Below are 71787 nucleotides of genomic sequence, written 5' to 3'. Positions count from 1 at the left end.
CTGAACTGCTTCCTCCCGCACCGCTCTGGAAAGAGGATACGTCCACTCCTGCATAAAGAACAAAATATTAAAAACAATGGCGGAAAGAAATGCGGAAAAGGTACACAAAAAATATACTTACGGGTTTTCTTAATCTTGAAAGACCTGACAGGAGGAGACGAACCCGATGGAACTGGCCTCTTCACGCCAGTCACCGTCACAACGCTTGGTTGCTCGGAGGTGACAGCCGTCTCAACCTCCGAGACAATGGTCTCGCCACCACCAAGGTTCCCCGCCGCCTCCTCACTTTCAGTCTCGGAATCAGACTGATTTCCCAGGTCGACGACGGAAGTAACCTTCGCCTTGCCCTTCACGCCAGCAGCCTTCTTCTTCCTCACAAAGAAAGGCCCATCTGCGGATCCCTCATCAGAAGATGACAAAATCAGAGGAATTCCAGCAGAAGTTTGAGCATGAAGAGGACGAGGATTAAAAAACTCCTTACCTGGCCGAGTGGCACTCAAAATTTCGTGGCCCGGCGGGTAGACCTCTACGAATCTATCCGCCGTTTGCTCCATAATGGGCAACTCGTTCTCATCGAGATCACGAGTACCCAACCGTGCGGGACCACCAGTCTCCCGCGGATGCAAGAGCGACTGTAAGTCGTTCCCCTTTGAAATAAAAAAGATAATGTTAGAAGAAAAACCCTAAACCAACACAAAAGACAGAGCATACCGTAAGGGAAATAGTTCAAACCGTATTCAAGGACGATGGGTATTTGCGGCGTCTCAGACCCAGCATCCCTCCACACGCGGCTCATCCCGAGCATCACCATCCCAGACTCCGCGAAGCGATAAACCGGAGTCTGGATCTGGGAGATCTTGGCGAACCATTCCGTCTCCTGGTAATTGGAGGCGTGAAGGTTAGGGAGCGCCCTCCCGTTCTTGAACGTCATCGCGATGGGGACGACGCGAGCGGAGATGAAGAAAAACTCCCGCTTCCAAGAACGAAGACTACGCTCGGTAGCGCAGATCTTCAACCCCTTGATCCGAGTAAAAAGGGTATACCAACCCTGGATGCACCTCCAGGTGTAGAAGGTCATCAGACGGTCGACGCGGGGCTCGATGCCCAAAATACGGCACACCCATTCGAAATGGCGAACTTTAGCAATCGCCATTGGGTGCACCTCCGTCAAATGCATACCGTGTTTCTCCAAAACACGGTATACGAACTTCGTTAATGGGAATCTTAGATTCCCATATATGAAGAATGAGGCGTAAACCCCTATCTTGACCTTTGGGGTATCGTACACCGTCTGATGGGGCTCCGGAAACTCTGGCTCGTACGGCTCCAGCATGAACTTCATGACGATGTAATGATACACATCGACAGAAAGAGTACACTGGCACTCGCCGGCAGTACTCTTATCGTCCTTATCGGACGTAGACGTCGGGTTCTCGAGGTAAACGTCAGACTCCTCGACGTTAACCTCAGGATCGTGAGTGGAAGAAGACATTTTCTTTTCTAAGAAAGTTAAAAGAAAGCGGTTTCAGAAGAATGCTCGCCGGAAAAGATGAGTATTCGCCGGAAATCGCTTAAAAGGGAAAGAGTGAAGTGAAGGTATGGGATGAGATGCACCCTCTACCCCCTTATATACTCATCGCAATGAATGCGATGAATTTAATGCGGAGGAGAGAGAGAGCGTAGGTGCAATGAAACGGCGACACATGGATAAAGCAAGCTGGCAACAGGTGTCAGAATGGCGTGTGACATGAAACTCGCGCCCACGCGGCTGAAAAAGCGTCCTGATTGACCATATGCTGTCATGTCGTCATAACTTCCTGCACGTCCTGAAACCGTCAGAAGACGCCAACGTCCCTTCAGCCGTTTGGATTGTCCTTATCATTTCACCAACTCTTCGAATTTCAGAAAGATTCAAAAATAAGAGGGAATATACCCCCTTACCTTGGAAAACAAGAAACCATAAGACAAGTGCGGGTACAGTGTCAAGGCGAAACCCTTCACATACTTAGCACTTGCAGGGAATTGAAGCCAAGAAGATACCTTGGAAAACAAGGAACCGTAAGACAAGTGCGAGTACAGTGTCAAGGCGAAACCCTTCACATACTCAACACTTGCAGGGAATTGAACCCAAGATGGATCTTATGGATCATGCTTGCGGAAAGGGAAATAACACCCCCGCATGGCGGGAACGTTGAGGACTATATTGTTTGAAGCTTCAAGATGGAATTGGTTGTTTAACATAACTGATCACTATGTCTAAAACTACCAATACCCCGTGGAGAATCTATACAAGTGAAACACAACGCTCCCGACTTGTAGAGAGGTTACGCACCTACCCGCATCATACCCAAAGATCATGCAGAAAAAGTCGGGAATTTTCTGCAAGTGACATTAGGAAAACCGCGGGAAGAATCCCCACGGAAAACCTTAAAAAACGAAAACCCCCTTTTCAAAACCCCTTTCTTAAAGTTCAAAAGTTCACCTCACTTATTAAAAATTCATGAGAAGAACAATGGACTGGGGGGACTTGAAGAGGTAGGTCCCAGCAAAGCCCAGTTGGACCCGCAAGACTCCCCTTAAAGAGGTACGTCTGCGCAAAGACCAACTGGATCCGCAGGACCCACCATGCTCAGAGAGATGAAGACCTTACACGCAGTAAGCCAGCTGTTCCCGCAGGAAAGCCTCCCTTGGTACAGTACCCTACCTGTTCCCGCAGCTGTGGGTACAAACCAAAAAGGAAGGCTACCCGCACTAACAGTAAAGTTACACGCATAAGGCACTAACTCTTATACTTCAGCAATGTCACCTGAAGAAGGAATGAGTAGGGCGGGAATATTCCCGCCCAAAAGAGCCAGTCCGTACGCTTCCAGAAGATCTTTTGTACTATACCTACCAAGGTATGGACAAATAGACAAGATCTGGTAAAAGCGACCCATGAACCAATCACAGGGTGACAGCTCACCGACAATAGTACGAGGAGGAGCACGCTCAAGTACAAAACGTCGCCATCAGCCGCTGCCTACCCACCAACTCCCATCGTGGCACGAACATAGCCCGTAGTTGGTGGAAAAGGAATATTATACAGCTGGCCGTACCTGCTTGGAAACCTACCTTCGGCTATAAATACTCCAACACCTTGGAACGGTATCATCATCTTATCTTCTCTCTAGCTATTTCTCTCAATATACACTTATATTCAGAGCAATCTAGCCTGATTCTCACGCAGGAGGGTGGTCACAAGGAGGAACCCCTCCCCCTTCAAAGTGACGAGCTCACGGTGTCTGTTTTGCAGGTCGAAAAGAATAACCATCTTTGCCGGACCTAACCCTCGTGGGAAACATCTACTTAACCCTAAGATTATCCTTAATCTGCCGGGGTCACTTAGTGTTTCTTCAGGTATGACGTTTTTATCAAGGTTTAGCATCCCAAAGTTTTCATGGTTTTAGTTCATGTCTTAACATGTGTTTTTCTTCCCACATAGTTTTTTGTTATTACTTATACATCTAAGTTATTGATTCTTTTGAAATGTTTAACATACGATATTTTAAAACTTTTTAGTATGCCGTTACGACATACTCATATTTTTATCTATGACATGTCGTTAAAACGAAGTCGTATTCGCAATAAGTTATATAAGTAATGATGAAAACGGAGTTTTATTTGCAACAGAAAATTTTTTTATTGTAAACCATCTACCGAGTGTTGGTACCACATCCATGCCGTATGTGATTTTGATAGTTAGATAAACTTTTATTTTGTTGTGCAGAAGTGATATTTATTACGATGTGTTTGCATATTCGCGTTTTAATATTCGGGTCCTTTGTCAAGTTTTCCGCGCAAAGCGCGTCGCGAACACGTACACTGGTTATTATCATTAAACAATACCGAAAGAAAGAATACTAATAGTTGTGGTGCAGTTAAATAAGCATAAATTGGTAAGAAAGTTATATTTATAATAACATATACAAAAGCTTCTGGCAAAGAAACAGAGGCAACTATGTCTACTAAAAGAAATAGAATAGTTAAATAATTATCTTTTTATTTATGGGTATTTTATTTGAAAAGAAAACTGTAATAACAAAGCATTAAATTAGACAATCTATTATTTCATAAATTTAAAAATAATAATTGTCAATTTAAGTTAGAAAACAAGTTATTTAAATAACAAAAAAAAAACTTATATGGACAATATAATTAATTTTTAACAATATATATGTATAAAATAAAAAGGAAAGATGAAAAATGAACAGTATATACAAAATAACGGAGCGAAATTTATATTGTTATCATTATACTCTTTTATATCATAAAAAGAAAATATGTAGCATAGTAAAAAAACATATATAATTTAATTAATTACGGGTATATCTTCCATATTAGTTATTAGATTGATTGTAGTTAGTATATTTAGATTGGAATTAAAAGTGAAAATAATATTATAAATAATATAAATTATATTATTTGCATAGCGTGGATCTCGATTATGTCAACTAGTGGCGAAGCTTGGACTCGAGCGTCGGGGGGCGAACTCAAAATATATTTAAAAAAAAATCATAAACGAGGGGACGACTCAAATTTTTGGCCGAAAACGGGTAAATTTAAACTGCGTATAAAACTTTCGGGCGAAAAAACGTATACATTTACACTACTGTGAAAAAAATAGGGAGTTTTCGGGCGAAAACGAGTAAGTTTACACTACATATTAAATTTTCGGGCAAAAAACGGATACATTTACACTACTATGAAATAAAATAGGGAGGTCGGGCTCAAATTTTCGGGCGAAAACGAGTAACTTTACACCACGTATTAAATTTTCGGGTGAAAAACGGATACATTTACACTACCGCGAAAAAAATAGGGAGGCCGGGCTAAAATTTTCGGACGTAAACGAGTAAGTTTACACTACATATTAATTTTTTTGGGCGAAAAACGGACAATTTACACTATTGCGCAAAAAAACTGGGGGGCCGGGGCCACCCCTGACGCTAATGAAACTTCGCCATTGATGTCAACATAGTCTGGCCCGAGTGGGGTGGCGGGACTCCTCCTCTATTGAACTGAGGAGTGTGATATATCTTAACTGCGAAATTCACCGTTAAAAATAAGTATATTATTCACATATGAAATTATCACAAGTCTTAGTTGTTTTTTAATAAATAGATAAAAAGAATTATATTTTGAAAATTAAAAAAGAGTAACAAAAATTAATATGATTAGGAAAGGTTGCATCAACTTAAAACAACTTTGTAACAACAATTGGTCGTACGTGGGTAGCTCCATGGCTTTCATCGTGATAGATTCATGGGTAAGAGTCTTGTTCGTGGAAAAATATTATGCCCGAGTTAAGGGTATTACCAAACTAAGCATTCGACAATGGATTTCTTTTGAAATGCGGCGATTTATGCGATCATGAGCATGTGTGGCCTTTTACAATGGGTGTACTTAGGGTGGCCAGGCTTTGTTATCATTCAAAAAAAAAAACAATTTACTTTTAGAAAACAATTAGCCTATTCAAATATAAGATGGAAATGGGTCATTGGAAATATGAAAAAAAAAACGAATATACGATTAAATTAAGATCGAGGTAACACAAAATTTTATTTTGTAATCACAGATTCATAATATATACTATAGTTTAAAAACTTAGCATGAGACCATCATCAACGCAAAGCATGTAAATGCATGTCACATCATCTGTTATACTCATTATATTTTCTTTCACTTGTCTCTGTCATACAACTCATCATCCATATCACATATGCAATCTAAATGCATATTTGGTTTCTCTGAATAATAACCATCTTTGATTGATAGAGTTTCGTGGTGACCAATCACATAACATCCACTAAGTTATTTCTTTTTTGTTATTTTTTTCTTTAGATATATATACACACACAAACAAGAATGTTAACCCAAGAAATTCTTTATTGATCTGATCATGTTGCTCCTAAACTTATAAAGTTATTTTACAATCTATAATATACACACTTCAACAAACTCATATTTTCCGGATTCTTTATTTTCAATAATTATAACTTATAAACCTTTTGAAAAATTAATAAGGTGTATAAAGTGTTTGACAAACTATAAAACCTTAAAGATTTTAAATTATGGAGAAGACAAAATAAAACGGTTTTGAAAAGTTAAGAATTTGTAACGTACTAACTTAATAGATTTGATTTACCTATTACACCATTCTAACCCTTAAAACCCATTACACTTCTTTAAAAAAAAAGTGTCATTTTTAGTTATTTTGGTTTTTCCCAACACATAAGCTAATTCAAAATTTTTTTTATAAAAATTATAAGTTAATAAGTCCTTTTAACAAAAAATATTTTTCTCTCTTAAATAAGCGATCCCAAACACACCTAAATATCAGTCCAACCCATACACAAACCGCTTAACGCAACGCACAGGTTAAAACGCTATTATATATGTTTTGACAACCATCTCCGTAACAAAGGTATCCAAATGTAACATTTCCCTATAAATAAACCCACCCCTCTTCTCTTGGCGCTCACAAAACCAAATAAAAACTTTCAATTTCCCTCTCTTTATATAATATAGATTATATTATATTATATTATATAAACCACTCTCTACTCTAGGGTTTCAAAACCCCAATTCACCAATCAATCAGTCAACCAATTGAAACCATGGCTATAAACCTAACCGCCAATGCAATACCGATGCTATACAGTGGCGACTATCCGGATCTGAAACCGGTGGTCCAGATAACCGACATTCGGATCGTGCAGACGCAAACAAATACCGTTGAGGGAGAAAACAAGGAGCGGTACAGGTTCGTGTTATCCGACGGCACGTATTACCAGCAAGGGATGCTTGCCACTCAGCTTAATGATTTGGTTAGGTCTCAGCAGTTGCTGAAGGGCTCTGTTGTTCAATTGACTGATTTTGTTTGTAATCACATCCGTGATCGAGTGTAAGTGTTATTGTTTATAATATAATTATTACGATGATTGTTGAGATTAAGTTAGGTTTAGTCGAGATTGTTGTGATGATTAAGACCTAGGGGTATTTTTGGGCGGTTTGCTAGAATGTCAAACCGGTGTTTTTTTTTTTTCTAAAATACCGGTTTTAAGTTCAAGAAAGTTTTGATATTTTACGGCCTGTATTTTTTAAAATTTATTTTTAGTCTAGCGATTAACATTGAAACGAGTAAACTTTTGGATTTATTTGGAAGTCGAGTGCTTTTGTATTATTATTTTCTTTATTATGGATTAACTTTGGGGTTATGTTATATTATGGAAGTATATACTTTTGGGGTATTATTTGAGTTGAAGTTGCATTTTTATGAAGTTACAAGGTAAATTGTTCTACCTTGTTGAATCTCCGGATGTATCATTTTTTAGCCCAATCCGGTACGACTTAAAAACTGGCTTAGGGATTCGAAAACCTAATTAGAGTTTGGTGATATGTAATGAATAATTTAACAGTTTTAGGTATTTTAGTTTTTTAGCTTGAGATGATAAAATATATGCAGACACTATTTTATGCATAGTTACCACAGGCTCGCTTAAGGTGTAAAAGGTGAGCTTTAAAATGCCAGGGTCTGAGATAAGCAAAGCGCATGGCATAAACATAACATATGCTTTGGGTTTTAGGCTTGTTTAGGGCTAATTTTAGACCATATTTCTTGAAATTTGCATAGTGCTGCTGGAATTTTCAGGATTTTGGCCGAAATCTTACCAGAATTTGGGCAGTCTGGTTGGAATATTGTCCCCGTCTAGGTTGTCTGTATGGCAGTGTGGGGCGTGCCGGAAGGGCTGTTGATAAAATAGTTTTCGTAGGACATGATTTTTGTAAGTTCTAGGTATTAAGAAAAATAACTCAAGTAGTTTATCTAATGCTAGATATTTAAAATTCTTTTTTGTCCTGTCTTTGTGATTTTTGTCAGTTCTCATGAGATTACACATTATTGTTAAAGGTTTTGGATGCCTATCCAAAACATATATAGGTTCACAAAGTTATCACCAACTTATGACTTTAATGAAGATATCTGTTGCTTTGGATGATATTCTGCTTCATTTACGGTTTTGTTCTATTGAGAAACGTGCAACAAGTATGTCTTCTTGTCAGAGTGTGTGATTGTGGCCATTCTGCTATGAGCAAACTGCGTCACAGAAGGATACTTAAATCATCTTCTAGTTATTTTATCTTATTTACTATGTATGCTGTTTGATAAAGGAATCATTTGTTGATTAGTAGAAGTCTTTGTTTTATCCAATGCTAAAAACCATGTTTTGCTTTATATTTATATTTACCATCTACTATCAGATTCATGCTATCTTTGAAAATCATTGCATATTTGCATAAATTATCAACTGACATGTCTTCTAATTATTATGTGCAGTATTATTATAATCATCAATCTCAATTTGATTGTGGACAAGTGTGATATTATTGGTGATCCAAAGCAATTCAGTAAACCCTCTGGTAATGAAACTCTTTCAATGGAAAGATCTGCTGCACCAATGCAGTCTTCTCTTAATCAGCCAGCAACAACTGTTATAAGACCAAATACCAGTTTGGGCCTATCAGTTCACACGCTTAACAGTGAACATAATGCAGGCTTACATTCTTATGGGAACGGAAGATCTGCAGCGCCAATGCAGTCTTTTCCGAACCAGCCAACAACAGTCACAAGACCAAACACCAATGTGGGCCCATCAGTTTACACTCCCAAAAGTGAACCCAACACAGGCTTGCATTCATATAATAACTTGTCTAATAAAAATTCGGCAAACAACCGTATGCATTCGGTCCGACCAGCATTCAATCAAATGCCTCCATTGTATGGTAACAGGGGACCAGCAGCTAAAACCGAAGCTCCTGCAAGAGTTATACCAATTGCTGCTTTGAACCCTTATCAAGCTAAATGGACCATTAAGGCTCGGGTGACTGCAAAGGGTGATCTTAGACATTACAGCAATGCAAAAGGAGATGGAAAAGTTTTCTCTTTTGATCTTCTTGATTCTGATGGTGGAGAAATACGTGCAACTTGCTTTAATGCTGTTGCTGATCAGTTTTACAACCAGATTGAAGTGGGCAAGGTTTATTATGTATCGAGAGGAACTCTAAAACCTGCTCAAAAAAATTTTAACCACTTAAAAAACGACCATGAAATTACACTTGATCAGTCTTCAACTATTCAGCCTTGCTTTGATGATGACAATTCAATTCCACATCAGCAGTTTCATTTCCGGTCTATTGCTGACATTGAAGGCATGGATAGCAACACTGTTTTGGATGTCATTGGTGTGGTTTCCAGTATCACTCCTTCATCATCGATCACGACAAAGAACCAAACTGAAACTCAAAAACGAAGTCTTACGTTAAAGGACATGTCTGGAAGAACCATTGATTTGACTTTATGGGGTAACTTTTGCAACGTAGATGGTCAAACTATTCAAAGCATGTTGGATTCTGGTGAATTTCCGGTTTTAGCTGTAAAGTCTGCTAGAGTGCATGAATATAACGGGAAGTCAATCGGGACCATATCCGCGAGCCAGCTGTCCATAGAACCTGATTTTGCCGAGGCCCGTAAACTTAAAGACTGGTTCAATAGTGTTGGGAGGAATGCCCCTTCGGTTTCTATGTCACGGGAATCTGTGTCTCGGACCGATAAGAAGACTTTATCCCAAATTAAAGATGAAAAATTGGGGACTTCTGAGAAAGCTGATTGGATGACAGTCAAAGCCACAATCTGGCATATAAAATCTGAAAACTTTTGTTACACAGCGTGCCCTATCATGGTCGGTGATAGAAAATGCACCAAAAAGGTTGTGAATAATGGAGACGGAAAATGGCGATGTGACAAGTGTGATCAGACCGTTGATGAATGCGACTATAGATATATTCTGCAGATACAGTTACAAGACCATACTGGTCTCGTATGGGCAACTGCATTCCAAGAAACTGGTGAGGAGATAATGGGTGTTTCTGCTAAAGATTTGCATTTAATAAAACACGAAGAACAAGATGATGATAGGTTTGCGGAAATTGTCCGCAATGCCCTTTTTAACGAGTTTAGTTTTAAGTTAAAAGTGAAGGAAGAGAGTTATGGTGATGATCAGCGTGCAGTAAAATCCAATATTGTTAAAGCAGAGAAGATAAACTTTTCGTCTAACACGAAAGCTATGCTTCAAGAACTTAACAATACCATCAAAAACGAGGACCCAAGTTCCATAACTTTGAATCGTGGGCTCAATCCTCAAACAGGGACTGTGGGTCAACATGTTGGTCATTATGGTAGTCAATATGGCGGTGCTGTTGGTAGAATGAACAGTGGTGTGACTTCAGGTGTCGGGAACAGTGGTGCTTCTGGTGAGTGTTTTAAGTGTCATCAACCGGGTCATTGGGCAAGAGACTGCACTAATGTCACCAATGAGCATGGGTTCAATCCCCAAACAGGGACTATGGGTCAACAAACTGTTTTGCCTGCAAATCATGTGGGTCATTATGGTGGTCAATATGGAGGGCCTGGTGGGAGAATGAACAGTGGTATGAGTTCAGGTGGTGGTAATAGCGGTGCATCAAATGAGTGCTTTAAGTGCCATCAATCGGGGCATTGGGCGCGGGAGTGCCCTAATGCTAATAATGTTCCTTCATATGGTGGTTATTGACTCAAAGGTATGCATTTTTACTATTTTTATTAAAGCTTAAAGCAAAAACAGGTTACTTAATCATGGTCACTATATAGGTTGATTTTTTTCAACGTGAACAAAATACTGAAATTTAAAAGGTTAGGGTAGGATACTACTGGTAGAATGAAATAGTTAACGGTTTCAGATATGGTTGTACATGAAACTGAGAACTTATCTGTAACCGAAAAAACAATCTTAAACAAAAATCGTTGGTATGTTTTGTAAAAACCATATGGTTCTGTTTCGGTTTTGCATGTAATTCAAAGAAAATAAGCTGAACCGAACCGAACCGAATATATAGTTTATTACTTAAAAAAGTATTTTTTTTTTGTCCAAATTCATTATTTTGTACTAGGTTTTTTTTTCTTTGTCGGCCTAAAAGTTGCAAGCCCAAATGGTAAAACCAAGAAAACCAGATTGAACTGAATGGGAAAACAAAAGCCAATGGTTTAAAAAAACTTGAAAACCAAAATTTTGGTTTTCGGTTCAACTTGAGCACAAAACCGACCCATGCACACCTCTAGTTTCTCATCTTAGTTTGAATTATGTCATTTATGGAGGTTAACTACATTTTTGTTTATACAGCAGATGTTTGTTGGAACACGTGCTCCAATGTTGCAGTCACCGAAACACAGATTTGCTCACTCTGGTTATCTTGTGGCACATTACTGTCTTAGAGACATGTTTGCTTTTTGTGGTCATGGACACATGGATCCTTAAATAGCTTGTTTCTTCAGATGACTTAAGTACTTTTCTAGTTCAGTATGTGTAATTTTATTATTCTGTGTTTGTTTTGTGTTTGGTTTTGGTTAACTTATTTAAATGTGCTGTAAATTAAGGCTTTTTCAAGTTTGTGTCTGTTTCTATAATATAAGCTTGCGGAAACAGTGGTTTTGATCAATGATGTTAAAAGTTACATGCTATCGAATTTGTTTTTAGTGTTCATTTGTTATGAACACTGTCGTGGAATAAAATAGCTAATGATTGTAAAAAATAACTTTTACAATGGTATAGACCTAATCAAATAAAAGACATATTTTGTTTCAATTTACAAAGTTTTGATGTAGTATAATATTGCTTCATTTTAATAGTTTAAAAATGTTAAAAATACTACAAGTATTGAAACTTGTATCGTAATCAGATACAACTTGTATTACAAAGATAAACAAAAAGTTAATTTTCAATGGTTTGATTATTGACTCATGTAACCCAAAAAATAGTCATAAACTCATAATATGTCGAAGACTTCAAATGGACATAGACATATATTTATCAATTGCAAGTCATAATATATAAAGGTTATTGGATTTTAATATCACAATTTCACTTATTGACCGGGGTTAATCACAACTCAAGGAATGTTTACACACTATCCTAACTTTAAATGTATAATCTAGCAATTCCATATTAATTGAAAAGTAACCCCGTTAGCAATTCCTTTTCAAATGGGCTATACGTAGGATTACATACCCACTTATTTAGATAAAAGAAAATTGTCTTAATTAAAATTATAAAACTGGTTAATTTGTATCTACTTGTAAGTCGTACATCAAGTTTTGGAGACCCACATTCTACCGAACTGAACTATATTATAACATATGCTAACTTCAAATAAGCCTAAATGGCAAGCACCACTGATGCGTCACATCCATCGCCATTAGCCCCCATAAAAGCATATATAGCGTGTAAATCGATTTTGATATTGTTCTCTCATATTTTTTTCCCTAAAGACCAACTTCAAGCCAAACCCATTTAAACCCGAACCAGATTAATACTTTTTCAAAACATCTAATTTTAACCTGAACCCAATTTAATTTGTTACCCCGTCCTTTCTACTAGGCTCGCGAACTATGCAAACAATTACTCAATATCTTGTTATTCGCAATAAAATATTTTTCCCGAGTAATAAATATATAATTTACATAAACATTGCCTAAAAGATACACCTAATGAACAGAGTCCTACATAATAGGCTAATAGCCATTTTTATTCACTCTTTAATATAGTCATACAATAGCATAAGCATAGCTAGTTTCATAGTACCAATTACCAAATAGGCAAATACTTACCTTAATAACACACACCAGTTGATGATGAAGACGATTGGTACCTTACCCCTATCGGTTCATCACGCCTACACCTACCCTCGGTTAAACCATCACCATCGTTCAAACCATGACCTGCAATGGTTTCCACAGTAACCACTTGAGCCAGCATCGGGGTTCGGGCCCTCATTAACCTAAACCGTTAAGCTCTTGACCCAATAACCTGACCGAGTATAGACGCTGCAATGGTGAATGCCGTAGCAGTTTTGGGCATCAAAACCGACTTTCTGAGCATGGCTATAAAAGGCACGGCTGCATGTACTGCAATGAACCATGATAGCGAGAATTTACGAGTGTGTTCTCGCCACTCCCAACATTCCTATGATCAGCATTTTCTCGGGCAGTGATTGAGGGCGTAAAGGCGGTCCTTGCTAGGGCAGCAACTACAGCTGGTGGACATTTAATCTTGACTCCAGGTGGCAGTTTAAGAGCCGACGATACTAGTGGGAGTACCTTACTTACCGCTCTATATGACTTGGCGATTGGGCAGTTTCCCTTTTCCAACCACTCATTCCCGAGTGCTTCATGTGTCGATGTATCTCCCTGAATGAAAGCAATCTTAATACTTGTACACTCAAAATTTATTAATATGCATGTATTTCAATGTTTGTTCATATCACATACGAATGTACCTTATGTGACGACTCCGTTTTGGATGATTCAGATTCACGTTTCCGCATCTTCCATTTTTCAGAAAAGGACCCAAAACTAAACGGTCCTCCCGGTCCAAACGCTGACATGCTGATTCTTGCAATGTTTGCAGCTAAAGGGTTAAACTTTGGTTCGGATTCAGGTTTCGTCTCTTCAGAGAGAGGGACAATACCGTCTTTTCCATGGAAAAGCTTGAAAGCCATATCAAAGTTGGAGTCATCTTCAAATATTGGACCCCTCGCTCCATTTTCCTGTAAAGTAGGATTTGGTAGTAAAATTTTACTGCAATATTACCAATCCATAAAAGTATTAATAATTTAACTTCAAACAACATACCGGAACAGGCAGATGGAGTGAGGCGAACGAGAAATTGGTTGGTTTTGTTGATGTTCCTTAAAAACGGGCATCTTTGAATGTCTTGCTCGTTAAAAGGACAGTAGGACGTCTTATCCATTGCTTCCTAGTGTCAAATTATATGCTGCATATATTCAACTCATTAGAAATCTCAGAGCTACAGCCTACACATTGCTTTCCAGTATAATATGTATAATGTTACAACTAACAAGTAACAACACTGCACTAGCTTTTTGAAACAGATATTATATATATATATATATATATATATATATATCCATTCACCATAACAGTATGCTGCAGACTTATATAAACAACAACATCCAAATTAAAGTATATATATCAACTCTTCGTTTCAAAATTGATTATTTTCTAGGGTTTTACTCTAGCCCTTATGGGTGCAAATGAGCCTAGCTGGCTCATGAGCTACTCGAGATTGGCTAGTTAAAACTAAAAGCTTGAATCGAGCCGAGCTTAAACGAGCTGAAGCCCGACCTCAAGCCTTTAAAAGAGCTTGTTTAATAAACGAGCTCGAGCCTGAGCTTTACTTATTGAGCTCAAGTTGGCTCACGAGCCCAAACGAACCTATTGTTTATATATTTTGTATTTAATGTATTGAATATATTTTTTATATAATAATACTTATTATATATAAAAGTATGAGAAAAATTAACTAAATAATATATATTATATTATATTATACATAAAAATCATATAAAGATAATTATAAATGTAAATAAAATACTGTTTATTATTATCTTAATAAAATATAGTGTTTACAACTTTACATCAAGATAGAAGGCAATCTGACAGCAAGCCGCGCTGCAAGCCCCTTTTGAACTAATTATATAAATTAATTAATAATTAATAAATGGGCCGAGCTTAAGTTTTAAAAAACGAGCTCGAAACAAGCCAAGCTCGAACAGTCATTATTCAAAACGGACCAAGCTCAAGCCTGAGCTCATCTCGTTCACACTCATACCCTTAATCACCATCATCATCATCATCACACGCAGAAGCGCGTTGGAGAACAAAAAAAAGCTCACAAAACGAATGACTTATAAAAAGCACATCATTAACATACTTTAAATTTGCAAATAACATCAAGTCACCAACAACATATCCATTGTACCAAGGAAATGACGTAATTAAATCATAATGCGCATTTAACTAGAACAAATAACACGATATTAATTAACCTCATCAAATCATTAAGAACCAAAATGATACAGCACAATAGATGATTATTAATAAACATATCAGAGAAACCTAAAAAACTTATTAACGTATTTATCATACAAACATGAAACATGAAATGAAAACAGGTAATAACGGAGATGAATGATATTATTACCGGAGTTTTTGACGCAAAGGCGTGTGGAAGGAAGGAAGGAAGGAAGGAAGGATTAGAGTTCTATTTCTTTTACCAAATAACTAAATATTTTTATTTTATTTTAAATATTATACTTTAAAATTTTTAAATAAATAAAAAACTATAACACTGTTTAATTTTTTTTAACGATGAATGAATCCGTTAAATGTGCTACTAGCTAAATTCATCACATCGAGATAACTGCCTTTTGATCCGGGAAAAAAGCCTTACTGAACCAACGTCCGTGAACACTTGCTCGAAGCCACGACAGTGCGATTGAAATAAAACTCGTTTAGTACAAGGATTCAATTAGTGAATGCCCGTGAACACTTGCTTGAAGACCGACAATGCAATAAGATAAAACTCGTTCAGTTTAAGCACTCTAATATTCAAATTAAAGAGATGTAAGATTTTCATTAAAAGTTATAGTTCTTTAAATAACAAAGAGCTAGGTAAAGATGACAATGTAAATGTGTAAGTTTTCTTTAAATAACTAAAAATTCATGATGAGATAAAAAAAACTATTTGCCCCGTTAAACTATTTACCCATTTACATATATAACAACATTAAAGTTGTATCTTTTAAACTTTGAGATACATTATAATCATAGTATAATATACACATACTACTTGAGGTTCATACATATGATTATATGTTTCTTTATTTAAAATTGATCATGTATTTAACATCTATAATTTTAACAATCCAGTTTTTATACATAAACATAATCATGATCTCTGGTTAATTAAAGACTACTAAATAACATTTAGTTATCTTGATGTGTTATGTGTTAGATCATATTAATGGTATCATCTCTCATAAAAGTCTGATGGGTCATGGACTCATGGATGAGTGAGTTGTTTAGGGTTGTTTACGAGCCGAGCCGAGCCGAACCGAGCGAAGGCTTGCTCGTTGCTTGGCTCGTTTACCGAACCGAACCGAGCGAAGGCTTGCTCGTTGCTTGGCTCGTTTACCGAACCGAACCGAACCGAACGGCTAAAATTCGAACCGAGCCAAAACCGAAACGAGCCAAAATCGAGTCGAGCATTTTTCGATCGAACATTGAGCGATTTCGAGCATTATTTTTTTTTTTCACTTTAAAATTTTCAACAAAAAACAAACTTGAAGTTTGTAAATAATATATTTTATAAATAAATTAGTAGTTTTTAAACAAACGTGTAATAGATTGTTAATTTTTATTATTAATCATTTTAAAATGTGATATAATGATCATTTAAACAAACTTATAGTTTTATAAAAACTTGAACCGAACAAATAAACTATAAAATTGAAGGAATATGAATATTTTAAAGGGGTAAAAATAATTATAAGCTTATATTTATGTGTTTTGTCTATATATTTATATATTTTTTCATACATAACTATATATAAAATATATTAAAAATATTCGAGCCGAACCGAGCAGAGCGGCTCGCTTTCAATCGAGCAAAAAAACGAGCGAGCATTTTCCCAGCAATTTCCGAGCGAGCGACGAACGAGTTAGACGAGTTGTTATTCTAACAAAAACAAAATTGATAAAGTCTAATGTTACCCTAAATTTTAGGTATTTAGTCAATGTGATTGGGCTCAAATTTTGACTTGCATGTTTTATAATTGTAATTGGTAATGGGCCCTTGCTTTGACTAACTTGAGTTAAGACCATGCGTAATTACAAAGCTCCACTACCAGACATTATGCGTCACGTGGCGCCCAGTCAGAGTTATGGTTTTTTACAAAAACAGACTGTAGTCGTAACTCTCTACATCCAGGCACTATGCGCCACGTGACGCCCAGTCACTTTTACACTTTTTGTTTTTTTTTTTATTTTTAATAAGAATAATTAAATAACAATAATATTTTATTAAATAAATATTACAAGAAAATAAAAAAAAAACTATTCGTCGTTGTTTTCGTCGTCGCCGTCTTCGCCCTCTTCGTCGTCGTCCTCGTCGTCCTCATCGTCGTTTTCATCGTCTTCGTCGTTGTCTTCATTATCGTCTTCATTGTTGCCCTCGTTTTGATCATCGTTTTCACCAGGCAGAGGCCGATACATCCAAAGATGTTGGACCAAATCATCCTTTAGTGCGTTATGTATCTCTCTTGACCGCACGGAATCCGAGTTTTCAGGTCGTTGCTCCATACTTGCCGGAGTCCGTGGTGGATCCGGGTCCGGTATGAATGTTGGACATATTGCTCTTCCCTCGTCCTCGATGATCATGTTATGAATTATGATACATGCATACATAGCACATCTCATTCTTTCTAAAGACCACAAACGACAAGGATTTTTAACATAATGCCATCGTTGTTGAAGAACACCAAAACACCTCTCAATATTCTTTCTCGCAGACTCTTGCACTTTCTTAAAATACTGTCTTTTTTCATCCATCGGGTCTCTGAATGTTTTAACGATTATCGCGAACTCTGGACATATTCCATCACCCAGATAGTACCCATGATGGTAGAAGTTATCGTTAGCCCAAAACGAAGCGACGGGAACGGTCCCAGATATGTAACTCTCCATCACAGGAGACTGCTCTAAGACGGTTATGTCATTGTTGGAACCGGGAACACCAAAGAATGTCGACCAAATCCAAAGTTCGTATGAAGCGATCGCTTGAAGGCTGACCGTTGGTCCCTTCTGGTCACCTCGTGTGAATTGACCTCGCCATGCAGTTGGACAATTAGCCCATTCCCAATGCATGCAATCTACACTCCCTATCATGCCGGGGAAACCATGCACCCTTGTATGTGCCTCGTAAAGACATAGATCGTTAACGATGGGCTCTCTCAGATAATGTGGTCCATATAGTTTAAATATTCATATATTTTACAAAACTTTTATAAAATAAATGATCACAGTAAACAAGTGATAAACTATTAAAAAAAAAACAAAACGTACCGTAACAAAAATACTCCAAGGTGTCCCGAGTTGTTTTTTTGGCCATCTTTAAATACTCGTCGTTGATGTCGGTCGTGTTTCCGTAGGCGAGCACGCGTACGGCTGACGTAACCTTCTGAATAGCCGTGAATCCTAGCGTCCCTCGAGCGTCAAGTTTTTGCTGAAAGTAATCAAACTCACGCTCCAAATCACTGGTGATGCGCATAAATAAATTTTTAGACATCCGAAAACGACGCCTAAAGGTATTCGGGTTCTTGTATCTCGGCGAGTCGCAGAAGTAATCCGCCATCAACCGGTTGTTGGCTTCGGCACGATCTCGTTCGATATATGCTCTTTTTGAAACGGGGGGTGGAGAGCTAATCGCACCCGTAACGGAACTCATATACTTTGTCGGGAGCATAATCGCACTTGTAACCGCCTGTTCCTCCTCCACGTCCTCGGCTTATTGGTCGGGCCCGAAAAACTGTTTATATATAGATGGAGGATCCATATATAGTGAATTTTATGTAAGGAATTTTTATAGAGTTGAAAGAGAATTTTTATAAATTTGATGAGGTTTGATTGGGGATGAAATGGTTTAATATATAGGAAATATTTTTTTTATTATTCTCCAACGGTCAAAAAGCAACGGTCCATTTTTGATTAGTGTGCCATTCTCCGCATTTTGTATACAACGCACAAAAAAAAAATCAACATAACGCAGGGGGGGCGGTGTACCCCCGCGTTATCCATCATAAAGCAACCCAAAACGCGCCCAGTACGGGTGGTCTAACTTTTAGAAAATATGAAGTGGACCCATTGATTTGACCCTATAATAGTCGGTTTTGTTATAAGGTTTGGTTAATTCGGTTCGGTTATTTAAACTGTCATAACTATAACCGAACCAAAGTTTAAAAAGTTTAAAACCTAATCGTTGATTATGTGTCTGCCTCTGTTGATACAGTTGGGTTATTGGTTAATTCAATTTGAATTCAATTAATTTGATTTTATGCTTACCCTAATAAAGTGTTTGAGGCCTTAACACAGAAAAACTTAAGGTCTAAATTTACTCTTGCTTAAGGTCTAAATTTACTCTTGCTTTATACCATGGACGGTTATTTACTTTTAAAATAATGGCACCTAACTATTTGAATAATTTTATTATGTTTAGTTAAAGGTATATAAAAGTTATTTATTATAATAAACATCTTTGATCTGATAGGGCTGTCACTTTTATCCGAAACCCAAAATCCAACTCGAAAAAACCTGTACCCGAACTCGAACTAACCCAATCCAACAAACCCAAAACCAAAGTAATTGGCAAACTCAAACCCAAACCAAAGTAATTCAGGTTGGTTCTTGGGTACGATTATGGGTTTCGGGTCAACCCGAATAAACTTTTAGTTTTAAAACCAAATAATAATAGTCTTATATCAGATGTTGTTATTCCACCTATTATGGATAGACTATTTACTATTTATTAATGTTTGCGATTTATACCTAAAAAAACAACCATAATCGAACACTCTAATTATGACATATTGAGGACGATTATATTAATTTTTTTTATTCTAGTTAGACTTTATAAAATTTTAGTGTTGTTTAGATTGTTTTGTCATGTCATTTTTGTTTTGTTATTGATTATTTACGTTACGAGTTAAAAAGAACATGTTAGTTTTTGTTTTAGTGTTGTAGTTTTTTAATATTTGTTTGTTTTCTATGATACTCGAAACTCAATTAACCTAGTCTGAAAAAGCCCAAACTACCAGAACCCGAAAAAACCGTGAGAGATTTGGATTTGAGTTTCGGGTCGAGAATTTAAACTTTAAAATCTGAATAACCCAACCCGAAAAACTAACACAAAAATCACCCCTACTCCATGGACGTTAGCAAACATTAAATAGTTTTTTTACTTAATAATACATAGATAGCAAAGGTTAAATGAAGTATTAAATTAATGAATAAAAATATGTTTAATAACGCGTCGTTGTAGCACCGTCGCCTTGATGTCCTTTTGACTTTGCTGTCCGCGTCTTTGATTTCGGTGCCATTATCTCCCATGTGATTTTATGACGTCATTAATATCATTTCTCATTTTAACTTTACTTTTTCATATTTCAATAGGCAATAAACTTAAAAAGAATTGATAAAGATCATTTACTCTGTTGGCAAATGTTAGCTGAGTTAAGTATGAGATAGCATGATGTATCCAGATTCGAACCACATATGTGACAATAATTTTGTGACGATTTTTTGATGAGTCCTGGTTGATTTCAAAAAGTGTACGTCACTATAAGAGAACACCGATGTTTTAAGATCGAACTTGGGTAATATGAAATGCTTTTTGTGGTTGAAGAAAATAAAATAAAATAAAATAAAATTCAAAAATCAAAATGCATGTGGTAGTGTCGGTGATCTAAACTTGTTCTAGTGAGAAGCCTTAGCTATTTTACTTAAATAATATATTCAAAAGGCAATGGATTATGTTTTTTTTTAAATATTTTATCAACTTTTATTTTATTAATAATTTATCTATGGATGCGTATCTATAATATATATAAACGAAAACATAAAAATCCTACGTGTCGTGATGTGGTCGCTTCCCCTTTTTTTGGAGTCACAAGATTTGCTTGATTTTTAAATGGAGGCTTCTCATGCATTTGACCCGAATTCATGGGTATGGGTCTTGCCAAACCCAGATATTTCTTAAACGGGTTATAACATCTCATTAAATAAAAAATTAAACTCACCAAATTATTGATGTAAAAATCCTATAAAATAGAATATACTAAAAATTAATATCTTATTTATTTTAAAAAAGATATGTATATTATTCAAATTAAATAACCAATTTTATAGTAAAAAAAATAACCATAAGTATATTATTAACTTTTATAAATATTATTTATAATTAAAAAAACAATTTTATAGTAAAAAAAAATAAACGGGTTTTGAGTCTCATCAAAACCATATAGCTTTTAAACCGGGTTATAACATCTCATTTATTTGTGAAACAATTTATCATCAAACCATAAGTATATTATTAACTTTCATACAATAAAAAAATATAAATTCAACAAATAAATAAATATTAAAACAAAAAATATAAACCAACCCCTATAATACGAGGGGTAAAAACTAGTATATATATATTTAACATGAAGTTACGATGAGGGAATCAAAACGTCTATTACGGGCCCAGCTTTATATTAATTAATCCGAGTTTTATAAATAAATTAAGAGACGAGTGTACTAGAATATTAATTTAATTTAAGTGTTCTCGTGGCATTTAACATCATGTGACATACATTTATGAGGACATGTTGTCAATTATTGTAGACACTATAGACAATTAGACACTTTTGTTTTAACTTATTTAACACAATGAATTACGATATTTAATAAACAAGTGTAATATGTAATAGATTATTTTCTTAAATGTTTCCTCTTAATTATTCTATTAATAGGCTACTTCTAGATTGGTGAGAGATCAAACATGTTTGGTTAGACATCTTAGTGGTTCATGAAGTCTATTAATGAGTAAGTTTCGAAAGCATGCCGACCATTAAGAGGTTACATCTTAAACAATCACATCTCTTAATTCTTAATGGTTCAACACTAGATTGCCAAACAGCCCCATGAGTGTGGGTAAATATACATCCATAAGAGAGAACATCAAGGTAGCATTTAGTAGGCATGAATGAATGGAGAATGAAATGACTCATTGCAAGATAATGAAAAAAATGATGTTTGGTTGGTCAATGAAATAGAATCAACGATTTCACAATAAATCTAATTCCATCAAATCCATTCTTTCTCATCAATTCTTTTTATCATTTCATTCCTCTTCCACCATACTCTCTTCACCTGACAACCACCACCACCACCGTCACCACCACCCCCGCGCTGTCGCCACCACCATCGCCATTGCAATGTTTTTTTTTTGTATTTTATAATTTTGAGATATGAGAATTTGTAACATCTTTATTTCATTCATACGTTTTTTTTATATTTTATCTTTTATTAGCAAACAACATAAAATAATTTCATTTCTATAGGTTAACCAAATATGATAAAAAACGATAATGGGTCATTTCATTCCATTGTGTATTACATTCCTTCTTCCATTCCAAATCTATTTTTTAATGTCGGGTATACATGAAAAACTCGTAACGTAACAACTAGGGCTGGAAATTTAGACATGATACACGAATACACGACACAAACCTACACGACTTTAACATGTATTAGGTATGACCATAACATGTTTCGTGTACTAAACAAGTAGACACACATTGAGATGTTAATTTTCGTATCTATACAGGTAAAATACCCGTTTACCTGTTAAGTACCCGTAGAACCTGATTAGATTTTTTTATAAATAAAAGTATATAATAATATAATATGTTAAATGCCCTAAATTGTTAACCTTAAATTTTTATACCAATTAAACAATTAAATACGACACATATCATTTCAAATCCAACATCAAGCAGACGACACACAAACCCTTATCCGATTCTCCCTCTTCGGATCTCGGTTAGTTTGGTGGTTTCCCTCCACATCTCCGGTAGTCGCAACCCTTCAATTCTCCGGTCTACCTCTCTACATCTCCGATGCTTTGGTAGTTTGGCCTCCTTGCAGTTGCAGCAGCGATAACGGTATTAACAGGTCCCTGGTATTAACAAATTTGTGTTCGGGTTTAGGATACAGGTACACGATAAGTTTTCGTGTCGTGTACATGCATACTTGTTTGGAGTCCGTATCTTATCGTGTTCGCTTTTTATCATATACGAGTATACACGATATGCCAACCCTAGTAACAACATCGTAATTAAGTGAAACATTATGGTGTATTCACCTGTGCATACACTACAAGAGGGTAATGATAATAATTTAGTGTATTTGCAAGTGAATACTAAAACGTGGATTATGAGTTTAGCTTGTGGAATTTTTGCGTTATTGCGTATTCGTATTTATTGGTAATGCACTCATGTTATTTTTTTTATTTTAGTTAATTCGGGAAAAACAAAATAAATTGGGTCGCATGGGAAAAGGTGATAGCATCAAAGGAATCGGGAGGATTGGGAATAGGCTCGTTAAAGATATGAATAACAGTTTAATCTGAAAATGGTGGTGGCGATTAAGGACTGAGTACAATTATTTATGGGAGAAAGTAATAAATGCAATACATTGGACTTCGGGATCCAATAAAAACTAAATAGCGAGCACTTGGGTGGCCGGCAATCGCTAGAACATTTTTTCCGGAATATAACATGGACCTGCAAAACTACTCTAAAGGTGTTTTGGGTAACAACGGGAAAATTAGGTTCTAAACAGACTTCTGGCTCTGCATGATTCCACTTAAAACCAGGTTTTCTCTTATGTTTGCAATGGTCCACTAAAAAGATAGCTTGGAGGCAAACTGTTGCAGTACGGTCGGGAATACTTTTATGTGGAATTAGAATTGGGTTAGGCTCTCCGAAAGTACTAGAGAAAAAAACGAACTAACCGAGTGTCATGCAATGCTCAGCGATGTGGTGTTAACGAACGAAGAGGATACATGACTTTGGTGTGCTGACCCAGACGGTTTACTTATAGTTAGTTCAACCCGTATATTGTTGGAAAATCAATCCGTGGTGAACAACACATACTTGTATGCGTGAACAAATTGGATTCCTTAAAAAGTAAACGGCTTTTGTTGGAGAACGATGATTGAAAAGAATGTCACTCATCTCGCACCTATAAAGAGGAACGTACATGTTCATACTACAATATGTCCTTTTTTGCTTGGATTACCAGGAAACGGTTGAACACCTATTAATTATATGTCCTATGGCGACACGGTTTGGCAAGGAATAACTTATTGGTGTAAACTTCTTCCTTTCTATGCTTTCTCAATAACAGACGTCATGGAGTATCAAGATCCTTTGATCCAGAGCCAAACACACACAAAAAAGACTATACAAGCAAATTCCGAGTCATGATTTGGAGTATATGGAGATCTAGAAAGGACATGATTTTTAATGCAGTTAATATGAATGCAAATAAATTAGCGGCGGAAGTAAAGGTTCTTACTTTCCTGTGGATGGTGAAGATCTAAGAAAATCGGGGAACATAGTGCAAGTTTGATGTAATAGAACCGTAATTTATTCTCTCATTGTAATGTTGTTTTGTTTGTTGACTTCTAGTTTTTGCTAGTTGTGTTGTGAATATAATATTGTTATTCAAAAAGAAAATGTGATGGATACTTTATTTTGGATTCTAAAAATTTTCAGTTATGAATACAATACATATGGATTCTTACTTAGATGTATTAGTTTATTCACTAGCGGTATTCTAGGGGATTCTGTCGTGAATGCATTACTCATGGATTTGAAAACTTTATAAAACTACTTGTGAATTTTGATAATTTAACTGCATTTTACTAGTAAAAACACCATGTTAATTCTTAGAGCATCTCCAATACACATGTTCACTTCATATTTAAGCCTAGGTGGAGCTTATGCGAATGAAAGAGGAGAGAGAAATATATGAAAGATAAAATCTAACATTTAGTTTTTTTAAAACAAACATTGTGAGAGATGATTAGGAGAGAGGTGAGAGAAGAGGAGGAGAGAGGAGAGAGAAATAGCTTATTAGACTTATCCACTTTGCTTATGCATTGTGGATGCTCTTACATGAGTATCACTTGAGTGTATTAATTGGTAAAAAGTAAAAACAATACATTATGCCACCCGGGGCACTGCGTGAGGAAGGCCCATCACGCGTGATGGGCTCACCCCACACCGCCACCGGTGGTGTATCATGCAAGTGATGGTGGGGTTGAGTGATGGCCATCACGCGTGGAATTGGGTGAAAATCAAGGAAAAGAGCCGTTGGGTGGGATGACCGTTTGGGATGGATTTGGAAATAAAAAAAACATATTTTACCTATATATTCATAACTACAATATATTTTCAAAACAAACACAAATCCAACTCAAATCCAACTCAAAATCTTCTACTACACACACCATTTTTAACATATCAAATGGAGGGTTCTAAGAAACGTGGGTCGGGTTCAAAGAAAACCCAAACCCAACCAAGGTTTGACAAAATCCAGGCGAACCAATGAGATTTCGCTTACAAGACGAACCCGACACAAACCAACCTTCCCAACAACAACCTTATTATCCACAACCTTTTCAACCGTCCCAAAACCAACAACAACATTCCCAACAACAACGTTATTATCAACCGTCCCAAAACCAATCGTATCAAAACCAACCTTTTATTCCACCTTTTTCTACCCAAAATTATCCAAATAATGTTTTTCAAATGTTTGGATCTCAACCGTCTCAAATGTCCATCGATCCCCTAGACGATAACGAGGTTATACATCAATTTGCAAGTGCTTTTCGTCACGAAGTGCAAACTTTGGATGAAGATGAATCCGCGGATGAGAAGCCGCATCAAAGAGGTGCTCGGCGTTGGTTGACCGATGAGTAGGTCGCCTTGACCAAGGCTTATTTACATTGATCCGAATAAAAAAAACACTCAAACCAACAAAGAAAAGAAGCGTTATGGAAACGTATTAAAGAACATTTCTCGAAACTTCCCGGCGCAACCGAACGAAACAAGGATCAAATGATTGGCAAGTGGGGAGATTTGAATAAAAAAATGTCAAAATTTAATGCTTGTTACGTCCAAGAGGTAATTATTTAGTTTATTTATTTTATAATCTATTACTTTATGTTTACAATTTGATATATATATTTTTTCTAAATGTTTTGTAGTCCCGAACTCCACAAAGCGGAGTGAGCGAGGCGACTACCATAAAGAACGCTTTGGCCGAATATGTCCGAGTTTACATATGTAAGGATTTTCCCCACTTGGAAGTGTGAGAGATTGCGAGACATCACGCGAAGTGGGAACCGATTTCGTTGGTCAATTTGAACGGACCAACGGCTCCAAGGAAGAAAGGATTTTCTTCAAAAAGATCAAAAACTTCCGAGTCCGGGGACAACACAACGTCTACCGGCGGCTTGTCATGCAACATGCCGAGCATGAACTTGAACGAGGAACCCGAAGACAATCCCGACGAAGACATACCCACACCCACACGCCCGAATCGCAAGAAAAGTAAGGAACCGTCAAGACTTGGAAAGAAAGCGGTGGCCAAAAACTTCATCGAATACAAGTCAGCTAGGGGGGTGGGGTGGTGCAAAACTCATCACATACCCCACTCAATCAAAATGTGCCACATCACCAACCCCAAATTCATCACATTTGGATGTAATTTGGTAGGGGTGGTGGTGTGGTGTGGTGTGGTGTGATGGACCTTTTTCTGGCCACCTTCATCCCAAACACCAACCAACCACCAAACACCAACCTTTTTTCGGCCACCTTCATCCTTTTTCCGGCCAAACACCAACCAACAAACCACCAGATCCGTACCCGACGACACTACCAACCACCAGATCCGTTCATCGCGCACCAGATCCGTTCATCACCGGAGCTCCGGCAAGAAAAAATCACCGGAACGGACCTTTTTCCGGCCAAAACCAACCAACCATTTTTTTCCGGCCAAACACTCTCCCCTCCAATGGCTCCTCCCCTCCAATGTTCCATTTCCTCGATTTCCACCTCATCATTTGTGTGATGGCCATCACGCAACACTCCCCCCTCACGCTTGACAAAGGACCGGCGGCGGTGTGCTAAGAGCCATCACGCGTGATGGGTGACTTATCACGCGGTGCCCCGTCCGCCTTAAGATGGCGGAAATGGTCGAGACGAACAAAAGAAACATGCTCATATTTTATAAATGAAACGTGAGGAGACGTATATCAATCATTTGAATGAAAACCAAAAAAACGCCGATCTAACTTTCATCCTACAACCGCACGATCATCTTGAGGAACCCCTTAAATCAATCTTAATTCAACGCAAACGCGAGATATGCGACAAGTGGGGCTGGGAAGGGCCGTAGTTTTTTTTTTGTCGTTTTTTTTTATTTAGTTGTTTTTATTTAATGTAATCTTGTTTTATTTTTTTTATTTAATGTAATATTGTTTTATTTTTATTTATATTTATTAAAAAAAATTCCATCACACCACACCACACCACACCACACCACACCACCATCCCTAGTAAAAATCCAGCACATGTAATGGATATGAAGTTGGTGATGTACCATTTAATTGGGTAAGGTGTGTAATGAGAAATTGCATCACATCCACCACCCCTCCCCCCTTATCAATGCTTTAATGTGTTCAACGGTGAATTTAATGCGTGTATATATTATTGATACATTAGTGTATTCATTGGTGGATACATCATGGATTTTGAGAACTTAAGTATATTCATTGTTAAATACATTATTTATGGATTCTTACTTGAAATATTTATTAATGAATACAATTTGTAAATTATGAACTTTAGATTAATATACTAACTGTATATTACTGGTTCAAAACACAGGAATCGAATTGAATGTATTGTACTAGCGTATTCGTATCACAAATCCTTGGTAAAACATACAGAATTTAAATTAAAAATTTGTTCTTAATTAAAATTATGGAGGATTTTGTGATATACCTAGTTATAATCACTTTCTTTTTTTTTATAAAAAAATACAACCGATTTAAATGTTTGTTCGTAAAGAATCGTTTGATTTAGAAATTCGTTCAATGTTCAGTTCATTTGATTTCAAGTTTTAGAGCTACAAACTGAATATGATTAGACGCTGTGAAAGATAATAACATGATTGTAGAGGAAATTAGAATTTATCATTATTAAGGAAATTTTAATGATTAAAATGTTTCTGGAACTGAGATATTCTTTGAATTTCAAGTCTTCTATAATTTGACAGGTAGCCAGTTATAATAACTACAAAGTATCATATTATGAATTAAAAAAAAAGAAAAAAGTATGAGTCCATGTGACAAGACATACAAACAAAGTTGTTACTTTGTGACATTAACTTGTGATATTTTTAGCATCTATATTGTGTGCTTTATACCAAATGTCAATTATGCATAAAGAAACAAGATATACTACACATCAAGCAAAAAAAATCCAAAATTGATTTAAATGACATAACTTCAAATAAATAATAAATACATATATAAATAATACAACATTCAACTTTGTATTGTTTTCTCTTGATAAACTTGTAAGCATCCTTACACCCTTATCTTCTATAGAATCTTCACATATGGTCCATAAGTAAAATATCATACAAATGGGAAATCAATAAAATATATATATATATATATATATATATATATATATATATATATATTATGGATGTATCTATGTATACAAACATGTAGGGAGACCAGACCACCATAATCATCAATTTTCTTGGATTATGTTCCTAAAATCACTTAATCCTTGTGTTTGCGTATGGTTCACTGATCTGTCACACATTTTCTTTGGATTTGTATTCAATTTGCCAGGTACTTACTCCACCTCTGTTTTTTATGTTGTTAGCAGTTATGAATATTGAAAAAGCATTTAGTTTTTGAGTTAAATTCATAATTCCAACTGAGTGTTGGTTCTTTATTATATAAATAAAGAAGACATAATTACAAATTTTGTCCTTTAAAAAAAGCCAAATTACGGTTCGTGTCCTTTTCTAAGTTTCCTTGCAGGCGGTGTACTTTAAACTTTTTTTTTCTACACGTTATGTCCTTTACGCTAACTGGGTTAGAAAAACTCAGTTAAATGCCCTCACGTGAGGTGCATGTGAGGGCATATTAGTCTTTTTGCCTACCTGCAACTACTTCTTTCTTCTTCATTTTCACTGCTGCTGCTTCTTCTTCTTCATCACCATACCTCCCACTCTTCTTCTTAACCATCTACCCCTTTCTTCTTCAGCCATCACCGTCACTCACCACATCTCCCGCGTAGAGGAGCTCCTAACTAGTTCGGAGGACCAATAATCCACCGCCTCCTCACCATTAATTAATTTTCCGACCAACCACCCCCCATCGCCACCCACGAATCATCTTTTCACCATCTTCCTGCAAAAACCCTATACCCTAACTTGGAATCCCTATTGTGAACCAACAACCACGGATCTCTTCCTTCCAAATCTGAATATCGAGACCTGCAAGACCAATCGGAAGAGAAACAACTCATACCACCATGACTAGAAGCTGAAAGAGCCGCGGGTTCGTTTCTGATTTAGATCCGGTTTAGGGGGTAATTGTTACAGGTGAATTGGATGGTAGTTAGACGGATTCTAGGCGGCTGTGATGTTCAGAGGGTGGTTGGCGGTAACATAGAAGAAAGATCGTGGGTATAGGGGGGTGGTTGGCGGTGATAGGGTTTTTGGATCGTGGGTACAGGTGAATTGGATGGTAGTTAAGGTGAATTGGATGGTGGTTGGCGGTAACATAGAAGCTTAGATGGTGTTTAAGGTTTACAAGGGAGAAATAAAGAAGAAGAAGATGGTGAGTGAGATGTGGTGAGTGACGGTGATGGCTGAAGAAGAAAGGGGTAGATGGTTAAGAAGAAGAGTGGGAGGTATGGTGATGAAGAAGAAGAAGAAGCAGCAGCAGTGAAAATGAAGAAGAAAGAAGTAGTTGCAGGTAGGCAAAAAGACTAATATGCCCTCACATGCACCTCACGTGAGGGCATTTAACTGAGTTTTTCTAACCCAGTTAGCGTAAAGGACATAACGTGTAGAAAAAAAAAGTTTAAAGTACACCGCCTGCAAGGAAACTTAGAAAAGGACACGAACCGTAATTTGGCTTTTTTTAAAGGACAAAATTTGTAATTCTGTCAATAAAGAATCATAGTAAAAACGGAGATGGTGTAGCGGGCACAGAATCATATTGAATGAATAATAGACAAACTTACAATATGCATCCCAATATATAGAACAACCTCAATCCTATAATTATGGAGAATATTGGACTTTCCCTAGATACATATACTTATATACATCAAATATTCCTTCGCCATTAAGCAGCCGCATTTAAATAGTGAGTTTTGCGGAAAATCAAATTTGTACGAAACTCTTCAAATAATTGTCTTTAAAGTCCTTTGGTAAAAATATCAGTATACTGGAATGAGGATGGAACATGGAGAACAAGAACATGGCCTAGCCGAACCTTTTCATGAATATAATGAATACAATTTCCACATGTTTGGTGTGTTGGTGACTTGGTGTTGAATCGGGTTGTTGAAAAGATAAACAACAGAGATGTTGTCAAAATATACAATTGTGGCACGCCAATTGGGCAAATATAATTCGAGCAATAAATTGTGGAGCCAGCTAGCTTTGGCAACACCGCGATATTCAGCTTCTGCACTTGAACGCGACACCGATGCTTGGCGCTTAGGAGATCATGAAATTGAGCTACAACAAACTCAGTCCCACTCAGCTTTTGTTAATACTAAGATGACTTTATTCCTAAAACTTGGGCTCGATTTTTTTTAACTTTTCAAGACGAAACTGACATGGACACCAAAACTATACACCCTCTAACAAATAACTTAGGATTTGTAGTAATTACCAAACTCAAATTGATTTCAACCAAAAGATCTTGTCAAGATGTTTAAAATGAACTGAATATTTTATATGGCACATTATCTTATTTAAAAAATTATCAATGATATTAACTTATTTTAAAAACTTATTGATAGTTATTAAAATTTATTACTAATAAAGATATAATAAAAGAGCAATAAAACAAATAGGTAGAATACTTATTAAAAATAGAATTTAGTCATTAGTGTACCCATTGTTTCTATAGAATGTTAAATATGTAATAAATACAGATTATATTGCATTTTATTAAATATTTGAAGTATTGTAAATTATAAGACCAATATCACCAATTAATGTAATAAGTATATATGTATTTTGTCACCATCACTTTTGACCCAAATTTATTACCAAATTTCAATACTAAAAGTCATTTGATTTTTCACTTTACTTTTTACAGATTTTGTAAACAGGTAGAGAAAATGATGTTGAAAAATAATGAGTTCGTAAGATTAAGTAATAAAAATTCAAAGATGGTGCAAGTGGGAATAACACTTATTGTGTTGTGCGGGTTTTCGTTCAATCTTGGTAGCATTTTTTGTTCCGAAAAGAATGGATTTGTCATTATGGAATCAACTGAATCTCAAAAAAGAACCATTTCAACTTCGGTCCAAGTGAAATATATTTCATTCCCACAATGCAGTGCTGATTTACAAGACTACACACCTTGCACAGATCCTAAGGTATTGTGTCGTGTAGGGTGACAAGATAAATGGGTTGATAACATGTTAAAGCTAGTTCGATTATAGGATTTTAATCCATTTGATTACTTTTTAGCTAATACTTTTTTACTTTATATGTTTTCCCTTTTAATTACTATTTATTTGACTTATGTTACATATTGCATTTTAAGCTGAACTTTTATTTATGATTGGGTTAGATTTATTTGAGTTAAATCATTGTCCAAATTATCCATTATATCCTCTATATGAATTAAATTTGTATGCTTTATGAAAATACTTGTTTGCTTAACCACATGTGATTTATGATTTGGGTAAGTAGAGATGGAAGAAATACGGAAAACAAAGACTTACATATATGGAGCGCCATTGTCCATCACCTTTTGACAGGAAAGAGTGTCTAGTACCTCCACCCGATGGCTACAAGGAGTCGATCAAATGGCCAACAAGCAAAAATGAATGTTGGTATAGGTAAAGATTCCATCTTTGTTAATGTTTATAGTCATTTAGATTAAACTTTGATCACAATTTATTCACCTTCATAACCTTTTTGTTTAAATATACTTTAGGAATGTCCCATATGATTGGATTAACAAACAAAAATCTAATCAACATTGGTTAAGGAAAGAAGGGGAAAAGTTTTATTTCCCCGGTGGTGGTACTATGTTTCCTGATGGTGTTGGTGCTTATATTGATCTAATGCAAAACTTAATTCCCGGAATGAAAGATGGGACTGTTCGTACCGACATTGATATCGGTTGTGGGGTGAGTTTTGTGCATTTGCTTTCTTTACATAAAGTCATGGCAGGCCTAGGTTTTTTTTTTCCACCAGGGTTGGTTTTTTAAAGGCCCGGGTGCCTTTTAATTTGATTTTCCAATTTCAATTCGGTCAAGTCACACAGATAATAACCTTTATTGTTGAAACTGGTGAAACTAAGAGCTGCAATTAACAACATTTTATCTCTAGGTTGCTAGTTGGGGAGGTGACTTGCTTGATCGTGGTATTCTTACAGTTTCTCTTGCTCCTAGAGATAACCACGAGGCGCAGGTTCAGTTTGCCTTAGAACGCGGGATTCCTGCCATTCTTGGAATCCTATCAACGCATCGTCTCCCATTCCCTTCTAGTTCATTTGACATGGCCCATTGCTCTAGATGCTTGATCCCATGGAAAGAGTTTGGTACTTTTTTAAACTTTTGACACAACGATGCTGTTTTACATGATGCAGTCCAATTGTTTTATAAAATACGCCGGTGACATTCAGGTGGAATTTATCTTCTTGAAGTGCAAAGAATCCTCCATCCAAGAGGCTTTTGGGTCTTATCGGGCCCGCCTATAAATTACGAGAAACATTGGAGAGGTTGGAACACAACAATCGAAGAACAAAAAACCGAGCACCAAAAATTTCAAGAGCTTCTATCTTTAATGTGCTTTAAGTTATACAACAAGAAAGACGATATTGCAGTGTGGCAAAAATCCACAAACAACAACTGCTACAAACAACTCAATACTCCAGACAACTACCCGCCAATATGTGATGATAGTATCGAACCCGATTCAGGATGGTACACCCCCTTGAGGCCTTGTGTACATGGACCCGACCCAAAATACAAGAGATCGATCCTGTAATCAATTGCAAAATGGCCTGAAAGATTGCACGTAGCTCCAGAACGGGTTAACGGTATTCGTGGCAACTGTAAAGGTGCATTCAAGCACAAGGATGGCAAGTGGAAAAGCAGAGTGAATCATTACAAGAAGTTGCTTCCGATTCTGGGAACCGATAAAATCAGAAATGTGATGGATATGAATACGGTTTATGGTGGTTTTGCTACAGCTTTAATCGAGGATCCACTTTGGGTCATGAACGTTGTCTCTCATATGCTCCCAATACACTTCCAGTGATCTTCGATAGGGGTCTCATCGGCACTTTTCATGATTGGTATGTAAGAATAAATGTATTTTATATATTTATTTATATGATCATCATTATCATTTATATTATCATAAGATCAAAATAATTAAATTATATACCTTATAATATATTATCTTGATAATTGTTGATGAGCCATATTACCCTTACTTATTAATAAAGGGGTTCCCAACGGGTGTATATATATGGAGAGAATAATTAACATCACAACCTAACCAAATCACACATCATAAAATTCATGTGCCTCCCTCTCTCTCATAATTCGTTTTTTACAAAACCATAATTCCGTCATTAACATACATCCTAAAGGGAAAATCGACCAAGCTGGCAATTAATCATGTCGTCTGGATCATACTCATATGTTGTAATAGGTACACAAATAGTTATAGGTTTATCACATCATTCATGTTTTCGATTACTAACGTGAACAACTTATCAACATGGTAACTTATAAATACATAATTGTTATAAGCAAACACTGAGTAAATAAATTTCATGTATGCTAATTTTAATTTAGGAGCATAGTCTAAAATAAAACAATTAGAAATCTAACAAACCGTAACTAAAATCGACTAAACTACCTGTTTTTATCTTTTTTTAGGTGTGAAGCATTTTCAACTTATCCTCGAACGTATGATCTCCTTCATGCAGACGGACTCTTCACAAGTGAAAGTCATAGGTAAGCAATTATATTACTTTGTTCTTTATCACGGCTGCTTTAGGTCAAACATATTTAGTTGACTTTATGACAAATTAATGTTGTTATTGACTTATTGGATCTTTGTCGGCAGCTGACCCTCTTCTTCTTAACTATGGTCTATGGGTTATTCTTTTTTTCTTTTCTTCTTTTCCTTTTAACCGTCACTCTTTTATTAACTGGCTTGTTGCTTTGACAATGACTATTTTGTCTAGATGTGATATGAAATACGTGTTATTGGAAATGGATCGGATATTAAGACCAAACGGGTACGCGATCATTAGGGAATCGAGCAATTTTGTAGAAGCCGCCGTTACAATAGCGATAGGAATGAAATGGGATTGTTTTAAAGAAACCACCGAATATAATACTGAGACCGAGAAGGTTCTAATTTGCCGGAATAAACTTTGGTACTCGAAGCAAAGCTCGTAACAAACCCGACCAAAAAAATTATTAAAATTATTTTTGTACCAGGCGTAAGGTCACTTTAATTTTATATCAATTAATAATGTACAACTTCTATATCATGAGGTAGAAGTTATTACTACACATTGTGCACCTTTATAGCATGAGATACAATCATACAAGTTATGATGGTTTTATTCTTGTGAATTGTGATGTATATATGTCTCCAACTCTAAGACTACCCGCAATGCAACAGCCTGCATTTACTAAATGCATCTTAGTCATCACTGTCACATCAGCGTTTTACTCGTCCTTTATACATGCATCCTCTCTCCTCTTTTTAACTCCAACCCATCATTTCTACATGCAACCTATCTCTTCCACATCATTATTTCTTTTTTAATTTTTATTTAAAAACTTTTATTTTGTAGTTTTAAAAAATATTTAATAAATAAATGTAAAAATATATTTAAATAATAAACAAGATAAAATTAAATAAAAATTAAACTTGCATTACATAAAAAAGTTACATTTCCTAGAAAAAGTAAAACACATATATTTAAATTAAAGTAGAATTAAGAATAAAAATCAAAATAAAACTTAATGAAACCATAACCTAAAATTAAGTTTTTTTACTCGGGCAAACTAGTCGCTATAAACTAGCCGTTAAAAAACTAGTCGTTAGAAACTAGCCGTTAAACTATCCGTTAGAAACTAGCCGTTAAACTATCCGTTAGAAACTAGTCGTTAGAAACTAGCCGTTGGGAATTTGAATTTTTTTAGTTATACTAGCCGTTGGGAGTTTAAAATTAAATTGCATAAAAAGAAATTACATTTCCTAAAAATAAAGATACATAAAAAGAAATTACATTTCCTAAAAATAAAGATACATGAAAAGAAATTACATTTCCTAAAATAAAAATACATAAAAAGAAATTACATTTTCCTAAAATTAAAAATACATAAGCAAGCGTTAAATACGATTGTAGCCGTATTTCTCGCGGATTTCAGCGCACATTGCCTCGTGTTCAGCTCGTTGAGCTGGATTCATGTAAGTCGTGTCAAGTAAGAGTAATTTTTTTTGTTTCATCTCGAGCTTCTTTTCCTCAATTTCATAGAATTTATCAATTCTATGCTCGAATTTGCTGATCGATTCACTCTTAGCACGATTGGTCGAGGATATCTCATCAATAAGCTTTAGCTTCCTCATGTCGTATTCAGACGACTCTATTCCTGCTTTGCCCTTTAGCTTGGCTTTGGCCTTGTCCCTCCCAATTGGACGTGTTGGAGCAACCTGCTGAACTTGAACTTCAAAGTCTTCATTATTAACATCTTCAAGTGATATTGTGATTTCAGGAGATTGACCAAAGTTGGCATCGGAAGCAGAACTCGTATACCCCCCCCCCCTGAGCTGTTACTTTTTGTTCTTTTAGGTGGTTGAAAACCATGAACATGCGTAGCATATTTGTACTTACGATGATCTTTGACAACATTCCATACATGCTCGTATGCGAAAGTAGCAGAAGTCTTGTTAGATGGATCGTTGATATACAATTGTTTAACTTCTTGGATGTACTGGTCATCTGACCAAACGCTCCTGTAACGAGATTTCACTTGTAGATACAATTCATTAAATCTATTCACCTTAGATTTAAACATATGCCAATGGCTCCGTAGATTGTGAGCATCTCGTGGAATTACAGGTTCACTTTCATTATAATATTTTTCAACCTCACTCCAATAGGCATCCCCAGTTTGGTTGTTGCCAATGATTGGATCCACGGAACTTGAAATCACACCTTGGGCAAGCAACACCTCCACTATTAGGCCACTTTTGACGACTCGTCTTTGTTGGTTGCTCGTCATTCTTCTCAGTCACCATCTTGCTTGGCTTCTTATTCTTTATCTTTTTTTTTGGCTTTGCCTTTGATGGTGATTCCACAAGATCTTCTTGAGTTTGCTGAAACTAAGGTTGTTGCATTTGGGAGGTTTTTTGAAGCTGTTGCCATTGAAGAAATTGTTGAGGATCAAAAGCAGGTTGTTGAAACTGTGGCATGACAGGAAATTGTCCAAATTGCGGGAATGAAGGTCCTTGTTGAAACTGGGGATATGGTTGTTCTTGTGAAAACTGAGAAAGGTTTTGTGATTGTGAGAAAAGAGGGAATGATGGTTGTTGTTGTTGTTGTGGGTTTTGTTGATCATCATCATCGTTTAACAAACCAGTGAAAGAAAATTGCTGTCTTCGATCCATTTTGAAAGTGTGATGTTGAAAAAATTTGAGAGTTTGTAAGATTTTGAGGTGAAAAATGAGTTACTATTAATGGGTATTTATAGGGAGAAAAAACTAGCCGTTTTTTTTAAATATATTTGTAAAAAAAAAACTACAACTTATCTAGCCGTTCATGGCTTTTTCACTTTTAAAATTGCTTTTTTTATTTAATAAAGTATGTGATTTTTTAATAACAAAAATAAATTAAATTACGTGGACCCCACATTAGGGTGCATTTGGTTGCACTTGGAGGAAGTATGTGCATCCTCTCCTTTATACTCCAATGCATCCTTCTACATGCATCATTCATGTCACCAAGTGCATCCTCTCCAAAGTAAGCATTGGAGAGAGTCTGAGTGCATGTAAAATGAGATAAACATGGGGAATTTTCTGATTTCATTCATTGGAAATAGATTTGTAATTGTTGTATTGCATAGGATATAAGAGTGATAGACGGTGGGTTTGAGTAAATAAATAAAGAAATGGTTAACAAGATACACTCATGCATGTGCTCATGCTTCATCGTCTATTTTTTTATTAACCACCAACAAACATAGAATTGTCTAGGTATTTTGTACGAGATGACCCAATGGCTAAATGCTATTATTAGTTGGCCTAACTCGGCCGTACGGAAACCTTAAACGCCTCTCAGTTATCTCCAGTTACAAGGAAAACTCACCCGTTCGAAGGCCCGTGCTAGTAAAACATGGACGTCCTCAGGATCGAGCAGGAGATTACAAAGTTCTCGGTCTTCCTTCATTGAGTCACTCATGCCTTCCCAAAGTGTTATATGTAAAGATCGAACCCAGGTCTCCATTGAAGAACTCATGCTTCATCATCTATTAATTTCCCTTTTTTTTATAGTATAAGTGTTATTATATATTTAAATAATTTAATTCAAAATATTAATATATATGTAACTTTTTCATTAGAATATCATACAAAATATTATGCATTTTTTGTTATTTTATTTGATATCGCTTTTTGCCATGTTTCTTTCTAAAAGATATAACGATTTACCGGGATAAAGTTGCTTTGTTGAAAACTTTTTAACATGAAGTTCATAAAGCTTGACGTTTATTTATTTTTTGTATTGTGTCAACTATCAGATGAATATTGTATAAATGAGACGTTATTCTATTTTTATATTTTTCTTTAGCTTCGCACTTTTGTGATGTATATTTGTAAATACTCTATTTTATTTTTATAATAATTTTTAACTTTATACTTATGTGATATACATTTTTCACGCTCATCACAACTGATCGAAGATCGTCGTCAGTTTAAAATAAAACATAATTAATCTTCATATACAAAATAAGTAAAGTCTCATGTCTACGAGTATCATATAGTTACTAGCGATCATTTAACTATTTTATACTAAAATCTATGATCATCTTAAAATATACAAAAACGAAGCAATATTAAGGAAAGTGAAAATAAAACAATACAAAACCAAAAGGTTAAATGGTTAGAAACATGTCTAACGCTTAATAACGTTCATGCAACAAAGTTGCACACAAATACTAAAAACAAACCCTACACCTAGTTGTGATGGTATGTTGTTTAGCTATATATTATCGCTATAAAAATGATGAGATTTTGTGTATGAATGCACGATTAATTATCCAAATAGTAGAAAGCCTTAGTAAAACACTCAAATTGAGAAATTAGAACGATGTACTTGTAGTTGGATCGACATTGGTGTACTTATGAACTGATCAATCTCCTTTTGTTGTTTTTTTTGGATCAAATTGTTACAAACCGAATGAAGTTGACTCAGCTCATTTACAATTGAGTTGGTTTCAAGCGAGCTTTGAGCTATTTGAATAATCCTAACTCAACATAGTTATTACCAAAATAAAAAAAAGGGTTTAATATAATACAACATATATGTATTGTCAAGTCTCATCAAATTACCTAAGTCAAATGCCAAGTCACAAATCAGTATTATAATAATAATAATAATAATAATAATAATAAAAGTTACCCGTATATAGAGCATTAAAATTTGGGTTTAACTTAAACAATCTAAACAAGTAAAGCCATGGTCAAGCTTGAATTATGATTCTACGGTTGCAAATAAGGTTAACCGAGCCAGCTCGTTTACAACTTAATTGATTTTGAGCAAGCTTTTATCTAACAACTTTCGAGTTACTTAGGAGATGCTACTGATTCGAATCTTATTCGTGACAAAATGTTGTGCCTGAGGCCCTGAGCCAATGGTTTTATCACAGTGGGCTTTTGAATGGCTAGCCAGGTCACCAACGTTATTAGCGATGACAGACGTGAGTGTTCCTTTTTGTTTATTGGGTGTATCCGGGTGACGGGCTAAAGAAAAGATAATAATGTTTATTAGCAAGTAAACGTAAAAGAGTGGGAGTTGCGTAATTAATACAGGAAATCAATGTAGTATAGTATCGTTACGTGAAAAGCCATCTGTCTCTTTCTTTTTATTAATATTAATTCACCCTTCACCAACAACTACTACCGACAACTAGACATCACCGGACTTCACAAAATTCATTAACATTACCAAAATTTTGTTAGTTTCGTTGATATGTACTTAAGTACATAACTTTATTATTTTAAATAAATCTTTTAGCATTGTTTTAAAATATTAACAAAAAAAACATTTTCCTTTTTATATAATAGTACCCATTAAGAGGCTACAATAACATAAAAGAAATTTTTTAAGTGAATCAATCATATTATACTTCTACATGATTTAATAGAAACACTAAAAGAGACTATTAAACTACGTCTAAGTCCTAATCTTAAAATAGTTTTTTAAACTTTAAAATTTAATAGTTACAACTAAAAGCGTCTCACTTGTGTGGAGTTTATTTACAAGCAATAATAGTTTTTTTTTGTTTATTTAAAAAGAAAATTCACTATCAATCATTATGATGAAAGCGTAAGAGTTGGTTATAGACATAAAATTCAATTAAATATGATTTAACCTTGATGTAGCTTTCTCTTTTTTCTTCGATACGACAAGGCTTAAATATTATCTATAGTATAGTTTAATCATTTGAAATTTTATAACATACACAAAATAAAAGAGTTGTGATCACAGTTCACAAATTTTACAAGAGATTGGAAAAAAAAATTGGTTGAACCAGTAACTATGATTATTGAATGCGACAAACCAAAGCTAGTCGAGATGGTTGGATTGGTTGGACTAGCCAACGGGTCAAAATTATCGATTTTGATGGTTTAAAGTTTAAACTAGCTGGTTTGTTTTTAATCAAATTGTTAGTTGCCATAATGCATTACATGGTATTAGTTATTTATCAAACTCCACAAATGATTTTGAACTACAATACTTTTTAAATCAAGCATGTACGTTACTTTACTGGTTTAACAAGTTTCTTATAAAGCATAACTAAGTCATAGCGTTATGTTTATGAAACACAAAATTACCAAAGAAACATATAAAAATTATAGTTCAAAAGATACACGACAAACAAGTTACAATAATAACTATAATGTAATATTTACAAACACATATATACACCATTGCTTTGCTTTTGGTTGTCACTTCGTTTACTTTTTCTAATTCATGATATAGCATCTACTTTTGCACCATATATTGCATGACCATGCATGTGTAACCAAAAGCCAATTTGTTGTCATAATTGAATCAAAAATAAAATCTAACATTGGCATCGTGAAAGTACCGAAACCACAAAGTAATTTCATAATTTAGGCTGCCAAAAGTGCAACACATTTTATACTTTTTTGCCTTGATTTTGACTAGAAACTTTTTTTTCCCTAAACTGTAAAATATTAAAAATAACCTGTTAAAAAAATATCCAAAATCTCGTCTCCACTACACAAAGAAGAGCCCGCCACCAAACACAACAACAAACTATATGAAACTAAATTTACACCATCAAAACACGCAGATCCAAAATATCTTTAACCTTAAAACCAAAGATTGAAGGTACCTTACACCAATGGCTGATACACACTTTTGAATTTATATTACTTTTTTTGTAATTAATATAACTAGGTCTCTTAATTGTACATACTTCATGTTCTTGTAATATCATTGAATTATTTTACGCAGGTACGAGTGTGACCACATATGACATATGTAACATGAAATCGAAAGCGATAGCACAACACATTATCATGTGCAAATGTTGCCTGTTGTTGCCTTGTAGTAATTACGAACATGTAATGTTGCGTTTTGAAGTTTGATTAGATTAGAATAACAATTTGTGAAAAAAAAAAGTTAGTGTAAAACTATATTAACACAAAAACAAGAAAGTGAACGTAGAGTGGTTTGTGGTCCCTTTTATGAATTTAATTTAAACAAATTTTTTCTACTTTCAGTTGTAGATCTAGAATTTTAGTAAGTGGGGCAAAAAAGCAGGTTTGTTGAAACGGGTCAATATTTTTACATTAATAATAATAATAATAATAATAATAATAATAATAATAAAACTTATGGAACCCATTGCAAGAAAGAAATTTGAAAACAAAGAAAGGAACAACGTGATTTTGATTATCTGATTCGCTCTCGTGCCCGACTAATTCCTACTTGAGGCTTGAGTGACAATTTCCGATCAAGTTTCAGCTAATCGTATGGAAAGTGAAAACCATTTAGGTCAAATGGAGAGTGAAACGATTTGCTAATGTTGAATACAAATTAATGTAGGTTTGAGAATGCGTATGACGCCCTAGGTATGTCTTTGAATCATGTCAAAGTCACTTTGATGTGGGCCCAAGTGTAGAAGATCGGGTCATGATATTTCTGGAGGCCCTAGATTACGCTTCCAGAGGAGCTGCATGAAAATGGGCAACATGCCTTTGTTTCAAGCGTGCTACCAGTCAAAACGACCGTTGGAACATGGGCCACGTTGTGGTAACCTACGGTAGGCGGGTTATCCCGTTTATTTTTTCAAAATAGGCCTTTCATATAGATACATTTTTAGGCCACTTTTATGTTTTTTGTCTACTTTTTCGGTCTTCACTTGGGTTGTTGTTGGGCCTGTGGTTGTTTGTGTCGGCCCAAGCCCATTTTGGATGTATATTTAATATGTTAACTTACTTTGTGACTGATCATTGATCAGAATTGAATAAAAATAATTTGATTTTTCAAATTCTTGTTTTTTGGGGTCGAATTTGAGGGTTTGGGGAAGCATCTTAACGGGTCTTCCAATAATCAACGTGATTAACCTTCGGTTTCTAATAGTACGATGCATCACACTTTCATATTGAAATTACGATGTTGTTTCCACCAATTACTACCGTTCGTCTCACTAAAATGTCAAAACTGACAATTCGTCCAATTTCCTACGCTTGATGTCATTGCAATGAGTTTGATTACTCAACAAAATGTATTTAGTTAAACTTAAGCAAGTACATTTTCCTAAAATTCATGCTCCATGTACATACGTGTATGCGTATCCCCAAGTCTCCTAGTCCCATAATTATATAATTATACTAACTGTTGTATAAATATTTAGTCAGTAGTCGGGCGACGAAGTGGAGACTAGGTATTAATCAAAAATCAAGATTAATCAGGATGAATCGAATCGGACTTTGATGTACAATTTTCAGTATTATATATACACCTACACATTTTATATGCAATTTTCAGCTTTATATATAAGGTTTATTGGATTTTAATAATCCATATTGAACAGTATTGGCCGATAATAATCCCTATTCATTTTATCGCCACTGGCGGTCCCAAATTTAAAAAAGTTGGCCCCCGGTGGTCCCCGTTAAAAAGGACTTAACAACGTTATACTTTTTTTCCGAATTTCAAACTAATGTATTAGGGATTTTGATCGGAAGGAGGATACAAATCGAATAAGGTAAAAGTTAGCTCGAACAGTGATCCAAACGGCTTGATTTGTCTAAACACTCGAAATTGAAGCATTATTTCGTCGTTTTGGATCAACCTTTCGAGCTAAATTTTACATCAATCGATTCGTATCCTCCTTTCGATCAAAAGCCCTAAAACATTAGTTTGAAATTCGGAAAAAGTATAACGTCGTTAAGTCATTTTTAACGGGGGACCATTGCGGGCCAACTTTATTAAATTTGGGACCGCAAGTGGCGATAAAATGAATAGGGATTATTATCGGACAATACGATTTAATAGAGATTATTAAAATCCAATAAACCTATATATAACAAACACATTTTGGTCGGAAATTGACTGGAATATTGCTGGAAACCGTTGATTTTAGCTTGATTCTCGCCGGAAACCGTCTATTTTGGCCAGTACCTCGTCAGAAAAAGCCGACTAAGTCCGATTAATCCTGATTTTAGCCGGATTTCACCATTGACCGATTAGCACAAATTTAATCGGTGGGGGGTGGGAACTAGCAATTAATCAGGAATTAATCGGCGCATGGTCGGAATTTGTACAACACTATACATTAAACTTTAAGAAAATGTCACAAATTTAAAAGTCTGGATAAAAACACATTGAAATAGAATTGTTTGAAAAATTTTGGATTCAAAATTCAAATACGACAATAATTAAAAGAAATCCGTCTTTCTAGAAAAAAATGTTAAAATGTCAAATTTAGCTCATGAAAATAAAAAACAAATAAAAAATATATAATTTAACAAGATTCAAAAAAATAATAATAATAATTTAACAAGATTCATTATCTAAAAAACTTGAAAAAGGTAAAAACTTTATGTTTTTTTTCCATGCCAAACATAGAAACAAAGTTACAACCTTATCTACTGTCAGAATCTTTATATATGTACTTGGCAGTTTAACCCCATGTAGAAAAAAACAGAGAAAAAACCATTAAAAGACACAAATCAGAGACACAAGCAAAGAACATTAAACTTTCTATTACTTTTTTTCTTTTATTAAAAAATAATAAAAAAAAAACAAGACAGAAATGGGAAATCTATGAAAATAAAAGACAGCCAAGCAGAAGGTGTAAAAGCAGTAACTTTTTATGGTAATCATCTCAAATATGTATATATATACATACATGTAGGGATCCATGTATGTTCTTAGATTTTGTGTCTCAAAACACTGAATCTTTGTGCTTGTGTATGCTTCACTAAACTGTCCCACAAATCTTGGAATATTTATTGACATTTTGCTAGGTACTTACTCAACCTCTGTTTTTAATATATATTAGTGTTCTTGCTAGATCTTTACTCAAGCAGTGTTTTTTAAAGAATTTGATACAACCCTGATTTTTTTTATTGTGAATTATATTTTGTTTATAGTTTCTTGATCCAGATCTGATTTTAAGATATGGGTTGAATTCGTTTGGTTAAAGTTCTTGTGAATCTTGAAAAAAAATCAAATTTTTACTTGAATTCTTGACTTTCAGCTGAAGTTTGACAGCATTTTAATGGATTTGATAGGGGTTCACTTAATATGGTTAAATTTCTTGTGAATCTTGAATAAAAATCAAATTTTTACTTGAATTCTTGATTTTTAGCTGAAGTTTGACAGCATTTTAATGGAGTTGATATATGGCACATTTTTTTTATTGTCAATTATGTTTGGTTTTTAGTTTCTTGATTCAGATCTGATTTGAAGATATGGGTTCACTTCATTTGATTAAATTTTTATAAATCTTGAAAAAAAAACATTTTTGTATTGAATTCTTGATTTTCAGCTGAACTTTGACAGCATTTTCAATGTATTTGATCTGAAACTAACTTGATTGATCTTCAAGAATCAAGATCCACTTTTTTATTACTTGATTGATCAATCAAACACTCCATTCAATAGTTGTTGAGAACCTGAGATCTGTTTCTTGATTGATACTCCAATCTTCAATCAACCTCAGTGGGCACAAACAGTTAGGACCCTACAAGACTTTTGTCCTGTAATTTGGCCCCAAATTTCATGTGATTTGTTTCATAAAGTTAAATCTGACATTGACATATTATGCTATGTAGTATTGTAGTAGTAATTGCCACTAGTCACCAGATCTTGAAGTTAATTATTAAAACTTTTTACCATCAGATCTACACTTTGCTGTCTATTAATAGTTTAGATCTGTCCTTGACTTCAATAACACAGTTTCTATTTACAGTAAGCTTTAAGATCTATGTCTGTTTTCAAGAAACTGTCTTGTTTATCTTTCCATTTATGAAATAAACACTTATTTAGATAAAAGTTTGGATCTTGATTAGATCCAAGTTAATATCTCATTTATTTTGTCGGTTAGAAGGAGATCTAAGACCATGTGTAGTCATAAAGCCCCACTCTCAGGCATTATGCGACACGTGGCGCCCAGTCAGAGTTATGGTTTTATACAAAAATAGAGTGTAGTCATAAAGCCTCCATAAAGCCATAAGTGTAGTCATAAAGCCTCCATAAAGCCATAAATTTATTATTTTATTATTTTTATTTTGCCTTCCATGCGCGTTATGTACATAACTTTGAACCTATAACTTTACCTCATAACTTTGAGGGGTGCGGTGTAAGGGAGAGTTATAGGCCATAACTTTACTCATAACTCTCCCACTACACATGGTCTAAAGGCTTTGATTAAGTGGGCCCCACAGTTACTATTTTAGATTTGTTTTTCAGTACAGTTTAAATGTTATGATTCACTCATTTTTTACTTTATTTTATGAGCAGAGTTGAGGAAAAATGAAGCAAAAAGATGATAACAAGCATGATAAGCCTCTCAAGCCAAGTGATAAAAGCTCGAAGGTCCCCATGGGGATAATGTTTGTTGTTTTGTGCGGGTTTTCGTTTTATCTTGGCGGGATCTTTTGTTCTGAGAAGAACGGGTTCGCTGGCACCGACGAAGTTGTGAAATCGGTCGAGTCTCCTAAAAAGTCGGTTTCTACTCCGGTTCAAGTGAAATCAGTTTCTTTCCCTCAATGCAGTGCTGATTTTCAAGACTACACGCCCTGCACCGATCCAAAGGTACTTTTGTCGGGTGGCAACGGGTCATTTTTAGTGCCGGTCAAAACGGGATAGGTTGACTTGGAAATATTTATTTGTTAGTATTGATTTTACAGTACAATACAAATAACTGAAATGGTTAAAAAAAACAGTTTGCATTAGAAATAGCCGGATCAGTTTGACCCATTTGATTATTTCTCAACTTGCACTTGACACTAGTTGTTTTTAACTAACTTTTCTACCTAACCCAACACAGATCAACCCGTTTAGCTGTTATAGCTTATATAATATTTCATCATTAATTAGAATTGACACCATTCATTTTAACTAAACTTTTTAACTTTAACCCAATAATCAACCTGTTAGCTGTTATAACTAAACGAGTCGAAATTGTAATCCTTCATGATTAGCATAAATGGAATTGGCACCATTTGTTTGAACTAAACTTTTTTATTTGACCTGATACAGGTCTACCCGTTTAGCTGGTACATTTAGCTAAACGGGTCAACATTGTAATCTTTTATAAATATCAGAATTCGTGTATGCTTATTCGCATGTGTTCTATGGTTTTTTGTACACAGAGATGGATGAAATACGGACGACACAGGCTTACGTTCATGGAACGACATTGTCCACCCGCTTTCGATAGGAAAGAGTGCCTCGTACCGCCACCCGATGGCTACAAGGAGCCAATCAGATGGCCAAAGAGCAAAAACGAATGTTGGTACAGGTAAAGATTCAATCTTTACCAATCTTTACAATCTTTTTTTATTACAGTTAACTCAAACTACAATTTTGTACATAAAGTGTAATTAATATATAATCATATTGTACTTCAGGAATGTCCCATATGACTGGATCAACAAACAGAAATCAAACCAGCATTGGTTAAGGAAAGAAGGGGAGAAGTTTTACTTCCCCGGTGGCGGTACTATGTTCCCTAATGGTGTTAGTGCTTATGTTGATTTGATGCAAAACTTAATTCCTGGAATGAAAGATGGCACTGTCCGTACCGCCATTGATACTGGTTGCGGGGTAAGTTTTCTCGGATCAAATTTTCTTGCTTATTTTGGATGTTAAATCTCAAATAGTAAACATTTTTTACCGAATACCAGTATTTGTTTTATTCATGTTTTCGGTATCGGTACCATTTGGTTATGGGAATTTTGGTATTTTTAATGGTACCAATACCAATCAGTATATAGTTTATTTTTCAGTATGGTACCGTTCTCATCCCTGATCCTGCAGGTTGCTAGTTGGGGAGGTGACTTGCTCGATCGCGGGATTCTTACGGTTTCTCTTGCTCCAAGAGATAATCATGAAGCCCAAGTTCAGTTTGCTCTAGAACGTGGAATTCCCGCCATTCTTGGAATCATATCAACGCAGCGTCTTCCTTTCCCTTCGAACTCGTTCGATATGGCTCATTGCTCTAGATGCCTGATCCCATGGACAGAATTTGGTACTTTATATTAAACTTTTGTTGCATTTTAGTTTAATGTTTATATGATGCATATCGGTGTTTGACAAAATGCATCAATGACGTCCAGGTGGAATTTACCTTCTTGAAGTACACCGAATCCTCCGTCCAGGAGGCTTTTGGGTCCTATCGGGCCCACCCGTGAACTACGAGAACCGTTGGAGAGGTTGGAACACGACAGTCGAGGAACAAAAATCGGATTACGAGAAGTTACAAGAGCTTCTAACTTCAATGTGCTTTAAACTATACAACAAGAAAGATGATATTGCAGTGTGGCAGCAGTCCACAGACAACAACTGCTACAAACAACTCGATACACCTGACAACTACCCGCCAAAATGTGATGACGGGACCGAGGCCGATTCAGGATGGTACTCCCCGTTGAGACCGTGTGTGGTTGTCCCCGACCCGAAAAACAAGAAATCTAGCTTGAAAGCGGTTGCAAAATGGCCCGAAAGGTTACACGTGGCCCCAGAACGGGTTGCTGATGTTCGTGGAGGGAGTGACGGTGCGTTTAAGCATGACGATAGCAAGTGGAAGAGCCGAGTGAAGCACTACAAGAAGCTGCTTCCGGCTCTCGGTACCAACAAAATCAGAAATGTGATGGATATGAATACGGTTTATGGTGGGTTCGCTGCAGCTTTAATCGAGGACCCGCTTTGGGTCATGAATGTTGTTTCTTCGTATGCTCCGAACACGCTTCCCGTGGTTTTCGATAGGGGTCTCATCGGCACTTTCCACGATTGGTAAGTTTGATGACTTTGTACAATACATTCTTAATCTTGTATGTTTTGTGTATGAACTCACTTGTTTAATCTTTCGTTAGGTGCGAGGCATTCTCGACATATCCTCGAACATACGATCTCCTTCATGTCGACGGCTTGTTCACAACCGAAAGCCATAGGTAAGCTATCGCAGTTTTATTTATAATTTAATGCAACATGTCTAGTAATCTGTCACATCATGTTCCGACATTTACTTTAATATCTTACTTTTTGGTGTAGGTGTGACATGAAATATGTGTTATTGGAAATGGACCGGATTTTGAGACCGAACGGGTACGTGATCATTAGGGAATCGAGCTACTTTGTAGACGCGATCGCGACACTAGCTAAAGGGATGAAATGGGGTTGTCACAAAGAATCAACCGAGTATGATATCGAGACCGAGAAGGTTCTGATTTGCCAAAAGAAACTTTGGTACTCGAAGCAGAGCTCGTAGTTGACTTCAAAGAGTCAAAAGATACAAACTGATTCACAAATCATTCGATTTTTATTGGATACTTATAATCATTGATGAACATCATGAGAAAAAAGAATAGTTGCATTATAGTTTTGTTGTAACAATAGTTCTAAAGTTATTTAATTTTATTATTTTTGTAAGGCTGTGTAAGAACTTGTTAAGGAAATGCTCCTTTTGTTTACACACTAATATCAAGTATTGTACAACTTTTAAAGCATCAAGTACAAGCTATAAATTATAATGAGGCTTTTTTACAACTCTTATGGCATGAAGTACAAAGTTACATTGTAGAAAGTACAAGACATCAGCCAATCTATTTTATTAACCAATTGTGTTTTAGTTATTCGGTCTTTGGTTAATGATTCAGTTATTACACACCCTTAATTGTTATGAAGTTGGGTTGACAATGTTAGGCCATATACAACTTTCATGGCATGTTATACATGTTAGAATGGGACACGAGTACACGGCATCTAGTAACATTAAATGTATGAAATTGCAACATTTAATTTTCATGTGATAGGTCGGCTCATACCAACCAATGGGTCTTAATCCTATGGCAAGGTGGTCCAACTAGTAGATGATTCTTAGCTTTGGATGTTTGGCATCATTCTAGTGAGGTCCTAGTGAGAATATAATAGTGATGGTAACACTTTCAAAATCATACTTCTTTGTATGATACCAAAATATTGAAAATCTTCATGAGCATATATTATTATACAACTAATAGTTCATTCTTGAGTATCCAAAACAATATGGTTTTGATTCGATACGAGAAATTCTTGAGTATCCAACCAAACATAAAAGAAATAGGGAGGAATGTCATGCGGTACAAGCGGTTTCGGCTATTACTTGTTGGGTGATTTGGAATGTAAGGAACAAAAAGACATTCAATGGCTAATATTTCTCGCTAGCCAAGGTGATAAACGACATCAAGATAACTTCATTCTTTTGGGTAAAGCATAGGAGCAAAAATCTTCACTAGATTGGAGAAATGGTGCAGATTTAACTTTGTTAATTTTTCATTGTAAAACGTTTTGTGTTTTATATTTTATTCATTTGTGTCATGTCTATCTGTTCGGTGAGAAGTACATTTATATTCGTTTGTTTAATAAACTAACCGAAAGTGAAGATAAAATTTTTGTTCGGTAAGCTTAACGGACGAACACGGACTGAGGTTGCGTTCATTCAATTCGTGAATGTCCGGTAACGTCTGGTAATGATTATACTTTTTGAAATTAATATGTAATCGTTTATGTTTGTTTGCTCATTAGATTCGGTTATGTATGTTTGTCTATTAATGTTCATTAGTGTCGGTTAGTGTTCGTCTGTCCATTAGGGCCCATTAGTATTCTTTTGTCCATTAGCGTCCGCTAGTATCCGTTTACAATATTAATGAACGGACACAGACAAACTCAATTCCTTAATGAACCGAGTCAACTGACACAAACACCATTTTCCGTTCAGTAGAGCATTCGTGAATCGTCCGTTTGTCTAACAAACATAGGACAAGGTCTCGCCCAGTTCAGCTCGGTCTTTTTACAGCCCTACATGTCTATCATACAATACAAATTAACAATTCATTACATTATCATTATCATAGGTTAACCAAACATCCAAACATAACAATAAAATTGATAATTATCCATTCAATTCCCTCATCAATTTCATTACTTTATACCGAACCGACTCTAACCTCGTCATTTAAAGACAAACCATCTGATTAACGCTGGCCGTCAAATCTTAATGGTTTAGAACGAACGGCTGATATGTGACGTATATATACATAGCAAAAGCTCAAGATGCCACTGTATTGTTATACGTAGGGCTGTTCAAATAGCTCGCGTCTCGATAAAAGCTCGAATGAAGCTAGCTAAAAAAACTTTATTTGAAACGACCTGAGCAGAGTTGGCTCATTTTTTTAACCGAGAGGAACTCGATCCAAGCTCGGCTCGTTTGCTCGCTTTTAGACAGTGTTGTAGCATTCCTGACTAGGTGCCGAATAATCCCCGATTAGTCCCCATTTGTCCAAAATTGGTCAAAATTGTGAATTTTATACGTAAAATTTGGAATATATATGTATATTTGAAAATTTACATATAAATTCCAATTCGATTAATCCCGATTAATCGCTAGTTCTTTCCTCACCGCCTGACTAGCGCCTAATGATTTTTACAACAATACTCTTAGGCTCGTTTAACTTTGAGATCGAGCTGAGCTGATATGTCTTGTTTAATGAGCTTGAACTCACGCTGCCTTGACTCGGCTCGACTTGTTTACCGTTCTAGTTATTTGCATTCACAAGGAGTTTTATAAACTTTTTCCTCATGTTTTGTTTATAGTGTGTAATTTGAGATCAGTGATGTTGTGGAACTGGAAATGATATACATGTCAGTATTTACTGGTTTTGTATCTGTATGTTTGTCAGGAATGAGTTTTTGATAATATAAACTGCAAAGTGTAGACTTGGCGAATACTCGGTAAACATGCGATCACTCACGTGTTATCCCAGCCGTCTCTAAATGCAAGATCCACACCCGTGACAAACACAGTATCTTATACAAGCGTCAGGTTTCTGTCAACTACAGGCAGAGGAAACAAAGGTGAAGTTGATTGGGGATCTGAATCCACGTGGTCAAGTGGCCTAACCAAAGACCATTTTGATGGCGAGGTTGTAGGTGAAAAGGTTGGTGACACTGCTGGTGGTGACACTGGCGGTGTTCCTGGTAGTGGTGTAAGACGGAAGGCATTAGATCTGTCACACGAGGATGATTTAGAAAAGATAAGGAAACAGGCGGCTGCAGCTTCGCGTAGAGATGGGGAATTTGCTAGTAAGTGGGAAGATAGGTTGCGTGAAACTACCATGTTGATGAAGCAGGTGATCGAGCCGGGGGCTAGAGGCGCGTATTTGAAGGATTCAGAAAAGGCGGAAATGTATCGGCTTCATAAGGAGAATCCGGCAGTTTATACGGTTGAGAAATTGGCTAAAGATTATAGGATTATGAGGCAGCGGGTGCATGCTATTTTATGGTTGAAAAAACTTGGACACCCGTTAGATGATTCTATTGAGCAGTTGCTTGACAATTTCCCCGAGTAAGTTAATTTATTGATTGTGATTGCCAAAATCAGTTTTTTGTTAAGTATAATTTATGATTATTTTTATTCTATTATAAGAAGTTTTAAAAGTAATAAGATTATTCAAAAACAAATAAGTTATTTATTTAAGTATAAAAATCAATGAAGTTTTGGATACGAATTATCCATTGTAGAAAATACGAAATTGGAAGATATTAGAAATAGAGAATTGGGAGTGGATATGAAAGTACGTCGATGTTGTACAATAAAAATATAGAAAAAGAAATTTTGAACTTTGATTTTTTTTACGTATTTTCGTAAACCAATGTTGGATTTTTAAAATGACCAGATACAAAAAATCATTTTGCATTTTATAATACAATTGAGGAGGTAATTGATCTATATAGGCTGTAAATGAACGAACACAAGCGAACAATTAAACTATGGGTGTTTTCTTGTTCATGTTTGAGCGTGTTTAGTTTGTTTATGTTTGCTTGTTAATACACAAACATAAACGAATGAACATAACTGAACATAGATGGAAAAACATAACCGAGATAATACCAGTTAAAATTAAACATGAACATCAATCTGCCGGGCCTAAAAATTAACAAAAGTAGAGTAAGTTGTACTGTTGTAGTGGGTTTAAAATAAATAACTGAATTATATAAACAAACTTAAACAAAGGTTAATTAACAAACGTAAATGAACATAAAAGAACAAACTTAAAATATGCGTGAATGAACGAACATTCACAAACATAATTGTACGAGCGAAACAAGTGCTCATGTTTGTTTGTTTAAACTTTAAACGGACATAAATTGACTTTCTGCTGAACAATTCACAGATGGTTCAATGAACGATTGGTTCGTTTACCGGCCTAGGTGTAGAACAATCCTAACTTCTGTTACATATTTATACTATTTATACAAGAACAATTACGTGTCTATAGTATCTATTTTCTTGATATTATTATTATTATTATCATTATCATTGTTATTACTATTTTTGTTATTTGCAGATTTTTTGAGTGAAAGCCCTGCTTGCGGTGCGCACATATGATGTATATATGTGTGAACCCTCGGGTGGGCAAAAGTGAAATTGCACTAATTTTGACGTTATTTTACTAATCTCGTGAAAATAACGTTAAAAGTGACGGACGGTTAATCAGGCATCATGTAGTGGCGTTGATAGCCGAAAGACAAGGGTACATGCACCGATCAGCCGGTGTCCCGATGATTGAGTGCTATGTGCCTTATGTCCAAGGCTTGATGCAAAACTACTATCGAGCCGGGGGTCTCACCGGAAGCAGCCTCTCTATCCTTATGGGGTAGAGGTAAGGCTGTCTACATCTTACCCTCCTCAGACCCTACCATAGCTTTGCTATTGGTGGGATATACTGAGTACGATGATGATGATGATGATGATGATGATGATGCAGATTTTTTGAGTGGCACGATAGAGAATTTCACGTCGCAACTTTACCATACAAACCAGACTTTAAAGTGATGCCCGAGGGTTGGGACGGGACCATCAAGGATCCGGATGAGGTGCTATACGAGATATCAATGAAAGAATCTGAGATTATATATCAGGAGTTCCTTGAGAGGTTCACCTTCAACAAGGCGAAGGTAACCTTAAAAACCAATTTTCTAATTCTCAGATAGCAGCTGTCTTTTTGGAGATGTTAATGTTGTTTTGTTGTTTCATAAACAGATGAATTACGAAGTGAAGGTTCACAAATACAGCAGAAGACGCCCATCAGAGGGGTGGGAAATCACGGTTGAGAAAATGGGGCCTCGTGGGAAGCGTGGGGACGGTGGTGGTTGGAAGTTTAAGAGTTTAGCAGATGGGTCCACCCGACCGCTTAATGACTATGAGAAGATGTTTGTAAAACGAGAGACACCTCGCAGGCGCAAGATTCTACACCCGAAATAGACACTGATGAGACTGAGTGGTGTTGCTTTTGTTGTTAGACAGTTCGGATTCTTGATCAATAATATGGTCTCTTTTTTAATTGTCACATGTAGTGGGACACACCATCATTAATGTTTTCTGCTTTGCAATGTTTTGTTAAGTCACATGTAGCAAGGCTGAAAAACTGGAGCAAAACTATGTTTTGTGGTTAGTATGATGAAAACTGAAATGGATTTCAAACCTTGTTTGTTTTGTATATGGATGGAATATAGAGTGACATGGAAGAGAGTGTGGGAGAGTTAGGTCAATCCATCAGATCTACACTTTGCTGTCTATTAGTACACCACCAGTTAGACATGTCCTTGATTTCAATAACATAGTTTCTATTTATAGTAAGCTTTAAGATCTATGTTTCTTGAATCTGTCTTGTTTATCTTCCCAATTTTGAAGTAAACACTTATTTAGGTATAAGCTTGGATCTTAATTAGATTTGAATCCTGAAACAGTTTGGCTATGTGTTGTACTTGGTTATAGGCCGCTATCCATGCCATGTTGGCACACATGGCATAAGCTTACTTGCTCAATGGGCATTCGATGCACTAAAGAAGCAATGGAGCATACTTGATCCACCAGTGCATTTACTCCATAAGAACTGAATAGGTAACATTTTGTATACTTGCATCATCTTACATAATATAATAATCAAAAGTTATATTTGAAAAAAGTTATGTATTCGTGATTTTTAATTTCATTCACTCAATTCATTTAAGCTCATTTTTATATTAAAAAAAAATAACGCAATCCAAATCACAACTCAAACTTGGGTTGGTTCTTGGGTCAATTGCATCTATCCTCAAACCCGAATATAAACAAATGAAATATAAAAATACCTAATAATGGGGTGCCCCCCTTATGATTTAATTAAATCCATCAAATCCAAAACCCCACATTACCTAATTACAACCCAACATTATTGTTTATGAAGAAAAACATAAAAGAGAATTATTTTGTTCCAAAACCTAATGTCACCATTCATAAAAGAGACACATGAATAATTAATTAGCATTTATTGGGTTTGCTTTAACAAAATTATTATGACAGGTTTATGGTGTATATGTGCATGGGCATTTCAATTATTAGAATAAAATGTCATTTTCGTCTTTGTTTTTGTCAAATAATATGAATTTAGTCTAAAACGTTTATTTTTTTCATATGGATCATCAACGTTTTCCAATTCTTGTCAATTACATCCAAATCATTAGCCCCGTTAAATTTAATCATTAAGTCAGGGGTATATATGTTTTTTCACTCTTTCTTTATTATAATACTTATTTCAGTGAACTGCGGTTTTCGTCCTTGTGGTTTGTCCAAATCTGCGGTTTTAGCCCAATAGTTTCAAGTTTGCAATTTTCGTTCTTATATTTTCATTTCACTTGCAATTAAACCCGAATTTATTAACCTTGTTAAGTCTGGTCGTTAACCCATCTGCGTGCCCCTCACGTGACGACCAGTTTTGTCGTTTTTCTCCCAAAATAAACCTCAGCCCTAATTCGCAAGCCCTCTCACTTGAGGGGCTGGGGTGTATTTGGGGAAAAAGGGAAAAAAGGGAAGGAACAAAAATGCCCCTCACGTGAAGGACACATTGATGAGTTTAACGATCAGACTAGACGAGATTAGTGAATTCGGGTTTAATTGCAAGTGAAATGAAACCATAGGAAAGAAATTGCAAATTTGAAACTGCTGGACTTAAACCGCATATTTGGACAAACCATAGAGACGAAAACCATAGTTCACTTGAATAAGTTTTAAAATAAAGACATGTCTATCCTGACTTAACGATTAAATTTAATGGGGTTAGTGATTTGGATGTAATTGGCAAGAATTGAGAAAACGTGAATGATCCATAAGCAAAAAAATAATCTTTTTAGACTAAATTCGCATTAATCGCCAAACCACAAGGATGAAAATAACACTTTACTTCAATTATTATGATATATCCTATTAAATTTCATGTCTCATCTAAACATCACATAGTTTAATGACTAGGAAAACACATGGTACAATCAAACATGGACTCGCTAAGTTCCGACTTCCGAACAAGGTGTAGGCATTCTAGACCTACCATTTGAAGAGAGTGTGTGAGTTAAAACATAATGGTTATAATGGCGTGAGAACCTACCTTATGTGTAGGGTTGGGCTGGGTGGGGGGGGGGGGGAAGAGGTTGTCGCTGTGTCATGTGAAAATGTTTTTTTAATAGTTTATATGAGTCAAGATTCATGTGAGAAAATTTCTAGATCCGTCACCCGACATAACTAGGACAAATAATACTTGACCTATTAGGGTTTGGAGCGAGTTTGTGATTAATTTTTCGTGGGTTTAGGATTTATAATATACCCGATTACCCGATAACATTGACATATTTACCCGATTATACACCGACATAATTCTTTTATGTTGTATATATAAATATATTATTGTCGAACTGATTTTTGACAATTATTTGAGATATTTTATTTTGGCAGAACCCGATAGAAACCAGACAGGTTTTGGGCCGGGTATACATGACAATCATTTTGTCAAAACCCAATAAGAACTTGGAACCTGTTAGGTAATTACCCAATTAAAACCCGACAGATTTAAACGAATTTGAGACGGACTTTAATAAACGAGTATTGGTTTACGAATGCCTAAACCCGAATTTGAGTGACAATGGGATTGGATTGGGTAAATAAACTGGGGTTTTTTGTTTGTGATAATTAGGTGGGGCGTGTGAGTCCTAATCATATATACCCCACATCCACGTGTATCCATCAATATAAACGCTGTCACACATTATTTGACCATTATTAATTATAATTATAATTAGGTTTTCTTCTCACACCAATAACAGCTTAATCATCAATCAATCAATCAATCGGTGGGTGAGGGTTTCTTCATCTTCTCTATCTTTCACCAGCTCTGGAGTTAACCTAAGGTTATGCCGTGTACCCTACACGAGGTATTCTATTCTATTCTATTCAATTCATTCTTTCTTTTCAATCATACGCCATCGTTTCGTTTTAATTTGTTTGTTCTATCCAGATCTCGATTGCTTTTGTTTTCATTTCATCGGATTGATTAGATCTGGTTTCTATTGTTGAATTGAATTGAATTCTGCCTTTTTTTAGGAATCTTATTAATATTATTTTAGGTTTACAAGTAACCTTCTGTTGTAGGTTTAGAATCTGATAGATATATATTTATAACAAGTAACCTTCTATTGTAGCTTTGTCAATTGATGGATATATAAAGTGATTGCAGACATGGTTATGATTCGGTGCTTCATTCTAACTTTTACTTTGTTAGGTTTAATTTACCTTCTTACTTTTATTCTTTACTTTATGCAAGTTTTTGGTATTTCAAATATGGAAATTATGTGCTATGATTTATATATATTGTTAGAACAGTTATGTAAATCAGGATGATAATTATTTTGTTAGTTTGATGGTTACTTTTGTTGTAATTTGTGTAATGTAATATTATTGTTATTAATGTTTTTTGCTAGTTTTGTTGTATGTAAATAATTATTGGTTCTCTATTTAGGCTATGTGTTGAGGGTTAACTAGAGTCCTTTAGTTTAAACGCCACTTAGGCGGGAAGCCGTTAACTAACCAACTACCCTTTATTATATGTGTTGTGGGCTAACTAGAGAATAAATAAAAGAAAGAGGTTTGATTGGTGCATTTGAAAGTGGACCGTGGACCCCACTTGGCCTGTGGTTTAGGGCGTTAATGCGTCAACGAATTTGGGAAAAAAACATCCCCTCCCATTTCCCTTTAACGCCTCATTTTGCTTTGGGTGGTCTGGTGTTTGGGGCGTTAACATGCCTAGGTGGCATGAAAACGTCCTGGGCGTGGTTCGGCAATGCATAGTCTTAGAGGTGAATAGGTTTAGGTTTCTATAAGTTTGTTCATAGCTTTGTTCAGTTTAAATGTCTCTATTATGTTGAAATCAATCTACCTGATTTCCTTTAAAGTTATATAAAGGGATATGTGTTTGGATTACGCTTGTGGGCTGTTGTTCCTTGTAGTTGCAAGTCTTGAATATGTTTGAATATGACTCCACTGTTCTTGTAAAACTGATAGTTAATTACATGAAAAATGAACATCATGTTGTATGATTATAATATTATAATTAAGCTAATGTGCTTTTTCAGTTTGTAAAGGTTTTAATTCCCCTTGAGACATGGAGCATGCACACCCCTTGTCAGAATATTTCCAGTATCAGATTTTCTCATTCCAGAAAGTTCTCGATTGGTGTTCTCTCAATCCCAGAAGTTTCCCTTATTTTTCTTTAGTTAACTGCACCTAGTGAGCTTGTGTACAAACAATTAAGCAGGCGTAATGAAAGTTTATTTTTTTTATGATTCAGGAGTTGGATCTTTTAGTCAGCATTAAAAAGTAAGCGTTTTTTTGTAACTTATTAATCAAGTTGTAATCTGCAGTTTAGTTCTGTAAATAACATAGTTCTCATTTTTTTTCTTACTAGATGAGATTAGGTTCTTTGCAACACTTGTTCTTTCTGATGGATACAAATCAGATTCACAAAACAAATATCGGCTGAAGATTCTGCAACTGATACCTTATTCACTGGAGGCTTTCTTTTTGGCTACAAGTTTTCTGCTTTTATAAGCTAAGCATAATGATGACCTGCAGTTCTGAGTTCTTTTTTCATTACAAATCTATTCAATGTCTCGGTGCCATTGATTTGGTTTTCTTTATGAATAAGGCTATGAAGCCTGTCCATCAGAAGCATATGGAAAGCTGAGGGTGGATATATACTATATTATCTAGTTCTATAGTTGTCTTAAAGATTTAAGTCCGTTGTTTCTTCTTTTATTGTTTCGTTTGCGTAAATAAGTTGCTACAAGCAGTTGCATACAAAAAAATGGAAAGGTGAACTGATTCTCATTTGTGATTTAGGCTATAATGAAGTGAAGTCATTACTAAAGTTCTAGGCCTGGTCTTTTGCAGGTACAAGATAATCAAGGAAGTTGGTAATGGTAGCTTTGGGGTTGTATGGCGAGCATTAAATAAGCAGAACGGTGAAGTGGTAAATTACCAAATTCTTAAATCTTTTGGAACTAATCTTAAAAAGAGCTAAAAGTTGTCTTTATTGAAGTTGGGTTATTTATTTTACAGGTTGCAATTAAGAAAATGAAGAGGAAGTATTATTCATGGGAAGAGTGCATTAATTTAAGAGAAGTCAAGGTAACATCACTTTTTAAATGCTTTCAACACTTTCTTCCATGCAAATTAATAAACGAACCCTCTTTAATTGGCAGTCGCTGCGTAAGATGAATCATCCAAATATTGTGAAGCTTAAGGAGGTTGTCAGAGAAAATGACATCTTATACTTTGTGTTTGAGTACATGGAATGCAGTTTATACCAACTTATGAAAGATAGACTGAAGCTTTTCTTTGAAACTGAAATAAAGAACTGGTGCTTTCAAGTGTTTCAAGGTCTTGCATATATGCATCAGCGTGGTTACTTTCATCGTGACCTTAAACCAGGTGATTATTATGACTTTTTAACTAACAAATTGGATAAACTGTTAAACGTTCAATAGCATGTTTCTAATTTGTTTCTATATTATGCTGCAGAAAATTTTCTTGTTTCCAAGGATGTAATAAAAATAGCTGATTTTGGACTTGCACGTGAAATCGTTTCACAACCACCTTACACCGAGTATGTTTCAACACGTTGGTGAGTGGTCAATCATCCCTATCTATAACTCTTACTTGAAAACTACTTGCTTCGAATATTATCTTTCTGCTGGTTACTGAAATGTATTGTTTGCACTTTGCAGGTACCGTGCTCCTGAGGTTCTTCTCCAGGCACAGACATATGGTTCTGCTGTTGGTGAGTGTATAAACTTTGTATGATGCTAATCTCTTCATTTTTTTAGAACTTCGTGTGTAATTTAATTTTGTTATATTTCTTCAAATCAACAGATATGTGGGCAATGGGAGCAATCATGGCTGAATTGTTTACGCTTCGACCACTTTTTCCAGGTTCAAGGTGTGTGATAAGTTACACAAATAAACTCGACATTGTTATTTCCTCCATTGTAACAGCAGCATCAGTGTCATCTAGATTTTCCTTGAATGTTTCCTCTTTGAATATGATCAAATGTCTCAGAAATGGTCAATTTGATGCACACGGTTAAATAATTAATCATGAATGTTGTCTTGAGCTGTTAATCATGTTTAGTGTTAACTAAAAAGAACAACTTCTCATTTGTGTAGCTACTAATGTGTTCTGGATCACTACCATCTACCCAAAAATCCACTAGCACAATAGAAACATATTTTTAAACAACTTGGTTACGTATATTTGTTGCATTGTATGCTGATATAGTAATATGATGCCACCTCCAGCAGGATTGTGGTTTCTTAATGTGATTGTCTTATTGTGCTTTATGAGTTGTACATGACTTGTGATGTGGATTAGGGGACTGTTTTTGACTAAGATATATTGGAACTGAACCTTGCTTCTCCTTTCGTGTCTGCAGTGAAGCAGATGAAATATATAAAATATGCAGTGTGATAGGCAGCCCAACAAAAAGCTCATGGGCTGAGGGACTTGGACTAGCGAGTAGTATCAACTATCTGTTTCCAGAGGTTAGTTTCTTTATTTAAAAACAAAAACTTTTTATTCATTAAGTTTATTAACTTTGTTGAACATATGTCTGTTTCCTCATGTATTTAAAATGAAATAATGCAGCTTTGTGGCGTGAATCTTTCTGCCTTGATACCATCTGCAAGCAAGGATGCAGTCAATCTGATTGCAGTAAGCATGGGTTACTTCACTTCACTTACCGGATACAAATTAAACTAAAAATGATATATATGTTTTCTTATTGTTTTGCGATGTAGTCACTTTGCTCTTGGGATCCATGTAAGCGGCCTACAGCCTCAGAAGCTCTTCAGCATCCTTTCTTTCAGGTACTTAAAACACCCAATGATCCAAATTAGTCAAGAGTGTTCCGTAATTGCTATTTTTAATATGTTTTAAAGTGTAATTTAAGATAATCTAAATAGTTCTTCTATTAATGTGCAGAGCTGTTACTTTATTCCACCTTCACTTCGCCCTAAATCAACTACAATTGCTAGGACGCCTCCATCTGGTTTGTTGATTCTATTGGCCGTTCATTTTACTTTGTTGAATATAAGATTGTAATTGGTTTGAGGTTTTTCAGCAGGATTGACTGGTAGGAGGATTGTGGACCAGAAATTGACCAAGAAATATCCCGGGTCTTTGTCCAACTCAAAGCCTGCTGGTTATATTACTTCATCCGCCAAAGTGAACGCATCTCTAAATACAGGTAATAAATTTCAACAGTCAACACGCTAATTGTTTATATAATGTTAACTTTCTGTACAAAAGGTGTTTTTGGCCAACCCCCTGAACCCGATACTCAAATTGCCAAACCGCCATTTGGTGGTTATTTCTAGTAGTTGATCATCCCCAGATTTTTTATAGATAGTTGGTCTTGCCTGTATACTCATATTGTGCTTAAATTTGTTACAGGCGTGCAACGGAAACTGGATATGAATCGACAGGTGTGTGAGATCAACAATTATTAATGGAATATGTTTCTTAAACTTGTATCTGTTTTATGTTGGTATTTTGTGGTTGTTAACATGTTTCTATACCGTTTCAGGATGGACTGAATGAAAAGACAAATACCAACTCTTTGAGGCTACCAAAATACCAACCACCCATCAAGAACAATCAAAGTACGAGTTTATTCATTAGATTTTCACTGATAAATTTGTTTTTAGAAATATACATCGATGATGAGAAACATTTAATGTGACAGGAGGAATGAATATGGGGAAGGGAAGAGGGAATGGCATTGTCGGGGATACAGCTGATAAGTTGGGAAATATGACGATCGGGGCTGGGAGAGGTGGTGGAACCAGGCATTCACCAATGAAAGCGGGAGTGGTGGCCAATGGTAGATCATCAGACTTGTTTACTGGAAGGTCTCAAGTTTATAGTAGTAAAGTGGCAGGATGACGTCATACTTTCTTTGGGTCTTTGTCAAAGCGTGTTTTACTTTCGTTCATTTTGCATTTTTGCTTGCAAGGAAACCTCTTTTACTGGTGTGATCAAGTCAGTCGTACCTTGTCGGTCTGTGTGAAGTGAAATAAGTGTTATGGTCTGCTTTGTAACAAAAGTTTCTTCGGTCTGGTTGGTCGTGTTTATGAATCATGGAGTTGAAGGGTGTTTTATATAACTAGCGGATGCTATGGGCCCCTTTGTCACATTTCTTTGATACACTTTGTTGGTTTTTTTTGAATCTTTATACTTTTCTATAAAATCGCTAGACGTGATGCATAAAGTAGTGGTGTTCCATTTTTCGGTTTGGAAGTTTGAATTCGGGCTGATTTAAGTCACTTGAATTGTGGGAAAAAACAGTAAATAAACAAATGACACAAGTTTTAAAAATAATGCTTCAAGCTGATAACGAATAACATCATACATGCTACACTATACTATCCATTCATCCCAAAAGCGTGAGTTCGTATTTGAGCGGGGAGGGAGTGAGCGATTTCAAGGGAGCGACTAGCGAGACAAAAGTGAGGTTATTGTGAATAACTATTATTCATTCTATTAGCCCAAATACGTTTTGCTTGAATGAAATTGTTACCAATTGTTAGGCCGAAAAATATAACTAACAAGGTTCAGAACGATAACCTTCCGTGCGTGAAATAGATCTTACATGTAACTTCTTGCCGTTGGTTGTCAAAACTACTACCGGACAACATAATAACATAAATTTACATTTATTCGAAGGTATAAGAGAGTAGATATTATCCTATATAAGAAAGATGAAAACTACTAATGAATAAGTGAACGTTTCAATCCGGTTTTTAAACAAAACCATCGAGTACGGTTAGGAGAAAACCAGATCGTCAAGAAGTACAGAAAGTAGAGCTGTAAACCCAAACCGACAGCCGGATGGTTTGATTTGGACTCTAAACATCCCTAGCACACGCGAAGATACTGCTTTGGTCGTTGGCTTGATATCACGAGTGTGAAAAACGAGCAGGAGAACAAATCTAAGTTATGTTTTGTAATCCCTTATACAGTCTTGCATTAAAGTTTATAATTCAATGTTATAATTTGTATGTTCCAATCACTACATCAAAAGATGATTCGCGCATGAAGACGACTCGTGACACTAGTCGCTCTTCATCAAAACAACAAATAAACAAACAAATAAATATAACACTGCAAATTTCAACTTACAAAAACAATTCAAATTCCCTGAAAAGAAACAATAAAACCTTCCCCCTCATAAGTTATCTTCCATGAGATAAACCGTTACATATAACATTAAAGTTTCATATCCCCAAACCCGCACCTTACCATAAAAAACTAGAACCCTGATAACGATATGATTAGTGAACAAACAATGACTGTATATCATATTCATTAGAGCTGATCTTGAACTGTTAAAAAGGTTAAGAGTAGCTGGTTGCCGTATAACTAAAGGTATTGAGTTTGTATTCTCTCCCGGTTTTGTTCCCACCAAAGTTTTGCATGCACTTCCCCGAACTTCTCACGACTGCATTAACACAAAGAAAATCATTCCGTGATTTTATGAAAAAAATATTTTATTTTTTTTTTTAAATATTTTACCTGAATCGAACACGCCTAAGCTCTCTAGTGCCATCGGTCAACTGTCTAATGGTAATATAAACACCCGGTTCATCTTGCTCGACCCACTCAGACTCTATATCACTAGCATTACTAACCGACATCGAAGCTTCATCTCTAGAAGAAGTTGTTGTCCTTGATGCCTCCATGGATGACACATCACCCTTGGGCCCACCAGGCGCGTAAACATTGGGTCCCACATTGTAATGCTGATTGCCTCCATAGTTCTTGTTCCACTCTTTGTTAATTGATGGAGTCATCATTGGGCTTTCCCTTGATGATCCGAGCCTCGAGTAAGTAGAGTCCCTCTGCATAATTTGTAAACGTTATGCGTGCTTTCTAATTAACTGTTTATAAAAATGCAAGAAAGATTAGTTCTTAGTTGTTACCCCGTCTTCAGAATGTGCAGGCGTGTTTAAAGCTTGACAGTTGAATCTTTGAACATTGTAAAGCTCCATTATGCGGTCGTAGTTTTCGCCCCACCACCTCTGAGCTTGCCATTTGTTGAACATTTCCCGGCTTTCATATAGAATGAATAATAACTAGTGAAGTAGAGTTATAACCCATAAAGTAAATGCTTATATATGGTATGTGATTGGTTTTTAGTGTACAAACATACCCTTTTAGTTGTAATTATTATTAGAGGATCAATATAATCTTTTCAAAAATTATTTTGAATAGAAATAAATATAATAGAAAACGTTTATTACATTAAAATACAATTGAGGTGACTTTGGTCGCGTTTTTAACCTATTTTATTTATGTCTTGACTAGACAAATATAACTCGTTTATAGTAATTACTTTATATACTAGTTTCATAACTTTTGTATCTTGCTAGTGTGAAATAAAGTCTTACTTGAATCGAATCCGTTTAAGGTCATTTCCACCATTAGGTAACGAAACAAAAGTGATTTGAACACCAGGTTCAACCTGAGCCATCCACTCTTTAGGTTCATCTTCATCCTCCAAGACCAAATGACCAGATTGTCTAGGTGGTTCATAACCGCCACTTGCATGATTAGGATCATTGCTAGTAAAGTCCCAAGCAGGAATAGAACCCGAGCTTCCCGGTTGCATATAAGGAAAGCGAGCCCCGCCAATTATAGTTTCAAAATCCGAGTAACCTCTTTGCCCTTTCTTGTAACTACTAGGTGCTATCGGAGGTTTCCCCTTCGAAGGACCCGAAACTTTCAATACATCTTTTATCTGCACACCAGGTTTACGGTTTAGAGTTTAAGGTAAATAATAATTTTATCAAATTGTGGTACAAGGAGACAAAAAATCAATGGTGGGACCGATATAGGACACTCGTGTGTCTCTTATCCCAACATGGGTGTATTGTCTTTTCCTTATGGAATATCTGTCACACATTGTGCAGTTTCCAAATCTAACCCCCCATAATCTATAATCTATTTCAAGTCAATTTGTATCTTCCCTCAGTCAATGGTGATTTGAAGATTACACTTTTTAATATATTTTGTTATTATTGAAAGCAAAGGAATCTCAAAACTATAAACATAGTACATATATTGTACCAACTACTAAGTACTAACTAAAGATTTTGTTGTAAACACATGATAATGGGAAGCATGTTACAAGATTTTTTAGAACTTTTTCAGCATGATATGCTTCTAGATTGTTGTACAGTAAAATAATCTAGGTGTCACTTTCAAAGGTCAAAAAACATATTGTATATATTCTATAGAGTGCATGTCGGTAGCTCAGAAGTAAAATTTAAAAATCTTGAATGTTGCATTGTCTAGTAGCCTGTGGTGCAGAACTAAATGAATGAAAGTAAATCTAAGAATGGCCCAATATTTAATGTAGCCGCCTGTAGTTAATATTGTTTCAACTAACATTTACTCATAGCACTCTATATTAATTTATGTAGTATTGTGTCTTAGGCTATGTATATAGTAGAGTAGTGCCCGTCGCCCGATGCTACACACCGCCCTGATGGGGCGTTGTGGGGAATTAAGGGCGGATGTGTGAGTGTAGCAACGAGCGCTAATCTGATACGCGTGTGAATTAATGGAACAACCAATCCAAATCTGATACACGTTTTTAGAGCTTGAATTGTACAAAAATTTGAAAGGATGAACAAGTATACAAACACCTGGACTAAATTTTATACTCAAAATTACCCAAAACCATTTTAAGAAAAATCAGCTAAGAACAGAACCTAGCCAACTTTCTTGGGCAGTTCAAACATTAATTATGACATTTTTAGGTGTTCAAATTAATAATTGCACTTAAAAAGAAGTTATTTTAAACCAAATGTGGAAAGCCTAAGTTAGAGTGGCAGTTTCATTTCAATTTTTTTGAACAACACATTCTGAACAGATCCCCATATTTCACACCATCTTCCACATTGAGAATACAAAAAGTATGTGGGCCTATTTTTAATTCCAAACTAGACGTGACAATACCTTTCTAGTAACAAACAACTATTTAGTTCAAATACTATCACAACTCCACAATAATCCAAAACAATAACATCTATCCTATATATACCAACCAATATTATATGTTTTACCTTAAATTTTGACGTTGATGCTATTATTATTAGCGGGAAAATATTTCCCAAATATTTTGTATTATTTCGTATTCAATTCTTTGATTGATCAATCTCTGATACACGCACAGTTTCACAATAGGTAAATAACTGAATACATAATGATACAAAATATTTGAAAAATATTTACCAGCTAATATATAATAATGTGTTCACCTGCAAACTTGACGTAAAGACTAAACATTCTATGTATTAACTATTAACCAGCATTACGTGGTTTACTGTAAACTTAACGTTAACGATATATGAGACTAAAACATTCTCTTTATTTGACTCGAAAGACGCTTTTAAAAGGACCCAACTAGACAACTACTATTAATGTCACATATAAATAACCACTTTAGGTGGTACCAAACAGTAATAAGTGTCATAAGCATGGTCTGAGCAAGATTTTGCTATGTTTAAAGATGCATGGAAAGGATACAATAAATAATGCTAAATATATAAAGCCACATAGGATGAGGACAATAAGTATTATTATGTATATATGTATGTGCGCATGATAGAGTTTTCTGGGGTGGTAAAGCTAACCTGCGCCGTCAGGCTTTTGATGGTTTCTTTAGTGTTTGGAGTCCCACGCGCCGCCACTTCCTCACCTCCATCTTCTATTTGCTGCTTGGAACATGTTATACACGTCAGCATCTTCTTTGCACTTTTTACACCTTCGATCCCTAGCCTCTTTATATGTTTTGTTTTAAGCAAAATACAAAATTTCTTTTTATATTATTCCCTCTGCACATACACCAGAAAGTAACATAAAGAATAAAACTTTACCACCTTTGGAGGTAACTAAGCATCCATCATATATATTGTGAGATTGTATTCATTAAATAATGTTAAATTAAATATCATTGATTGCAAGCTTAATGAATTAAATGTTTGATATTTTATGCAATCAAGATTGGTTAGAAATACAAGATTCTTTAAAGCATCAAGATAATGATGATATTATATATATGGATATGAATTTATTTATCATCAAGATTTTAATAGAAATCTGGTTAGTGATTTTATAAACTTGAGATCGACGCATTTGGGTATATAATTATTTGTTACGTATATCATATATATGCATATATTTATTTTATATTAGGATTTGTAACATTCTTTGGGCCCCACATGATCCCCAAATTTGAACAGTATTATGTGGAGTATATTTATAAGGCTTAAGAATAACACCACTGATAACTTTTATCAATAAAAGGAAAAGAAAGAATAACTCTAGTACCGTACTTTAAAAGATTATGCTTAAGTACGCATGAACGAAATTTGATTTAAAATTTCGTTCCTTTTCTTCCAAAGCGCATTGCATGAGGATATTCTAATAGACTTGAATATTAGAACGCGAATGCAAAAACATATCATGGTGGCTATGACGTCAATGTAGAGCCCCAAGGCATTAAAAAAACGTAACGGAAGAAACTACAATCTCAAAATCAAATACAAAAAAAGTCTCGGACTTGAATATCAAAACAATTACAAAAACATGTCATGATGGCTATCACTTTAGCGCGCATATCCCAAGACATTGAGGTAATCAAACGAAAGAAGTTGCAAACTCAACATAAATGGAATAAGAAAAACGCCACGAACTCAGATATCAAAACGCAAATACAAAAACATATCATAACGATTATGACTCCGACGTAGAACCCCAATGCATAAGGTAAACGGAGCTAAAGAAAATGTAAACTCAAGATGATAAAAAAAAACAAAAAAAAAATAGACGGGACAGGTGGCCGGATGAGATTGGCCCTGGGTAACTATATGTAATTACACTTGCTCTTTTTAGTCTTTTCTTTTTTTTACGACAAACTAAGTAACGCTGGGTATTTCGTACGCGGCCTCACCGGATAAAACCCGACCTCCACACTCGCCAAATGGCACGACAGCGAGGAGCCGGTAAAACCGGGTGAGATCAGGACTCGAACCCTGGTAAGCCAGGGTCATCCCTTATATCTTTCATATAAATTGGTGATAGTAAGATTTAAACTCCCTGTCTCTCACTTGTAAAGTAAAGTGAGTACTCTACCATTGAGCCACAACCAATTTATGCTCTTTTTAGTCTTTAATACATAGATATAATAATGACAAAAAAAAAATAAATATAATTATGTCATTATGTGTATCACACCATATCCCGGCGGGATATTTAAAACATAATTAAAATATCTTGTTTGTGGTGGATTAAATATCAGTAATATTATTTCAAACATACTTAAATATTAATAAAAATATAAGAAAATAATAATATATTGGTAACAAGACGTCTCGTAGTACTAGTGCCATAGATCGGTTACGTGATGATAAAGGAAAAGAAAAGTAAATTTCAAGACAACAATTTATTGGGACCAAGGAAAAGGAAGAAAATAAAGAGAATTAAAGTGCACAGAAGAAGCAGGCAGAGAGGTAACTCAGTACCGGGATCAGATATATATCGATCACTTTGCTTTTCCAGTTTTTAATAAAATCAAACTTCCTTTGCATTACAGATTGTATCAAGATTATCTTTAAAATAAAAAGATTCAGAAATATATAGAGAAAATATATATTACATTACATACAAAGACTCGTTTTTTTTACACAGTTACATTACATACAAAGACTCGTTTAATAATATGAAGAACAAGTGAGAAGGAAAAAAGACGACATTCTTTTAAATAATGCATTTGACAGTTAATAATGGCAAAAACTATTAGTAGGGTATGAGAGGGTGGGATGTAAGCAAACCGTATCAGTCTTCCAAAGAATAGAGTGCTTGATTAGAAAGAGACCATTAGCACAAAAAACAAAAGCACGAGACCGGTTGTAAACGAGAGAAAATGTAGTGCAACATGTGGTTTAAATTTTTTCATATGTATCAAGAGTGTCTTTTTTATTGGGTATAGTCGGTTGAAAACTGTAATAGTTATTTTTTAACTATTTTATGTGTTTTTTTTGTCGTTTAATTTGTTTTTCGGTGTCAGGTGTTTTATCAGTAGTTTCTTGCTACTCGGGGTTAATAAAAATTCATCTTTTTTAAAAACACTATATTATCTTTTTTTTAAAAAGGATTTGATTTGGCGAATAATTGAGATTTTTCATCATTAATAAAATATTTTTTAATTTGATGATCACCTGGTTTTGCTTTTGTTTGCAGCATCACCATCACTAATAATGATGGTGAAGATGATGAAGATGATGATTCATAAATAAAACTAAAATGCAAATGATATTATTATTACCTAGGAAATCAAACGAGGAATCTTGAGGGAATATTCCGGTGATGAGATCGGAAACTAGGGGACTTGGACTGGCTGATCTGGTGCGAGTGGTTGTACGTTAAGAATATGTTTTACAGGGACAAGTTAAAAACTAAATAGTGACAAAAGTAAAGAAGAGAGATCCGTAGGTATATATATACGGGTGGGAATTATTATTATTATTATTATTATTATTATTATTATTATTTATTCTTTGGACAGAAATAGATACCTCTCTTTACCATTAAGGACTTACTTTTCTGGTTGATTAAAAAACAATTCTAGTTTAAAGCGTCCCAAACATAAGTACATAACAGTTGCACCATTAAAGGATGATAATGGCCGGGTTCGGATCAGGCAATAATAATCTCAGTCTCATATCCTATTGTAAAATCGTGTTTCGTACCTGGCCTAATACTCATCGGGTATTTATTGGATAATTATCCGTCAAGTATCAAGCATGCACGGCTACACGCAAGTTTCGAGTATATACCCATTAGTTTATTAGAAGAAATTTATTGTTTGAATTACCAAGTACATTTTTATGCCATTACATCGTATTTAATTTATTGTTTGAAGCGTACGGACTGGCTCTTTTGAGCGGGAATATTCCCGCCCTGCTCATTCCTTCTTCAGGTGACATTACTGAAGTATAAGAGTTAGTGCCTTATGCGTGTAGCCTTACTGTTAGTGCGGGTAGCCTTCCTTCTTGGCTTGTACCCACAGCTGCGGGGACAGGCAGGGTACTGTACCAAGGGAGGCTTTCCTGCGGGGACAGCTGGCTTACTGCGTGTAAGATCTTCATCTCTGAGCATGGTGGGTCCTACGGATCCAGTTGGGCTATGCACAGACATACCTCTTCAAGGTGAGTCTTGCGGGTCCAACTGGGCTTTGCGGGGACCTACCTCTTCAAGTCCCCCCAGTCCATTGTTCTTCTCATGAATTGTTAATAAGTGAGGTGAACTTTTGGACTTTAAGCAAGGGGTTTTAAAGAGGGGTTTTCATTTTTTAAGGTTTTCCGTGGGGATTCTTCCCGCAGTTTTCCTAATGTCACTTGCAGAAATTCCCGACTTTTCTGCCTGATCTTTGGGTATGATGCGGGTAGGTGTGTAACCTCCTCGCAAGTCAGGAGCGTTGAGTTTCACTTGTATAGATTCTCCGAGGTTTTGGTAGTTTTAGACATAGTGATCAGTTATGTTAGACAACCAATTCCACCTTGAAGCTTCAAACAATCTAGTTCTCAACGTTCCCGCCATGCGGGGATGTTATTTCTCTTTCCGCAAGCATGGCCCATAAGGTCCTTCTTGGCTTCAATTCCTTGCAAGTGCTAAGTATGTGAAGGGTTTCGCCTTGACACTGTACCCGCACTTGTCTTACGATTTCTTGCTTTCCAAGGTAAGGGGGTATATTCCCTCTTATTTTTGAATCTTTTTGAATCTTTTTGGAATTCGAAGAGTTGGTGAAAGGATAAGGACAGTCCAAACGGTTGAAGGGACGTTGGCGTCTTCTGACGGTTTCAGGATGTGCAGGAAGTTATGACGATGTGACAGCATATGGTCAATCAGGACGCTTTTTCAGGCGCGTGGGCGCGAGTTTTATGGCACGCGCCCTTTTGACACCTGTTGCCAGCTTGCTATATCCACACGTGTCGCCGTGTCATTGCTCCTGCGCCTTCTCTCTCATCCGCATTAAATTCATCGCATTCATTGCGATGAGTATATAAGGAAGAGAGGGTGTATTTCATCCATCATCTTCACTTCACTCTCCTTTTCCTTTTAAACGATTCCCGGCGAATACTCATCTTTTCCGGCGAGCATTCTCCTAAAACCGCTTTCTTAACACTAAAAAATGTCTTCTTCTACTCATGACCCAGAGGTTAACGTCGAGGAGTCCGACGTTTACCTCGAGAACCAGACGTCTACGTCCGATAAGGACGATAAGAGTACTGCTGGCGAGTGTCAGTGTACTCTTTCTGTCGATATATACCATTACATCGTCAAGAAGTTCCTGCTGGAGCCTTAGGAGCCTGAGTTTCCGGAGGCCAACCAGACGGTGTACGATGCCCCTAAGGGCAAGATAGGGGTTTACGCTTCGTTCTTCCTATATGGGAATCTAAGATTCCCATTAACGAAGTTCGTATACCGTGTTTTGGAGAAACATGGTGTTCATCTGACAGAGGTGCACCCAATGGCAATTGCCAAAGTTCGCCATTTCGAATGGGTGTGCCGTATTTTGGGTATCGAGCCCCGAGTCGACCGCCTGATGACCTTCTATACTTGGAGGTGCATCCAGGGTTGGTATACCCTTGTCACTCGGATCAAGGGTTTGAAGATCTGCGCTACTGAGCGTAGTCTTCGTTCTTGGAAGCAGGAGTTTTTCTACATTCCGCTCGTGTCATTCCCATTGCGATGACGTTCAAGAATGGGAGGGCACTTCCTAACCTTCACGCCTCCAACTACCAGGAGACGGAATGGTTCACCAAGATCTCCCAGATTCAGACTCCGGTTTATCGCTTCGCGGAGTCTGGAATGGTGATGCTTGGGAAGAGCCGCGTGTGGAAGGATGCCGGGTCTGGGACACCGCAAATACCCATCGTTCTCGAATACGGTTTGAACTATCTTCCTTTTGGTACGCTCCGTCTTTTGTGTTAGTTTAGGGTTTTCCTTCTAACAATTTTATCGTTTTTATTTCAGAAGGGAACAACTTACATTCGCTCTTGCACTCGCGGGAGACTGGTGGTCCCGCACGGTTGGGTACTCGTGATCTCGATGAGAACGAGTTGCCCATTTTGGAGCAGACTGCGGATAGATTCGTAGAGGTCTACCCGCCAGGCCACGAGATTTTAAGCGCCACTCGGCCAGGTAAGGAGTTCTTTAATCCCCGTCCTCTTCATGCTCAAACTTCTGCTGGAATTCCTCTGATCTTGTCATCTTCTGATGAGGAATCCGCAGATGGGCCTTTTATTGTGAGGAAGAAGAAGGCGGCCGACGTGAAGGGCAAAACGAAGGTTGCTACCTTCGTTGACCTGGGGAATCAGTCTGATTCCGAGACTGAAAGTGAGGAGGCGGCGAGGAACCTTGGTGGTGGTGACGAGTCCATTGTCTCAGAGGTTGAGACAACGGCTGTC

The 71787-nt window shown here is 35.8% G+C and overlaps 6 protein-coding genes and 2 pseudogenes across 9 annotated transcripts; 5 read left to right on the top strand and 3 right to left on the bottom strand.

Annotated features, from left to right (window-relative positions):
• The first annotated feature begins 6605 nt into the window (after nucleotides 1-6605).
• Nucleotides 6606-10684, top strand: LOC143603402 (replication protein A 70 kDa DNA-binding subunit A-like). Its single transcript, XM_077080205.1, has 2 exons — nucleotides 6606-6943; nucleotides 8375-10684. The coding sequence occupies exons 1-2, from the start codon at nucleotides 6657-6659 to the stop codon at nucleotides 10644-10646; spliced, it is 2559 nt and encodes an 852-aa protein (XP_076936320.1). The 5' UTR covers nucleotides 6606-6656; the 3' UTR covers nucleotides 10647-10684.
• A 1963-nt stretch (nucleotides 10685-12647) lies between these two features.
• Nucleotides 12648-13899, bottom strand: LOC143602655 (uncharacterized; annotated as a pseudogene). Its single transcript, XR_013147888.1, has 3 exons — nucleotides 13760-13899; nucleotides 13405-13674; nucleotides 12648-13315 (listed from the first exon to the last, which is right to left on the bottom strand). The product of XR_013147888.1 is annotated as an uncharacterized LOC143602655 (transcript).
• Nucleotides 13900-28330: 14431 nt separating this feature from the next.
• On the top strand, nucleotides 28331-34506 carry LOC143603393 (putative methyltransferase PMT21; annotated as a pseudogene). Its single transcript, XR_013148049.1, has 8 exons — nucleotides 28331-28472; nucleotides 30972-31254; nucleotides 31574-31722; nucleotides 31821-32016; nucleotides 32219-32429; nucleotides 32514-33188; nucleotides 33781-33858; nucleotides 34092-34506. The product of XR_013148049.1 is annotated as a putative methyltransferase PMT21 (transcript).
• A 748-nt stretch (nucleotides 34507-35254) lies between these two features.
• LOC143604268 (glutathione S-transferase T3-like) lies at nucleotides 35255-36147 on the bottom strand. The gene is made up of 2 exons (XM_077080801.1): nucleotides 35700-36147; nucleotides 35255-35613 (listed from the first exon to the last, which is right to left on the bottom strand). Exons 1-2 carry the CDS (start codon nucleotides 36145-36147, stop codon nucleotides 35255-35257), a joined length of 807 nt encoding a protein of 268 aa, XP_076936916.1.
• A 7400-nt stretch (nucleotides 36148-43547) lies between these two features.
• On the top strand, nucleotides 43548-48319 carry LOC143603383 (putative methyltransferase PMT21). Its single transcript, XM_077080191.1, has 8 exons — nucleotides 43548-43648; nucleotides 45147-45440; nucleotides 46001-46149; nucleotides 46259-46454; nucleotides 46668-46878; nucleotides 46967-47642; nucleotides 47723-47800; nucleotides 47901-48319. Exons 2-8 carry the CDS (start codon nucleotides 45159-45161, stop codon nucleotides 48115-48117), a joined length of 1809 nt encoding a protein of 602 aa, XP_076936306.1. The 5' UTR covers nucleotides 43548-43648; nucleotides 45147-45158; the 3' UTR covers nucleotides 48118-48319.
• Nucleotides 48320-50526: 2207 nt separating this feature from the next.
• LOC143604258 (protein GAMETE CELL DEFECTIVE 1, mitochondrial-like) lies at nucleotides 50527-53369 on the top strand. Its single transcript, XM_077080793.1, has 4 exons — nucleotides 50527-50553; nucleotides 50603-51231; nucleotides 52655-52844; nucleotides 52930-53369. The coding sequence occupies exons 1-4, from the start codon at nucleotides 50527-50529 to the stop codon at nucleotides 53149-53151; spliced, it is 1068 nt and encodes a 355-aa protein (XP_076936908.1). The 3' UTR covers nucleotides 53152-53369.
• A 2716-nt stretch (nucleotides 53370-56085) lies between these two features.
• Nucleotides 56086-61434, top strand: LOC143603367 (cyclin-dependent kinase F-4-like). Of its 2 annotated transcripts, XM_077080183.1 has the most exons (17): nucleotides 56086-56129; nucleotides 57327-57570; nucleotides 57659-58065; nucleotides 58144-58222; nucleotides 58312-58380; nucleotides 58455-58683; nucleotides 58774-58876; nucleotides 58980-59032; nucleotides 59125-59191; nucleotides 59685-59793; nucleotides 59897-59962; nucleotides 60049-60117; nucleotides 60233-60299; nucleotides 60372-60497; nucleotides 60704-60735; nucleotides 60837-60912; nucleotides 60996-61434. In XM_077080183.1, the coding sequence occupies exons 3-17, from the start codon at nucleotides 58058-58060 to the stop codon at nucleotides 61193-61195; spliced, it is 1353 nt and encodes a 450-aa protein (XP_076936298.1). In that variant the 5' UTR covers nucleotides 56086-56129; nucleotides 57327-57570; nucleotides 57659-58057; the 3' UTR covers nucleotides 61196-61434. The 2 variants fall into 2 exon arrangements, with proteins under 2 accessions (XP_076936298.1, XP_076936293.1); XM_077080178.1 differs by lacking the exons at nucleotides 56086-56129; nucleotides 57327-57570; nucleotides 57659-58065; nucleotides 58144-58222; nucleotides 58312-58380 and having other exon boundaries at nucleotides 58443-58683; nucleotides 60375-60497.
• An 843-nt stretch (nucleotides 61435-62277) lies between these two features.
• On the bottom strand, nucleotides 62278-66146 carry LOC143602647 (protein BREVIS RADIX-like). The gene is made up of 5 exons (XM_077079686.1): nucleotides 65950-66146; nucleotides 63700-64049; nucleotides 63232-63361; nucleotides 62825-63150; nucleotides 62278-62750 (listed from the first exon to the last, which is right to left on the bottom strand). The coding sequence occupies exons 1-5, from the start codon at nucleotides 66058-66060 to the stop codon at nucleotides 62672-62674; spliced, it is 996 nt and encodes a 331-aa protein (XP_076935801.1). The 5' UTR covers nucleotides 66061-66146; the 3' UTR covers nucleotides 62278-62671.
• Nucleotides 66147-71787: the final 5641 nt, after the last annotated feature.

Source organism: Bidens hawaiensis, unplaced genomic scaffold (genome assembly GCF_021521415.1).
Source record: "Bidens hawaiensis isolate Kalapana, Puna unplaced genomic scaffold, B.hawaiensis_p1.1 tig00001961_1, whole genome shotgun sequence".
Taxonomy (NCBI): domain Eukaryota; kingdom Viridiplantae; phylum Streptophyta; class Magnoliopsida; order Asterales; family Asteraceae; genus Bidens; species Bidens hawaiensis.
This window is presented reverse-complemented; position numbering and strand designations above follow the sequence as displayed.

Coding starts and splice junctions, on each gene's coding strand:
- LOC143603402 (XM_077080205.1), top strand. CDS start 6,657: ATGGCTATAAACCTAACCGCCAATGCAATACCGATGCTATACAGTGGC. Junction 6,944..8,374: donor AATCACATCCGTGATCGAGT/GTAAGTGTTATT, acceptor TATTATGTGCAG/TATTATTATAATCATCAATC.
- LOC143604268 (XM_077080801.1), bottom strand. CDS start 36,147: ATGACGAGCAACCAACAAAGACGAGTCGTCAAAAGTGGCCTAATAGTG. Junction 35,614..35,699: donor ACCACCTAAAAGAACAAAAA/GTAACAGCTCAG, acceptor TATCACTTGAAG/ATGTTAATAATGAAGACTTT.
- LOC143603383 (XM_077080191.1), top strand. CDS start 45,159: ATGAAGCAAAAAGATGATAACAAGCATGATAAGCCTCTCAAGCCAAGT. Junction 45,441..46,000: donor CGCCCTGCACCGATCCAAAG/GTACTTTTGTCG, acceptor TTTTGTACACAG/AGATGGATGAAATACGGACG. Junction 46,150..46,258: donor AAAAACGAATGTTGGTACAG/GTAAAGATTCAA, acceptor ATTGTACTTCAG/GAATGTCCCATATGACTGGA.
- LOC143604258 (XM_077080793.1), top strand. CDS start 50,527: ATGTCAGTATTTACTGGTTTTGTATCT. Junction 50,554..50,602: donor TATTTACTGGTTTTGTATCT/GTATGTTTGTCA, acceptor TGCAAAGTGTAG/ACTTGGCGAATACTCGGTAA. Junction 52,845..52,929: donor TCACCTTCAACAAGGCGAAG/GTAACCTTAAAA, acceptor TTTCATAAACAG/ATGAATTACGAAGTGAAGGT.
- LOC143603367 (XM_077080183.1), top strand. Junction 58,223..58,311: donor ATAAGCAGAACGGTGAAGTG/GTAAATTACCAA, acceptor TTTATTTTACAG/GTTGCAATTAAGAAAATGAA. Junction 60,498..60,703: donor GAACGCATCTCTAAATACAG/GTAATAAATTTC, acceptor AATTTGTTACAG/GCGTGCAACGGAAACTGGAT.
- LOC143602647 (XM_077079686.1), bottom strand. CDS start 66,060: ATGCTGACGTGTATAACATGTTCCAAGCAGCAAATAGAAGATGGAGGT. Junction 63,362..63,699: donor CTTAAACGGATTCGATTCAA/GTAAGACTTTAT, acceptor TCTATATGAAAG/CCGGGAAATGTTCAACAAAT. Junction 63,151..63,231: donor CTGCACATTCTGAAGACGGG/GTAACAACTAAG, acceptor CAAATTATGCAG/AGGGACTCTACTTACTCGAG.